General features: G+C 48.0%; 5 protein-coding genes across 6 annotated transcripts in view; 1 reads left to right on the top strand and 4 right to left on the bottom strand.

Annotated features, from left to right (window-relative positions):
- Positions 1-15,022: 15,022 nt before the first annotated feature.
- On the bottom strand, positions 15,023-21,679 carry nucb1 (nucleobindin 1). Its single transcript, XM_079746804.1, has 13 exons — positions 21,474-21,679; positions 21,072-21,204; positions 20,813-20,920; positions 20,490-20,622; positions 19,670-19,773; positions 19,096-19,281; positions 18,651-18,741; positions 17,760-17,818; positions 17,024-17,116; positions 16,802-16,891; positions 16,380-16,553; positions 15,623-15,746; positions 15,023-15,429 (listed from the first exon to the last, which is right to left on the bottom strand). Exons 2-13 carry the CDS (start codon positions 21,198-21,200, stop codon positions 15,344-15,346), a joined length of 1,377 nt encoding a protein of 458 aa, XP_079602930.1. The 5' UTR covers positions 21,201-21,204; positions 21,474-21,679; the 3' UTR covers positions 15,023-15,343.
- A 2,686-nt stretch (positions 21,680-24,365) lies between these two features.
- Positions 24,366-27,989, bottom strand: ccndx (cyclin Dx; the record flags this gene model as incomplete). The annotated part of the gene is made up of 4 exons (XM_079746731.1): positions 27,235-27,989; positions 26,416-26,631; positions 25,269-25,589; positions 24,366-24,539 (listed from the first exon to the last, which is right to left on the bottom strand). Exons 1-4 carry the CDS (start codon positions 27,517-27,519, stop codon positions 24,366-24,368), a joined length of 996 nt encoding a protein of 331 aa, XP_079602857.1. The 5' UTR covers positions 27,520-27,989.
- Positions 27,990-31,245: 3,256 nt separating this feature from the next.
- Positions 31,246-44,089, bottom strand: tbc1d17 (TBC1 domain family, member 17). Its single transcript, XM_079745976.1, has 17 exons — positions 44,059-44,089; positions 43,391-43,486; positions 42,957-43,034; positions 42,706-42,817; positions 41,783-41,966; positions 40,535-40,646; positions 38,003-38,164; positions 37,331-37,456; positions 37,142-37,245; positions 36,945-37,039; positions 36,642-36,758; positions 36,117-36,217; positions 35,651-35,750; positions 34,748-34,845; positions 34,313-34,429; positions 34,122-34,208; positions 31,246-32,719 (listed from the first exon to the last, which is right to left on the bottom strand). Exons 1-17 carry the CDS (start codon positions 44,068-44,070, stop codon positions 32,483-32,485), a joined length of 1,938 nt encoding a protein of 645 aa, XP_079602102.1. The 5' UTR covers positions 44,071-44,089; the 3' UTR covers positions 31,246-32,482.
- A 746-nt stretch (positions 44,090-44,835) lies between these two features.
- akt1s1 (AKT1 substrate 1 (proline-rich)) lies at positions 44,836-49,979 on the top strand. Its single transcript, XM_079747159.1, has 6 exons — positions 44,836-44,968; positions 45,404-46,169; positions 47,571-47,844; positions 48,782-48,865; positions 49,133-49,308; positions 49,789-49,979. Exons 2-6 carry the CDS (start codon positions 45,744-45,746, stop codon positions 49,924-49,926), a joined length of 1,098 nt encoding a protein of 365 aa, XP_079603285.1. The 5' UTR covers positions 44,836-44,968; positions 45,404-45,743; the 3' UTR covers positions 49,927-49,979.
- A 19,878-nt stretch (positions 49,980-69,857) lies between these two features.
- Positions 69,858-70,810, bottom strand: part of emc10 (ER membrane protein complex subunit 10) — a 6,160-nt gene continuing 5,207 nt past the window's right edge. For both annotated transcript variants that reach the window (XM_079747195.1, XM_079747194.1), the window contains one exon: positions 69,858-70,622. Coding sequence is in view for 1 of the 2 variants with exons in the window: in XM_079747194.1 (XP_079603320.1) it covers positions 70,518-70,622 (105 nt within the window). In the remaining variant the exon portion in view is untranslated. The remainder of the gene's footprint in view (positions 70,623-70,810) is intronic.

Here is a 70,810-nt window from a genome sequence, read left to right as displayed (position 1 = left end):
GGAGGAGGGGGAGAGAGAGGAGGAGGAGCAGGAGAGAGAGGAGGAGCAGGAGAGAGAGGAGGAGCAGGAGAGAGAGGAGGAGCAGGAGGAGGAGAGAGAGAGGAGGAGGAGCAGGAGAGAGAGGAGGAGAGAGTGGAGAGAGGAGGAGGAGCAGGAGGAGGAGAAGAGAGTGGAGAGAGGAGGAGGAGCAGGAGAGAGAGGAGGAGGAGGAGGAGGAGGAGGAGGAGGAGGAGAGAGAGGAGAGAGGAGGAGGAGCAGGAGAGAGAGGAGGAGGAGGGGGAAGAGGAGGAGGAGAGAAGAAGAACAAGAACAAGAAAAGAGGGAAAGAAAGAAAGAAAGAAAGAAAGAAAGAGGAGGAGGAGGAAGAGAAGGTGAGGAGACAACAAAACATTGATCCACAGCCCATAAAAGCCCAGTTCATGAACCTTGAGGGGAAGTAAACACGACCATGGGAATCTTTTTGGAAAACTATCTCTGTTGAAAAGCAGCCATCACCTGCGCTCCAAGGTGGTGATTCTCTCCTCCATGTCTTCTCGTTGGCACAGAGCCTGGGGGAATCACACAAACACACGGAGAACACACAACATTTCATCTGTGACCCAGAAGCCCACGCCAGGCAACAGTTGGGAGTGGTTGTTTGTGTACGTGCGTGTTTGTGCGCGCGTGTGTGTTGGGCCGGGGGGGGGGGGTTGACTGTCTGGTCGGGGATGTTCATAGCAGGTCGGTCTGCTTTTGTGCCGGAGAATGCTAATGGGTGGTTGAGTGAGGCCGGTCGCTGACTGCCGCCAGAAGGGGCCACTCACTCCATTATCACAGAAGAGGAGGAAGAGAGGGAGCGAAAACTCGAGTGAGAGGAGGAGGAGGAGGAGGAGGAGAAGAGAGAGAGAGAGAGAGAGAGAGAGAGAGAGAGAGAGCAGGAGGAGAAGGAGGTGATGGAGGAGGAGGAAGAGAGAGACAGAGAGAGAGAAGGAGGGAGAGAGAGAGAGAGAGAGAGAGAGAGAGAGAGAGAGAGAGCAGGAGGAGGAGGAGGTGGTGATGAAGGAGGAGGGAGAGAGGAGGAGAGAGAGAGAGAGAGAGAGAGAGAGAGAGAGAGAGAGAGAGAGAGAGAGAGAGAGAGAGAGAGAGAGAGAGAGAGAGAGAGAGCAGGAGGAGGAGGAGGAGGAAGAGAGAGGGGGGGGCAGAGCGCAGGGAGGGGTGCAGAGCCCGGACCGCACCGTCCCAGGTAACCGGTAACCTCCCGTTCTACCACACCCACCGCTTAGCGCCGGTCACCATGGCGACGGGCCAGCAGAGGCTCATGGGTAACGGTGACAGGCGTTCCCGTGCAGGGCGGACTAATGGCTGTGTGACCACTTCGTGAACCATGAGATATGTATTTCGGTGTGGGATAAAGATAGAGGTAAGCAAACTCATTGCACTGAATGTCTGTCGGGTTTCACTCAGCTTAACATTACGCTGTGATGTTATTAGAGGGGCAGAAGGTATGGTTTTATGGTCCCAGCTTAACATTACGTTGTGATGTTATTAGAGGGGCAGAAGGTATGGTTTTATGGTCTCAGTTTAACATTACGCTGTGATGTTATTAGAGGGGCAGAAGGTATGGTTTTATGGTCTCAGTTTAACATTACACTGTGATGTTATTAGAGGGGCAGAAGGTATGTTTTTATGGTCCCAGCTTAACATTACGTTGTAATGTTATTAAAGGTGCAGTAGGTATGGTTTTATTGTTATGTTATTAAAGGTGCAGTTAGTATAGTTTTATTGTTATGTTATTAAAGGTGCAGTAAGTATAGTTTTATTGTTATGTTATTAAAGGTGCAGTAGGTATGGTTTTATTGTTATGTTATTAAAGGTGCAGTAAGTATAGTTTTATTGTTATGTTATTAAAGGTGCAGTAGGTATGTGTTATTGGTGTGTTATTAAAGGTGCAGTAGGTATGTGTTATTGGTGTGTTATTAAAGGTGCAGTAGGTATGTGTTATTGGTGTGTTATTAAAGGTGCAGTAGGTATGGTGTTATTGGTGTGTTATTAAAGGTGCAGTAGGTATGTGTTATTGGTGTGTTATTAAAGGTGCAGTAGGTATGGTTTTATTACCTCTTTGACGTCTCTCTGTAGCTTTAGGTTGGCCTCCTCTGATCGGGTCAGCTCCCTCCTGGCCGAGGTCAGCTGCTCCTCGATCTCCCCCACCTGGTGGCACACACACGTACACGTATTATACACACACATGATGAACCCACACACACATACACACACGCACACAGTCACACACACACATTATAAACACACTCAATGATCCCACACACACACACACATTACGAACACACACACACACACACGTTATATACACACACACAGACATTATAAACAAACACAATGAACCCACACACACACACAAACACACACACACAATGAACACACACACACACACACACACATTATGCACCCACAATGAACCCCCACACACACACATTATAAACACACACACATTTTAAACAAACACACACATTATACAAATACACGATGAATGCACACACGTACACATTATAAATACACTCAATGAACACACACACATTATATACACACACAATAACCCCCCCCCCACACACACACACACACACATTATTTACACACAAAATGAACACACACAAACACACAGACATTATAAACACACACATGAACACACACACACATAAACATTATTAACACATAAATGAACACACACAACAACAAAAAAACGAAAGCGATACAGAAAAACAGGCCTCGGTGACATGGTATACACATAGATGCATCTTCCAAACGCAAGACGCAGCTCGAGTGTACACGGACGTCTGCCAGCCGGGTGACTCAGCGGCCGCATGTGAGACACGCAGATAAGAGCAAACACACCAAGAGGACATTTGGAAAAAATATTTCAGCACAGCTGAACTGGCAAATCAAAGGAAATTGAATAAATAACGGGAATGTACAAGCACGCAGCGTGCTGTAGTCGGCGGGCTCTCGCACGTTTGAGCCCTCGCACAGATGGGGGAACACGTAGCACGCACATGCCTCACACACAAAAACACAATGTTCACATGCATGAAAACACATAGCATGCATTACACACATAAAACACACACACACACACACATAACGACACACACACACACACATAAGGACACACACACACACAGACACACAGACAGACAGACACTCACACACACATAACAAACACACACACACACACATAACGACACACACACACACACACACACACACAGACAGACAGACAGACAGACACTCACACACACATAACAAACACACACAACGCTCACATGCATGAACACCCATACACTGAATGAAAAAAGGAAATGAAATTGAATGGTCGTACACTCGCTCACACACACACACACACACACACACACACACACACACACACACACACACACACACACACACACACACACACACACACACCTCCAGCAGAGCCCCAGTACCTGTCTGCACATGAGGGCCAGCCGCTCCTTCAGCTGGCCCAGCTCCGACCGCTGTCGCTCGAGCTCACTCTCCCTCTGCCGGTCCGCCTCGCCCTCGTCCAATAGGGAGGTCGGCCCGTTCGGGAGGCGCTGGGGGGACCACCAATCACAGTCCTCCGATTAGGCAACGGTGCTTTCGCTCGACATCCGCGTCACGCCACTGAGTGTCACGCCGTGATGACGTACGCACGTGCACGCACACACAGGCACACTCACAAGCACGCACACACACACACACGAACACACACAAACAAACATGCGCGCACAAACACGCAAACACACACACGCACACACACACACACACTCCCTTACCTCTTTGCCGTTTTCTATTCCGTGCGTTCGTCTTTTGATTTGGTCCCTTAAAGACAGCACCTGGGAGGCATGGAGGGGGGGCGGTGTAAGTCATTTGGGGTCGGGGGTCGTACTGTCGATGGACTGGGTTCATTATACTTCATGCCCCGTTTAGAGTCCCAACGGTCACTCAAGGGGCATTTGAGGCCTCGTATGTACTCACAACCATCAACCATCAAAAATCCCCATCCACCATCAACCATCAACCATCAACCATCCACCATTAATCATCCACCATCAACCATCAACCATCAACCATCAACCATCAGCCATCCACCATCAACCATCAGCCATCAACCATCCACCATCCACCATCAACCATCCACCATCCACCATCAACCATCAACCATCAACCATCAACCATCAACCATCAGCCATCAACCATCCACCATCCACCATCAACCATCCACCATCCACCATCAACCATCAACCATCCACCATCCACCATCCACCATCCACCATCAACCATCAACCATCCACCATCCACCATCAACCATCCACCATCCACCATCAACCATCAGCCATCAACCATCAACCCTCAACCATCAACCATCCACCATCCACCATCAACCATCCACCATCCACCATCCACCATCAACCATCAACCCTCAACCATCAACCATCCACCATTAATCATCCACCATCAACCATCCACCATCCACCATCCACCATCCACCATCCACCATTCACCATCAACCATCAACCATCCACCATCCACCATCCACCATCAACCATCCACCATCAACCATCCACTATCCACTCACAGAAGGGGGTTAGACGCCTGGCTCAAGATCAGTACTCACCTAGTACTCGGGTCTGCACCCCCTCCCTCTCTAATAACCCCTCCCCCCCCCTCCCCCAGGTACCCACCTCCTGCGAGGAGGTCTGCAGCTCCTCCTCCAGGCTGGAGACCCTCTCCAGGGCCACGCGCAGCCTCTCGCGGACCTTCTCGTCCAGGGCCTTGTGGTGCTCGAACAGGGACTTGAGGGCCTTGAGCACCTCCACCTCGCTGGAGACGCCCGCCGGCGACTGGGCCTGTCGCTTAACCACCGTCATGCGCAGGCTGCGCTCGTGACGCGACACCAGGCACTCCAGGTGCTCCAGCAGCAGCTGTTTTGGGGTTGGGGGGCAGGTGTGAGTGTTTTTGGGGAGCGTCTGGGCGCCAGTTCGGGTTCTGGTGTTCTAGGGTGCGAGCTAGTCTGCTCTCTCGGGCGTCGTCGCGAACCGGTGACCCGGTTGTTGTTGTTGTTGTTGTTGTTGTTGTTGTTGTTAGCGAAGCGCTAGTGGGAGATGGGATAGGGGTATCTCTTGTCTCCCGTCGCCATAGAGACGAAATTATATTCATTCAAAAGAAGAAAATGATACATCTAAATTAAATCTTAAAAAAAAGATTGCAAAGCGTTTCATATAATATTTCATGAGAATGTGTGAGAGTATGAGGCCATTACAGATGTATTTTATTTTGTATTTTTCTTTAACATGATTTGACAAAAAGGCACGTTGGTCATTCAGTGGGGGCCTGCCTGCTGCCTACTGTAAATCCCCTTTACTGTAATTAAACAGGAAAAGGTTATCCAGGATTCCTTCACATTTGTTAGTCAAACAAGAACAGAAAGAAACAGAACAGGAGAAACAGCTGATGTCGAAAGAAAATTATAGAGTTAAATAAAGAAATAGTACTGACTCGTGTGTTGTTCCTCTCAGCCTTCAGCTCGGAGATCTCCTCCTCTCTCTCCAACAGCTGCTCCCGGCACACGTTCAGCTCTTTGGTCAGCACCGCAAACTCCTGCCGCGGACACAAGGGGGCGCCATTGTTCACTTTCACATCGGGCCCGGGGTCTTTTACACAGACACACACTCTCACTGACCCTAGACAGAACCTTAAAGAGGAGTTGAGACAGACTCACAGATGCGTGTGTTACTATGAAGGCAACCTCTCACCCTCAAACTCACATATACACCAGAAACCCCTTTTTTGCTGCTTGTATGCTGATATGTGCGACTATCAGCTTCAGAGTACATGTGGACCCTCCTCATAGTTAATACCTATAGACCCCTGAATTCTTAGCTACTCAAAACTACACCCTTAGTCTGAGGATGTGGCCAGCCCAGGTTTATTGCTGGAGTTAGACCAGGAATCAGTGTAATTGTGTAATAACTAAGACAATACAATTATGGTGTTTGTATGTAAGCAGGCAAACGCCTAGAGGTTTATCAAGCATAATTAAGGAGGAACTGGGAGGCAACTCTTTGATTCCCTAAGTTGTGTGCCTCGTTATTTGAGTTTTATTTCTGCACAAATAGGTTTAATTAGCTGTGATTTCCGGGGTAAAACATTAAATGTGATGGTTGCCATTCAAAGCTGCTGTGCCCCTTGTGTGGCGGTTGTGTAGGCATGATGTATTTACCGACGCACACCACAGCAATATAAAGAGAGAGATTACCGACAGCATTATAAACCACAGGCCTCCTGTACTGGAGGACTATTTTACCGGTGTGGTTAGATGATGTTTTTCTTCTCCCTGCCAACAGTCATTAGTGTCTCCAATGGAGTCTCTGTTGTATACCGCTGGGCCAACATGTGTGATCACAGTAGGGGTCTTCTCTTGGGGGGGGGGGGCTCAGATAAATCACACATACTCCAAACATGTGACTGGCACAGGACGGGGTTTGCTGAAACACGTGTGAGTATCAGTAGCTTGGCTGCACGTCGATGAGTGAACTGATGTCAGTTACTGCCTCCTCTGTCTGTTAGCAGAGATTTTGTTCTATAAGGACCAACAAGGTAATACTTCAACTAATATCAACAACTGAATACACTGAACTCTTAATGCTTCAACTAATGCCAACACCTAAAGACACTGAAATCGTACTAAAAATATCTTATTCCACGGGTGATTTGCATGTTCCAAAGGTGTATGTGGGGCTCCTCAGATTTTAAGAAAAGGAAAAGACAGCTAGTCCAGACATTGAATGATTTGTGACTCTGAGATCGGCTGGTTTGGTCTAACGAGTCTCAAGCCACAAGCGTTGAGCCACACTAAGCATCTCTTACACCTTCTAGATTAGTGTCAGTTTCGTTGTGTCTTTCTCGCCCCCAACCCAACTTCTCTCTCTCTCTGACGTTTTTTTGTCCTTCTTTCTGTCGCTCTGCCTATGGTCAAAGAGAGCCAGGAGAAGAAGCTGTTACTGGGATGGCTGAGATGTTCTTCACCGTAGCACCGTGGACCTCTGGTCGTCGTGTTCTCCTCAGCTCATCAAGGCTCAGACATTTTGTTCAATTAGTCGTTGTGTGTTTAGTATCACAAGTTCTCCTCTCCTACCACACTGAGTCAGTGGACACCCCCTCCTCCCTCCCTCACGCTCACACACACACACACACACACACACACACACACACACACACACACACACACACAAAAGACACACCAGCATCCCCACTCGCTGTCAGCCTCTTCCCTCCACATTCTTGGCGGCGGTAGCGAATACACCAGACGCACCGAGTGAACTGCTTCTGTAGAATGTCTCACTCCCCTCCATGTGAACGTGTGGAAGTGTGAGAGAGTGAGCCAGCGAGCCAGTGAGTTAGCCAGAGAGAGATCGCCGTCCAGGGAGCCTGTGTGTGTGTTTCCTCAGATTTGTGTGCATATTGATCTGGCTGTCAGGGAGGGGATATGGGCGCTACATAGGGCCTGCTGGTCATTTTCCTAATGTGCAGTGCCACTGCAGCTATATATAAATACAAACATCCCTATGGAAGGGGAAGACAGATCCCAGCCACGGCGGAGGAGGCATCGTGATACAGCACTATACTGTATAGGCACCTGAGTGGAACTGCAGATAAATGGACGGCATTTATACCGCGCTGTTCTAACCAGTGACCACTCAAACCGCTTTACAATATCGCCCAACATTCACCCATTCATGCACACATTCACACACGCCATTCACACACACCATGCAAGGCGACAGCCAGCTTTCCGGGAGCCGTTAGGGTGAGGTTGTCTTGCTCAGGGACACCTCGACATTCGAACTAGCCACCTTCCGGTTACCAGCCAACCCTCTCTACCTCCTGAGCCACATTGCGCCCGGTCGATGAATCGGAGGAACGATCACATACTTGTTTACCTCGGTGGGATTGCGATGGCTGAAGACGGCGTTGGCGTGGATCGCGCTGTGGCGAGGCCTGTTCAAATGGATCTGTCAAACGCTCGTCTCAAACTCATTTCCTTGCTCAACATGCATGACAGGCCACTAATAGAAACCATGGAAACGGTGAGCCGTGAGCCAACCCCAGGCATCGGAACCACAGCTCCCCTCATCGGGTCTGGTCCTCTCTCTCTCTCTCTCTCTCTCTCTCTCTCTCTCTCTCTCTCTCTCTCTCTCTCTCTCTCTCTCTCTCTATTGGAGGAGTGAACCAGTGGTTCACTACTGCTGACTGCTGATTCCATCATGCACTTGAGATAACATCTCCTTCTGAATGTACATTCAAAAGCGTGTAGTCCATACGCTTGTTTGCGCGCACATACACGCAGAGACATACACGTACAGGTGCAAGCACACCAAAGCATAATGTACATATCTACGAGAAAAGGAATATGCATATCTGTGAATCCAGCTGTCATACTCTCGCCTACTCACATGCACACACACACTATATCCTTACTGTACTGACAGACATATATTGTTGTTTCTCTTTCTTCTGACAAATGTCCTTATTGTAAGTCGCTTTGGATAAAAGCTTCTGCTTAACGCCCTCAATGTAAATGTATTGTAAAGGTCCAGACTCAGAATATAGTGGCATTTGGAGGTGAGGTTGAGGATATATATAGATAATTATACTCTCAACAAACGTGTTGTCAACTAATTGGCTATTTGCATGATATTGCAATGATTCTACATATTGTGTGATATAATGTATGTCGTTGCATGTGTGCGAAAGGGGATCGTCATGGCGACGTCCCCTCACAACAACCGCCTCCATTTTGGAAGCAGTAGTAATTATATTAATTTATCTTACAATTATTCATCATTATGGAGAGGTGATTTTTTTTGTTTTAGACATTAGCCTGGGTTAAGGTATATTTACGTCAATCAAGGATTTTACAGAACTGCCAGCATGGTGTAGCATCTATCCTAGCTAGCCTTGTTCTTTACGGGGAATGGGTTAACCTAGTGATTGTTAGTGCTTGGTTCAATAAACATCCTCACTGTATCGACGGCGATATATTGCTGTTTCTCTTTCTTCTGACAAATGTCCTTATTGTAAGTCGCTTTGGATAAAAGCGTTTGCCTAACGCCCTGAATGTAAATATAAACTAAAACCCTAGAGCCCTCTCAAAATGGCGGAGTTTCGGCTATAAAACTCTCCCATGATGCATCCTGATGGAGAAGCCCGGTTACGGCCCGGTCCCATTGCAGTGGGGGGGCCAGACCCTACGACCCCCTGGAGTGGTGAGGTGGGTCCCAGTGGGGGGGGTAGACCTGTGTGTGTGTGTGTGTGTGTGTATTGTGTGTGTCTGTGTATCGTATGTATTATGTGTGTGTCTGTGTATCGTATGTATTGTGTGTGTGTGTGTGTGTGTCTGTGTATCGTATGTATTGTGTGTGTGTGTGTGTCTGTGTATCGTATGTATTGTGTGTGTGTGTGTCTGTGTATCGTATGTATTGTGTGTGTGTGTGTCTGTGTATCGTATGTATTGTGTGTGTGTGTGTATCGTATGTATTGTGTGTGTGTCTGTGTATCGTATGTATTGTGTGTGTGTGTGTCTGTGTATCGTATGTATTGTGTGTGTGTCTGTATATCGTATGTATTGTGTGTGTGTGTGTCTGTGTATCGTATGTATTGTGTGTGTGTGTGTCTGTGTATCGTATGCATTGTGTGTGTGTGTGTGTGTATCGTATGTATTGTGTGTGTGTGTGCGTGTCTGTGTATCGTATGTATTGTGTGTGTGTGTGTGTCTGTGTATCGTACGCATTGTGTGTGTGTGTGTGTCTGTGTATCTATGTATTGTCTGTCTGTCTGTGAGCGTGTGCACAGTTGCGCACAAGCACCAGTCCCTTGGGCCTATGTAAGGGGGGGTGTCCCAGACCCCACCCTCCCCGTGTGGCGGGGGGTGTGTCCCGGTGGGTGGGGTGGTCGTACCTGGGGCAGGGCGATGGACAGCTGCCTCTGCAGGGTCTCCTTCTCGTGGCCCAGCTCGCGGAGCCTCAGGTGGGCGTTGCCCAGGCAGTCCTGCGTCTCCCGGAGGCTCTCCAGGAGCCGCTCGCGCTCCGTCAGCATGTTCACCATCAGGGACTCCAGGTTGCCCGTGCTGCCGCCCTCGTCGCCGCCCCCCCGCGGCTCCCGGCCGCCGTAGCCCCCGGCCACGCCCCCGATCTGCCCGCCGGCGCCGCTGCCGCCGCTGCCCGCCGAGGACGGGGAACCGCCCCCGCCGCGCCCGTCCTCCGAGATGGTCGGCATCACCTCGCACATCATCTTGAGGCCGGAGGGGTGGGGGTGAAGGTGGTGGTGCTGGGTGTAGGGGTGGTGGTGGTGGTGGTGGTGGTGGTGGGTGTAGGGGTGGCGGTTGTGAAGGTTTGGGGGTGCGCTTGTTTGAGGCTTCGCTCCGTGTGCCGAATAAACACACTTCAGGTGTGTTTACTGCTGCCCCCGTGATTGGCTGCAGCTGCAGGTACCAGCTCGCACAGCTGCGAGCTGATTGGCCGCTGGACCCTCAAGCGGCACCGCAGGGACAGCACGAGGGGTGCGTTGGGTTCGTTCTCTAGCTCCTCCCCCTCAGAGAGACCGGAGTCTAGCAGACCGGTATCTCTAGGGACCCGAACACTGGCGCTGTAGGGTCAGGCTGATGTAGGCGGAGTTAGGGGTGGTGGGGGGAAGGAGGGGCCGTGTGGGGGGTCACTAGGTGTGAGGAGGTAATAGGGGGGGGGGGGGGGGGGGAGGGGCCTGGGTTCGCGGCCCCAGGGCTAGAGTTCACAGGGACGACGGATGCACCTGGAAGACAAGGAGAGACGGAGGTCAGGTTAGGCAAATGTTTAACGGTAGAACTACGTCCCCAGAGGTGGCGAAGTCCCAGGTGTGTGTGTGTGTGTGTGCTAGTGTGTGTGAGTGCGAGTGTGTGTGTGCGTGTCCGTATGTGTGTGTGTGTGTGTGTGTTTACGTTATGCTGGTGAGTGTGTGTATGTGGTAGTGTGTGTGTGTGTGTGTGTGTGTGTGTGTGTGTGTGTGTGCGTGCGTGCGTGTGTGTGTATGCGTGAGTAAATAAATAAGATGTAGACTAGGTTAAGCAGCAGTCTAGTGGGCATATGTGATGGCAAGTGCTTACGAAACAAGTGCTTACCAAATAGACACACAAACAATGCAATGGTGTTCCACCGCTCAGAACCCACCAATGGGCTCTTAAATATCCACACAATTTCGACCGACACCGGCCGAAAACATGAATATCCGATTCCAAAAAAAGATGACATTCGACACTAGAAAACAGCTGGTTCTGCTCAACTAGGTTGCATTCGTGCAGGGCGAGCGGAGCAGAGACACCGCTATGGCGCTCAGATGATCCGTGCAGGGAGGGAGGAGGTTCTCCCGAGGATCGGAGAACTCTGTTTACACCCGTACACCAGATCCACGGCCAGACGGCCTGTAGGGAGGGTTGCGGCGCCGTCTCGGGTGTTTCTGCACACATCCCCGGGAAAAAAGGGTGTCATCCACACACTGTGTTGATGGGTGCCGCGAGGAAATCGCTTCCCCTTTCTCCTCGTAACCCACTAACCCGGGTATGATCCGGGCAAGGGGCTTAGTATGCGAGCATCATATGTTCAACCGTGTGATGGCACTAGTAAATACACGGCTGTCATCAGGAAATGCACAGGCCCTAGCAGAGCACGGGCGAGCGTGTGTGTGTGTGTGTATGTGTGTGTATGTCTGTTTGGATGTAGGCTACAGGCACCGCTGTCACACCGCTATGGGATGAGGCGATCACCCATTACCGAGTCCGATCACCACCACCTACAACCGGACAACCCCGTTATCCGTCGGCGGACGAATCGTTGCTTTTATTCCACTGCAAGACGTGAGTTCCCACCATCCTCCTCCTCCTCCTCCTCATCATCATCAACACACCCCGCCGCCTCGCCCCCTCGGCTCGGCGCATCCCCACCAACAGCTGGACCACAGCCTGACACACGCCGCTGCATCCCGCAGCACCACACACCCAACATGTCGGCTCACACACGACGGGCACCTTACCCTGTCCATGGTCGAGGGATAAAGAAGAAGACGCTCTCTGCCTCCCCGCTGCTCCTCAGTGCACCTGGCCGCCGGAGCCTGCGAGCTGTCGCTGTTTCACAACCGGTTGCCAGCCTCCCTTCCTCCCCTCCCCCTCTCCCTCTCTACCTCTCTCTCTCCCTCTCGCTCTCCCTCGCTCTATCGCTCTCTCTCTCTCACACACACACACACACACACACACACACACAGTGTAGGAGACACGCAAACACCTCACCACCACAGGGAGAACCTCCGAGCCTTCCTCATCGCTCCTTCTTGGAGGAAGACGCTGGATCGGAGAGACATTGCCTGACAGTCACTTTAACTGCTTCATCTCGGAGGGAGGCTCATTGTGGTTCTCAGCAGGCTTGCCACTGGGATAACAAGCGAGCCAACGAAACAATGTGCGGTGATTGTTCTGGTGACAAGCGTTTTTGTAATAGGCTAAGAAGATAGAAGTCTTCGTGGTCATTGTAAAGTACATTTAAATCTAGATTTGGGTGAAACAGCGCCCTCTCGCGGTAGGTGAGAGAGAGGCTCTGCACGGTCGACTGCTGCCATCAAGGGGTACAAACTGAAGTAGTTTACCAAGATCTATTCTAAATAATTATATTCTAAATAATTTGGGATTATACTCGACGGATGCCAAACAGGATTCACACACCTACATTCAATCCGACCTAGTTACTGCCGACTTTCCAGTAACCAAATAAGCCAATCACCAGCCTCAGCTGCCAAAGTAATAGAGCACCTGACCAATCAATGCCCTGAGAATGCCGTTCTGCCCATGCGCGGCTCACAGATGTGCTTCTTCTTGGCGCTGGTATGGAGGATGACGTAATGCCAGTTTGAGGAGCGATACGGCCCATCACCCTACTGTTTTTTATACAGTGGATTGAAATTGGGTTAATAAAGTATTTCATAAGATCACAGAAAGGCAAGATGGAGGGGAAAATCTTTTCAGAGACTTGAGACTGTCCTGTGATTATCATACACATCAAAGTTATTATATATATACCTTATTATGTATGTGTATATATACATACATGCATACATGCAGGCATACATACATACATATATATAGTATATATACACATACATATATATATACAAACATATGTACACTATACAGTATATATACATACATGCATACATATACATAAATATATGAATATATGCGTGTGTGTGCAAATAAATCCATACATACATACATACATACATACATACATACATACATACATACATACATAATATGTGAATATATATATATGTAAGTAGGTCTCTGCCAGTCTCAAAGCCTTATGCTGTGATTTGGCAGAACTCCTCTCTCCTGAATAATGCTCATTACTGAAAGCTCAGCGTTTCTGCTACGAGGCTCCATTTGCAAAATGAAGCCTTTCCTGTTGGAGGGATGGAGAGATGCAGGGATGGCGGATGGAGGGGATGGCACAGACAGGAGCGTTGGACTAGTTTACCGCCATTACACTTCATTTGATGCCTTAACACAACAATACCTCGTATCAACCTCAATGATGGGTCAACATAACGACCGGCGATGACCTATTGAGATACCAGCAGAAAATGAGAATGCATACATACAATTCATACAGTGTTTATCGTCTTAGAATTTCCTGTCTGGTATTAATAAAGTATGTTTTATTAAGTTGTACAGAGGGTGGTTTTTTGGCGGGCTTTTTCAGCCCTCTGAAACTGATCTGTGATCGGTGGATTCTGTAAACCAGAACGTCCAGTTGGACTGATTCATCCAGACTAAAACTTCATGTTATAAGTGCTGCTTGGAGGCAGAGGCTCCATCAGAAGGCCACTCTGTTGGAGCTGATGGAGCCAAGGGTGGATGTCACTCAGAGAGCCTGCAGACAAATGTATTTGATAAGAACACTGTTTCTCCATCACCAATGTTGTATTTGGCCTTCATACCAAATACATGGAACCACTTATGTCAACCAGTTAATTATTTAACAAACCTAAAATACTTAAGTATTACTCTCGGTTTTGAAATATTATATTATCCTACATTTTTCCTCGGCTGTAAAGTGTGGTATAAAAAGTGAATAAATGTACTTTCTGCCACCGATACGGCGGAGACGTTTCAAGCGGTAGCAGAAGGCTGATTGACAGGTCGGAAGGCGAATGAGCACAAGGAGGGGCGGAGTTATGTGGGGTCATCAGAGGTCAACGGCTGGGTGGAATTCTGCTGTGGAATGGAATGCACTGTGCCTGGTATCCCCAGGGTGCCAGGGCACAGTGAAGACACAATACACACATAAACCACGCATGCACGTGTAGTGAAGACATATGGGCACACACACACACACATCCCGCTCACATTAACACACACACATTGCTAAATCACATTTCAGCATTTTGATGTTGTTGCACATGTGTTTCTTTTGGTTGTGTGTGTGTGTGTGCACACTCCAATAAACCAATCTCACCAAAGAAGACCAACCCAATGCTGATAGTGTTTGTTCCATGAACTCTAAGCCAGTGAATACGGTATCCATTAGTGACATGGAATGAATGAATGAATGATGCATGCTTCAAGGCATGAAGAACTCTGCTAGCATTCAGCTGAGCTGCACCTTCTCTGAATGTTCACTTGATTTAGTTTGGCCTTTAGAGCTTGTATTGGAGTCTCGAGTTTAGTCTTGACTTCATGACTAATGTCGCATCAATAATGATTCATTTTTTATTGTGGCCATTAACAGTATTAGTATTTCTTTATCTCCCTGGATTACAGTGTTTTTTTTATTTGAATAAGTAGATAGACTATGGATATATATTTATGGATCAGAAGTTTAAGTGACAGAAATCTTCAGGTTTGCCGACATCAAGAGACGCACACAGCAGGTTCATGCAAACCCAGAGATCCAGATAAATTGAATTCATCACTTTATTCAAACACATGACAAAAATTAACAAATATATATGAATATATCTTATGATTGACCGCTCATTCAACTGAAATCAATACTTTACGAAACAAAGCTATCTGATGATATGTATCACTTCAAACCAAAAAAACTGGGCACTTGTGTGTGCACTGTCGTGTGTATGTGTGTGTGTGTGTGTGTAGGCCTACAGCAGTGTCCAGGTGTGTGTCTGTTTATGTGTACAGCAGTGTTCACTTGTGTGTGTGTGTAGGCCTATAGAAGTGTTCAGGTGTGTGTGTGTGTGTGTGTGTCAGTATTCAGGTGTGTGTTGGCAGGTTCTGTGGCGGCTCGGCAGGTAGGTTGTTGGGAGTGTCAGCTTCCTGTTCGACTGGTGTTTTCACCTCTGAAAGGAGCGAGAACGGACGCATTAGTCACGCCCCCAAAGCCCACAGGCACCTCCCCACATAGGCAGAGTTTCCCGGCCGCTACGTCATCAAAGACCGCCCCCCCAACGTGAAGGATGCTTCGCACCGGGCCGAGAAACACATAATTTGCTCTGATCCACCTGAAACTACATTTCCCAGCATGCACTGTACCTTGATCCTCCAGCTTGTTGGTCTCCTGGTGGAACTGTAGTTCTCCGTGGGGGCCGGTAGGGGGCTGCTTGGGGTCCGCGGCAGCGGGCGGCTCATTCTGCCGCTGAGACATCTCCAGCACGGCCTGGAGGGGACGGGACAAGACACCGAGGGTGAGGGTTCGAGTCCCGTGTCTCTGATGAGCAAGCCGCAGCAGAAAGAGGCCGATGATGTCGGCTATGAGCTCACCTGGACCGGTCGCCAAAGAAATACAATGGGACCTGTATATTTTTTTTTTATATATATTTTTTACCTATTAGTCCATTATTTTCTAACCTCTAATCCAACATATGCAACACCCCAAAACCCCAGAAAGTGATTCCTCTCATCAGTTTACTTTAAGGGTCTGGATATTCTCCAGTTTCGTACGTGAACGCCATACAAGTGACGTTGTTACCATGCTGAACTGTGTACTTTATGTCCTCATGTATGATTTTAAAGCTGTGACCACTAGGAGGCTCCGAGACAAAACACCCGGCCTCTGGTCCATCTCGAATCGACCTCCAAATGTCTTTACATTCAATCTCGCTCAGGTTAGGAGGTTTTCTCCCCCGCCGGTGTCCCGTTTCCATCGCAAACAACGTCCGAGGATCTTCGATACTCCGCCCCCTGTCGGTGCTACACCCTGCGTGTGCGTGAGCAGGATGCACCCACCGGCCTTCACGAGTGCGCATACTAGGCGTGAAGTACATTGCAGCCTAAAGAAGGGCGTCCCCACCTGCTGGTACTCCTTCCTCTGGGCGTCCAGCGCCTTTCCCCTCTCGTGGAGCAGGTCCTGCTCCTGGCGCAGAGTCTCCGCCCTCCGCTTCAGCTCCTCCTCCTTGTCCTTAAGCTCCGCCTCAAAGCGCTGGAGCTCCGCCTCCGTGTATACGGGCTTGGTGTCGTCAAGGGTCTACAGGAGGGAGGGGGTTTGAACGCACCCGATCAGGTTTAATGAATAGGAGAAAGTGGAGCACATGGTTTTATTTCGGTATCCATTTGTTTTTTTATAGAATGGAATGGGAATGTTGTTTAGTAACAGCAGCTGCAGCCGAGTCACGGTTCAGCCGTAGATCTGCCAGTCTAACTGAGGGTGATATGAATGTACTGGGAGACGAAGGGAGCTTTTTGAATCTAGTGCGAGGTCAGGGTAGAGCTCACCTCCCACTCCCTGGGGTTGTTGAACTCCCTCTTCTGGGTGGACTTCAGGAACTCCTCCATCGTCACCAGGCGGTCCTTATTGGCGTCCACCTTCGAAAGAAAAGCGTCGAAAATTAAGAGATGAAGAAAATATAACGGATGAAACTGAATAAACAAAATATATGAAAAGCATGATTTTATTAAGATAACGATTGCTATATGAAGGCATGTTCTCTCCCTTACATTCTTCATGACATGCTCTCTCATCCGGAGCCTCTCCTCCCCCATCTCCATCATGTCGTCCTCCTCGTTCTTGGAGTTGTAGACCTTCTCCAGCTGAGGACAGAGGTGGGGAACACACAGAGCTCTGAGCCCGACTCCCCCCCAGCAGGCTGGGAGGCAAACGTAACGTCCACCGGGGGTCATAGGGACCGGCCGCAGAGGACTGAGGAGACAACGACGCCTCATCTTCAAAATGTCATTTGAAAAACATTTAAGTTGCACAAATTTGAGGCCACGTGTTAAAAACAAACAAAACGCGGATTGGCTGAGCAAAGGATTTCCGGTAGGAACACGGAACCTAAAACAAACAAAGGCATTCCTGCCAAAGCAAATAAATACACAATAAAAACAGATTAAAGAAAGACTTGTGTGCGTGTATATTAATATGAACCAACATTTATATTAATGTACCTCTTCCAAATACTTTAAAAATCAAATATCAAATATTAGTTGCAGCCAGTGCAAGTATAAAACCCCTTTCTGCATGTGCAAATAGTAGTCACTCAACCACACACATTGCAATGTTTATTCATTGACCCTGAAGCCTTCCCAGCACCACAGCCTCACAGATTAAACCTGTTCCATGATCACAACTGTGTATTGCATCGTAAATAATGAGGCCTTAAAAATCAGGGCTGACTGGATTTCCCCTGAGGAAACCAGATAGGAGTAAACAGCCACAGAGAGAGCTGCTCACCTCCTTAGTGAACAGAGCCTCCAGCTCCTGCTCATCCAGAAGCCCGTCTCCGTTTGTGTCTGAGAAGGGAACAGAATACAGGAAACAGGTTAGGACATGGGGTCGTAAGGAATATGACGAGGAGGCCGGCGCTAAGATATTACCAGCGTTTACATAGTACCAGCTGTAGAGGGCCAGTGGGTGTGGGGTTTCCACGCCACCAAGTTAAATAGATAAAAACGACACAACACAGAGAGCAGTTCCAATGCAGAATGGTTTATTTACCTAGTAAGCAAAACCACGGTGGGAAAAGGGTCATCCACCTGTTCTAGGATACAGTCCAATTCAGCCCAACACTTTTCCACCTGTCTCTTTCCCTTAGGCCGTTCCGTGCTTCCAGGCAATCACACAGATCCTGCCTGTCCTTTGCTAGCCCTAGCTTCCCTCCTACCATCCAATGTCTCTTTGCTCGCCCTCTTAAGCCCAAGCACCCCTGCTTAACGATCCCCAGGCCTGCCTCATTAAAGGGAGTTTAAGCATGTCAGGCTTTGGGGTGGAGCCAGCAGGTTGCCCAATGTCCCCCTTCAATCCTCACTCCCTTCACCCCTCCCTGGCGTCTGCCACACAGCGTTTGGACAGCACCAGCGTTTATACCGCACCGGTGTTTGGACCGTACAAGCGTACCTCCGTACCACTGGTACTCTCTCACCGTTGGTACTTTCTTACCACTACTAACGGTAAGATAGGACCCGTGGTGGGGCGATGCCAGCGGTAAGAATAGGGGTGGCTGGGGTTCTAAAGGGGGTGGGTCTAGACGGGCGGTTCTAAAGGGGGCGGGTCTAGACGGGCGGTTCTAAAGGGGGCGGGTCTAGACGGGCGGTTCTAAAGGGGGACGGGTCTAGGGTCTCTCACCGTGCAGTTTGAAGAAGGTCTTGGGGTTAAACTCGTGGGGGTCCAGCCCGTCTGTCTCCTGCCACACCTCCCGCAGCTGAGCTACACTGCCCTGAAGGGGGGGGGGGGGGGGGGAAAGAGATTGAATAAAGAGAGAGAGAATAAAACAAAAAGAGAGAACACAATGAAATTATAAAGAGAAAGAATGAAAAAAAGCAAAAAGATTATACAGAAAGAGACTGAGTGAGCGTTTTTCAGAGGGTCAATGGTACGATTGTTGTAAACAAAGAGAAATGTACAGGGTTTCTTATAACAACAACAGGAATATATCAGTTATAGGATGCGATTTGGTTGATAACATTATTGAAATCAGCATTGACTACAGAAAGGCCCGGATCACTTCGAGCTCGTCGGCATGCGACCCACCGGGTCTCAACCCTCACTACCGGGCGGCGGCGCGTCTCACCGGCACGTTGACCTTGGGGTGGTGGCGGTGTTTGTCCTTGAGCTCTTCCATCCTCTTCTCCTCCGCCTCCCTCTTCTCCTGGTCCAGCCCCCGGAGGTACTCCCGCCGCTCGTGCTCCTTCAGCATCTCGTAGCGCTTGAACTCCTCGTGGCGCTCCACGTCGTAGTTCTCCAGGTCCTTGGTGGCCTGGGGAACAGGGAGGGCACCGAGAACCGCTCAGAACCGAGTGGGATCGAAAAGAACAGGGACCCGAGGGGAACCGCTCAGAAGCGTTAGCGTGCTAACCACACCTAGCAGGTTAGCATTCCTTGTAGCGACCCGGGTTCAATTCCCCACCTGTGGTCCTACGATAACTGTCTCGGTCTATTCTTTGTCCATAGAGGCATAAAAACAGGTTCAAATATTATTATTTTTTATAAGGTGCTTTAGGTACAATTTAAGAGCTATTATTGGAGTTCAATAAGTTAGAAGTACCATGGCATCCATCAGCTATGACCGAGGGATATGCACCGTGAGGTTGGCTACATGGACAGAAGAGAAGAGAGCCGTACAGTGTGTAAGGGAGGGGCCGTACCGTGGAGATGAGCAGCTCCAGGTCTTTGGCCTCGAACGTGTTCTGGTTGTGGGGGTCCAGGTGCTCAAACTGCTTCAGCATGGAGGCGTGGTCGATCTGCAGGCCTGAGAGGCGATCACAGAGGGCCGAGAGGATGGAACACCATCAGACATTTACAAACGAAGCGTTCACAAATTAATTAAAAATATACATAAATATATGAACCTTTAAAAGCTCACTCTGGGTGTTGGTGCTTACTGGTCTCACTGGTTTCTGACCACTCACTCTGGGTGTAGGTGTCACTGGTTTCACTGGTTTCTGACCACTCACTCTGGACCTTTGTGTCACTGGTTTCACTGGTTTCTGACCACTCACTCTGGGTGTTTGTGTCACTGGTTTCAGACCACTCACTCTGGGTGTTGGTGCCCACTGGTTTCACTGGTTTCTGACCACTCACTCTGGTTGCTGGTGCACTGGTTTCTGACCACTCACTCTGGTTGCTGGTGCACTGGTTTCTGACCACTCACTCTGGGTGTTGGTGTCACTGGTTTCACTGGTTTCTGACCACTCACTCTGGGTGTTGGTGTCACTGGTTTCACTGGTTTCTGACCACACACTCTGGGTGTTAGTGCACTGGTTTCACTGGTTTCTGACCACTCACTCTGGGTGTTGGTGCTCACTGGTTTCACTGGTTTCTGACCACTCACTCTGGTTGCTGGTGCACTGGTTTCACTGGTTTCTGACCACTCACTCTGGTTGCTGGTGCACTGGTTTCACTGGTTTCTGACCACTCACTCTGGGTGTTGGTGCCCACTGGTTTCACTGGTTTCTGACCACTCACTCTGGGTGTTGGTGCTGTCCAGCTTGGCCTTGAGCAGCATCCGGAGACGGGACATCTCCTGCCTCTTCAGCTCGTCCAGTCGGGTCCTGACGTGGTGACCCACCAGGTCCAGCTCCTTACTCAGACGCCCGTTCTGACGGGGGAGGAGAGGAGGGGAGGGAGGGGTTAGGGAGAGAGGAGGGGAGGAGAAGGGAGAGGGGAAGGAGAGAGGAGAAAATGAAAAGAGGAAAGAAGACTCAACTAGGATAAGACCTATAGCTATAGAGCTTTACGAAGACAACCGTATGTAATCCATGAACAGACGGATAAGAGTCTTTTCTTACCTTGATGTCCTCTGTGTTGGCGGTCTGCAGCTTCTCCCTGAAGTGAGGATCCGTCTCCAAGACCTCGATCACCTCTCTAAGATAGCGGTCGTAGTACAGGCCCGTGTCCTGATGGTACAAACACATGGACCGTATCAGAATGACGGTAGAAGGAAGAAACACACACACACACACACACACAGACAGACACACACATAGACAGACAGACAGAGAGACAGACAGACACACAGACACTCGGGTAGCAGGTAAAGACCGTTACCACGTTCTCCTCCGGCTTCTCCTCCTCATGCGGCGCCTCGGTCGGGCTCGGGCTGCGGTCGATGGGCACCGCCCGTACCCCAGCGCACACCGACAGGAGCAGCAGCAGCGGGGCTGAATGGAGGATCATCCTCCTGGAATACGGAACAAGCGGACGACGCATGAATCACAGTATTATGACGAGGAAAACGGTTGGAATAAGAAGCGTGAAACCAATCTTGTCCCAGTGAGGTTTCCTACTGACCAGTCAGACGCACAGACACACATGTCCGATTAACCAACAGCGTTTATGACAGTTTCTACAACATGTAGCACATATATAGCGGTATATTTGATTTTGAGTTAGACTAAGCGCTGTCTATGAGCTTGTTAATACGTGCGTAACGCTGCGCATCACACAAACCTTTAATCCAGTCCTGAGACGTTACGCAGATACTCCTGAAACCTAAAACCGACGCTTCTCGGTGGATTATTTATATACAATAGGCTTAAAAATCCGGTTTTCGTTGTAGAGACGACACTGGTTAAACCACAGCGATTCGTTAACCATTTCCTACTGCTGGTAATCCTCCGATGGGTGTCTGTTAGTATTTGCGTTCTCTGGAGCGCTTCGCGTCATGAGGTTTGCGTCGGCGAAAAGTGCGTCATCTCCATGAGACGGTGACACGGTCCAAGACAGCGAGACAGATGGCTCTATTTATAACGATCTGGGATAGGTCAACCCGGAGTCCAACTCGGGATGTCTTACTGAACTTGAACTTCGTCTAATGTTACGAGTAAAAGTCTTAGTCATTATAGAGTTTATTTTCTAGAGCACAACAACAACATGCATCTGGCGACGTTAGATGACGTCATTGCAATGATTTTTCTTTAACCGCGTGTGTGTGCGTGTGCGTGCGTGTGTGCGTGTGAGTGTGTGTGCGTGTGTTACTTGTTCCAGGTTCTCAAATTCCATGATTGAATCAATGTTTTTTTTTAATCAATTTTATGACAAATGTTGCTACAGTTTACACTCTACTTGATATTTTTTAGGCTCTTGTTGAGACAAAAAAAAAAAATAATCACAATATGAAAACATGTTTACAATTATATCAATAAATAATAAATACAATTAAAATAGTCAATCCTTTCATTTTTTCAACAAACACAAATATAAGAATGGGTTGAATATTTTTCTCATACGAGTGGAATTAGAACTCGTATGGTCAGCATCTGACCACAGCATCTGCGGAGCAGCGCCCCCCACAGGCAGCCATGGGTTCCGTCAGGAGGGACGCGGTGGTTGATGAGCTGCTGGGTCTGACCGGGGCTTCAGACCGCTGGTCAGCCCAAGCTACCTTCACCCTCCGGGTAGGTCCTCCTCTGCAACAATGCACCTTCACCTATGACTGCTGCTGTTTTACGCGCACTGGTACACACATAATGAGCAATACTCTTTCTACACATTTACTTTTACACTCAAATCCTCATATAACGACGTCAATATATTTATATTTATTCATATTTATTGTTTTGTATTCATCTAATTTATCCTTATTTTATCCTTATATAACAAGTGTTGTTATTGTGACTAATGCTCTTATGGTGGAGATGACCTGTTTTCCTCCTACAACACTGTGGGAGTGTGTGTGTGTGTGTGTGTGTGTGTGTGTGTGTGTGTGTGTGTGTGTGTGTGTGTGTGTGGGTGTGTGTGTGTGTGTGTGTGTGTGTGTATGATGGGGAGAGAGAGAGAGAGAGAGAGAGAGAGAGAGAGAGAGAGAGAGATAGAGAGAGAGAGAGAGAGAGAGAGAGAGAGAGAGAGAGAGAGCAAGAATGAGAGGGAGAGAGCAAGAGAGAGAGAGAGAGAGCCATAGAGAGAGAATGAGAGAGAGAGAGAGAGAGAGAGAGAGAGAGATGGCTTAAGGCAACAATAATGCTCTTCACAGGCGGAGTGGAGGACTCTAAACAGTGGCCTCTCTCCTGCTAGCCTCCGTCTCGCTCACACACTCACACACTCCCCCCGTCAGGTCTCCCATGAGAGCAGGCCGGTGCAATTCCGCAGATGGATTACCTGGAAGGAGAGAGAAAGGGTCTGGTAATGAGGTATTGATGGGGAGCCACTAAACAGAACGCATTACAAGAAGCCTATGGATCACGCCCCATGTTTAGTGGACGACCTGGCATCAGTCAGAACCAACAAGACCAGCAGTGTCATGATTTTTAAGTGTGTGTTTGTTAATTGTGTGCCTGTGTGTGTGTGTGTGACGGGTGTGTGTTTATGTGTGTGTGTGTGTGTCTATGTGTGTGTGTGTGTGTGTCTCCCACAGGTCCACATAAATGCTGCAGTTTTGAATTGTTTCATTTTCTGATCAAATACTAATAAAATGTTAAGTGAAATGGGCAGAGGTTTGTGTGTGTGTGTGTGTGTGTGTGTGTGTGTGTGTGTGTGTGTGTGTGTGTGTGTGTGTGTGCGCGTGATTTTGCCTTGATTGCATCCAAAACCAGACAATATGAGTCATGATGTTTATCTAACACATGTTTTTTTGGAACGTACCGTTGCTAGTTTGGATGAATCCACCTGAGGGAAATCAATCCTAAACTAGGCTGCCTTTTCATTCGTTATTAAGCCAACAGAACATTTTGTATGTATAGGTAGATGGGCCTACAGACAGAATTTGTAAATTGTAAATTGTTGACTGGAAATTGGTTGCCCTTTTGGTTTGACCCATCTTTGCTGTGAAGGGGTGAGTGTGAAGTCTCAGCCAGCATGCAAAGGCTCAACCATGCTGGCATTGACTTGTGTAGCTCGAGTAGATGACTTTGGATAGCACAGAAAAAAGGACACTATTGTCAATAACAAATGTATAAAAGTTTCTTTAATTCATTTTAAAAATAGAGGTGTTGTATATTTTATCCAGTACATCGTAGCATCACGTTAAAGTTAATCATAATAAATAAATCATAAAACAACACACGATAAATAAATAGTAAATAAATATTAAACAGCAACTAGAATAAAATAACAATTGAGGATAACAAAATACATAATAATAATTATAATAACAGTAATAATAATAATAATAATAATAATAATAATAATAATAATAATAATATGGCAGACAACAAGTTATCGTAAAACGTTAACAAACAAACAAATAAATTAGAAATAAATTAAGAATAGATCAATAAAATAATTTCAGAGTATCAAAAAAAAGTGTGGCACATTTTCACAATCACAATCTCTCACGTCAGTTTCACTGATCACCAATACGACTGTTTCCTTTAGATTGATCACACTTGGTATGGCTCAAGTCGTTCAGAAGTCGACGTCCCTCATGTCGGTGGGGGTTCCGGCCCTCTGGTCCTCCTCCTCCTCCTCCTCCTCCTCCTCCACCTCCTCCTCCTTCCCCATCGGCGCCTCCTGCAGTCCGGCTCTCAGCCTCTGCCTCAGGGCGAACTCCACCATCTCGCTGTAGCACTGGAGCACCGTCTGAGGGCGAGAGGGAGACACTGGATGAGGCGATGTGTCTCAGCTGGTAACACATCTCTTTGAGGTGTGCTCATTTTGTCTTTTGCCATCTTGAAGGCGGCTTACACCATCAGAGGTGAAGCGAGATACTTTATAGCCTAGAAATGCGTTCATTTGATTTGCTCTAAATACTCAAACTACTTATATTTGACGTTTTCTGTCACAAAAGTGATCCTTTAATGCAGCATTGCAGCTCCGATGTGTGTATATTGTTATCATTTTCAGACCATTGGCACTCAGTCTCTTTAAAGCAGTCAGACCTGATAGCCTTATCGATACCTGTTCAATGCCCTGAATGGAAACATAAAGGTCCTCTCATTCTGTATCAAGACAAACCCTCCCACCGGTGTGTCCTGAGACCTGAGGCCACCCTGGGGCGTCTGTGAGTGCCACCCTGGGGTGTCCCTGAGTCCCACCCTGGGGTGTCTTTGAGTGCCACCCTGGGGTGTCTTTGAGTGCCACCCTGGGGTGTCTTTGAGTCCCACCCTGGGGCGTCTGTGAGGCCACCCTGGGGTGTCTATGAGGCCACCCAGGGGCGTCTGTGAGTGCCACCCTGGGGTGTCCCTGAGTCCCACCCTGGGGTGTCCCTGAGTCCCACCCTGGGGTGTCTTTGAGTGCCACCCTGGGGTGTCCCTGAGTCCCACCCTGGGGTGTCTGTGAGGCCCAGAGCACCCAGACCCCCCTGCTCACCGTGTCCGTCTGGCAGAGCGCGGCCAGCAGCTCCCCGAGGGCGGCCAGCTGGGCGGGGCCCCGGCCGCTGAGGCCCCTGAGGGCCGAGTTCAGCGCCGCCGCCGCCACCAGGGAGGGGGGCGCGCCCAGGAAGCGGGAGTCGCACACGCACATGGCCACCAGCGTGTCGCCGTGGCGACGCATGGTGGTCAGCAGCTCCGCCCGGTCGGGGGCCCCCTCCATCCGGGAGCCCACGGGGGCCAGGAGGAGGGGCAGGAAGTCCTGGGGGGTGACGGAGGCCGTGTCCCAGCGCAGGGTGCCCAGCACCACCCGCTCCATCTCCTGAGGGGGGGGGGGGGGAGAGAGAGAGAGAGAGAGAGAGAGAGAGAGAGAGAGAGAGAGGGAGAGGGAGAGGGAGAGAGAGAGAGAGAGAGAGGGAGAGAGGGAGAGAGGGAGAGAGAGAGAGAGAGAGAGAGAGAGGGAGAGAGGGAGAGAGAGAGAGAGAGAGAGAGAGAGAGAGAGAGAGGAGAGGGAGAGAGAGAGAGAGGGAGAGAGAGAGAGAGAGAGAGGGAGAGAGGGAGAGAGAGAGAGGGAGAGAGAGAGAGGGAGAGAGGGAGAGAGAGAGACAGAGAGACAGAGAGAGAGAGAGAGAGAGAGGGAGAAAGAGAGAGAGACAGAGAGGGAGAGACAGAGAGAGAGAGAGAGAGAGAGGGAGAGAGAGAGAGAGAGGCTATTAGCAGGCATACACATACACACACATACGCACACGCGCGCTCACGCACACACACACACACACGTATGTGTGTGTTTAGAGGAAATTCATGTAGGGTTCAATCTTGATAATTGAACATCAACATTTCGGAAATGCAGAAATGAAGTGTGAACCATATTGATACATAACACGATAGAATGAATACAATATTTGTTTCTTCTTTGGTTATAAACGGAAATTACGAATGGATTAATATAATAGTGTACAATAGAGTTAGGGGACCTTATCTCCGCACACATACGACTCTTAATAGACTCGTAATAAAATGTAAGGTTTGAGACTGTAACCGTGATTAAGGGGTTAAGATTGGCTTGACTTGGCTGACGTGAAATCCCAAAAGTGGATTCTCCTTATACGTCAACTTTCCCTCGTGTATTTCCTTCCTTCCATCCTCACCCTCAGATTGGACGCCTGAAAGCTGTACTCTGCCGCGGCGCACAGCGTGTCGGCGGACACGTTGTCGACCTCGCTGAGCTTGGAGGCGATGAGGACGCAGGCGGCAGCCAGGCAGTACGGCGAGACGGGCAGCGACAGCGAGGAGGACAGGAACCGGTCCATCAGGGAGACGGCGAGGGGGAACACTCCCTCGTCACAGCCACACTCACAGCACACCTGGAGGGAGGAGGAGGGGGGGAGAGGAGGGGAGGAGAGGAGGGGAGGAGGAGAGAGGAAGGGAGAGAGGGGATAAGGTGAAGGAGAGGGGGGCGAGGAGGGGGAGAGGAGAGGAGAGAGGAGAGGTAGGGAGAGAGGAGAGGAGAGTGGGGAGAGACAGGAGGGGAGAGGTGAGAGAGGGGAGAGGAGAGAGAGGTAGGGAGAGAGGAGAGGAGAGTGGGGAGAGACAGGAGGGGAGAGGTGAGAGAGGAGAGAGAGGTAGGGAGAGAGGAGAGGAGAGTGGGGAGAGACAGGAGGGGAGAGGTGAGAGAGGAGAGAGCGGTAGGGAGAGAGGAGAGGAGAGTGGGGAGAGACAGGAGGGGAGAGGTGAGAGAGGGGAGAGGAGAGAGGAGATAGGGGAGAGGAGAGAGAGGAGAGAGAGATAGGGAGAGAGGAGAGGAGAGTGGGGAGAGACAGGAGGGGAGAGGTGAGAGAGGAGAGAGAGGAGAGAGAAATCAGTGTTGTTCTAACTGATGATACACCTGCTCCACTAGTTAATTATTGATCACCGGCGGACCAGAGGTAGAATCAGTGTGCGGGCGGCGGACAGGTGCGTGGTCGTACCTCCAGGGCCCACTTGGCGAGCTCCTCCCGTCGCTGCGGGTCCCGCTGGGCCAGGGCGATGTAGAGGGCGGAGGGGGTGTAGCGCTCCTCCACCTGCAGCAGTCTCTGGATCACACGCTGCCCTGCCACCGCCGGGTCCCAGGCGGCCCGCACCTGCGACGGCCCCGGGGTCTGGCCCTGGAACCTCTCCTCCGTCGCCTCCGTCACCTCCGTCTGCTCCTCCTCCCGCTGGTCCTCCTCCTCCACCTTCTCCACCTCCTCGCACCACAGAGACAGGTCAGACATGGTGCCTCCGCGCCTCAAATCCCCCCCCGAGGCTCTCGGTCTATCTTCGCTGACGGCTGGACCAGAGGTTGAACGCAGTCCGGTGATTCAGGGCAGGGCGGTGGTATCGGCCCGGGAGAGGGTACGGGGGGAGAGAGAGCGAGGCGGTCTACGGAGTCCGGTGGGTCAGGGAGGTGGTGTCAGTCCGGCTGGGGGTACTCTGTATCACGGACGGCCGGAGATCCAAGCCTGACCAGCGATAGGGGCCTCTTAAAGTCTCTGTTCCTGGGTTTGGTTCCTTGTCCTGGGAGCTCTCCTCTTCCTTGCCTCACTCCCCGTGATGTTCCTTGTTGCGTGTGAATCTAGCGGCTCAACTTTCCCTGGGCGGTCTTTTATACCCAGAGTGGGGAGAGAGCGAGAGACAGACAGACAGACAGACAGACAGAGAGAGGGGGCGTGGCTGGACCGTGAAGGGGGCGGCGACGGAGAGTGAGTGACATAGAATAGTGGGAGCAACAATGCGGCCCCCGTGCAACAATTGCGTCAACAGGTGGGGAGAAGGGGGGGAAAGAAGAGCGATGGGAGAGAGGGGAGGGGTGGGAGAGAGGGGGAGACAAGAGAGGGCGTGGCCCGGGGGGACCAGGGAACAGCTTGGGTTCGACAGTGAAAAGGAGACGGGGGGGAGAGGCCCAAGACATGAGAGGAGGAGAGGTCACCACCACACTGTGACAATGGGCATGGATGACAAAGGGAGGGGTTTGTTTACATTACTGAGTAAAAAGATAAGCTAAGAAGTTGAGGAACATGACTCACATATGGAGCTTTAGTCTGCCCTGTTGGCTCCGTGATGGTTTCATTATTTTACCTGAAGACTGAAAATAAAAGGAGATGTTTCAAATCGTGAGTGATTTGAAGGAATAGCCAAAGATTGTGTATACAGGTATTGAAATATTGTTTTATAATATATTTGTAAAGTGGTTCAAAAGTAAATCCACATTTGGAAAACGTTTATATTTTATAATTTGATTGTTTTTATTGTATTAGCTGTGTGGTTTGTAGTCGTGAGTGTAATGCAGGTTATCGTGATATTTCAAAACGTTCTAAAAATAATTTAACTCATCAATTCATCTCGTGTTGCGTGTTGGTAAGAAAAGAAAGCAACAAAAGCTGGTTAAGAGTTCAGCATAAATAATGTATGCCCTGAAAGGCCATATATCAAAGTTCTGGCACCCAGCTTTCTCCCGCCCTCTGTCTCTCACGTGCCTCTCTCCATCTCTCCCTTGTGTTCTCTGAAGAATCTCATTGTCAAAGCAACCTGTGTCCCCCCCCGCCCCGCGGCCCCTCCCTCCCTACGGTGGCCTGCCTGAGGCAATCTGGTGCTGCTGGTCTGGGGAGGGTTGGGCCGGGGGAGGACGGCCGACAGACAGTGGAGCCCGGAGGTCAATGAGCCGTATTGTCTCCCCATACAAATCAGTGTCAGACACCAGTGGCTGGCCTTCTGCCTGCTGTCTTCAGCTGACACACACATGCAGGCACACACAAACTCACACACACACACACACACACATACACACATGCAGGCCAGTTCAAACACACACACACTCAGGCACACATACACACGCAGGCACGCACACACACACAAACTCACACACACACACACACACACACACACACACACACACACACAGGCCAGTTCAAACACACACACACACTCAGGCACACATACACACGCAGGCACACACACACGCAGGCAGACAAACACGGGTACACACACACACACACGCACACACTCAGGCCCACACACACGCACATTCAGGCCGGTTCACACACCCACACCCACACACACACACAAGCACACGCACACACAAACTCTGATCAGTTCACACACCCACACACACACACAAGCACACGCACACACAAACTCAGATCAGTTCACACGCCCGCACACACACGCACAGCCCCACGCCATTCATCAGCCGGGACACACTTTTGGCCGGCCCTCCGGGACCCCGAGCCTGCTCACAATGGGGTCACACTTACCAGTCGAGGGTACAGATTGTGTGACGGTCGTTACAGGTGGCGCGGCCACATTAGCTTTCATGGCCTGCGCTCGTATTGTGCGCGACCACAACACAAACTGATGGAGGAGGCGTCAGGCGTCGACACTGATAGTCATGAATTCATCAGATAGAATCTAATCCTGATATAATTAGAGCGATTTAGCCCCGGATAACACACGGCCACGTGTCCCTTAGTGTGTAATGGGCATTTTCCACAGATAACAATTACATGGTGAAGATAACGTTTTATTGTTTGTTTATTAACTTAATTTGCCCCCGTTTAATGAATTAGTTAGATGTTTTTATATAATCATTATGTATTTTTTATACATAATCCCCACAGGTATTCTTGGAATAAATTTGTCTGAAGGAAATGGCTTATTTATTGTTGTTATTAGTTGATTTTCAGGTTAACCTAACCCTAAACCATGGACAGGCATCTGCATTTATTAATTGAGCAAGAACCTGTTTTATTAATTGATCAATATTAAATTGTATGATTTTGTACGAATTGAATAAATTGGACGAATCTATAGTATGTATGTTAAGCATGAATTATATTTGTAATTGTAGCCACAATTATCTATCACATCCCACAAAGTTTCCCGGGATTCCTAGTCTTTCCTCGAGGGACACCAGGTTGGTAGTGAACCACCAATTTTGACAAATTTCGAAATGTCTAACAAATGAAACCCACCCACACACATCTCAATCAACACAAGGAGAAACATTAAGCTCCGAGCCCAAGGGACGCGGCGCTGCTTTAAGGCTCAACAGTGCAGAGGAGACACGGAGAAGGTTCGCCTGGTGGGACAGGATCACACACTCATGAAGTTGTCCATCGACCAACAAGCTTGAACAGGAGTTCACGGGCAGTCTCGCCGACCTCACCGGCTAATCCTCCTCGAACCTTCAAGGAGACTAAAGTGGAGAGTGAATTAAAGCCAAGTGTGGCTGTAAGCTCTGAAGGACGTCTCACAACGACGGCCAAGAGAGAGACCCTCCGAGGGTCGACCGTACCGGGGGGGGGGGGGGGGGCGATTAGCGAGAGAAGATAGAGTCAACACCCTGCCCGCCGTCGGGGGGCTCTCACCCAGAACAGGGGGCTGAGCAGCAGAGTGGCTTTAAATGGGGGACTAAGTGATTCCCCTCTCACTAGGGGTCAGGTCACCATGAAATGAGCAGCAGCCTGTTTAAGGCCCGCGCTATAGTCATGGGGGGCAGCTGTATTCAAACAGCCTGGACGGAGCGAGGCGTTGGGGGGGGGGGCACGGACCAGCCCCACGCTAGGAGACCTGATGCGGGCCCCGTGGATATAAAAGGGGGCGTGGCCACCCCCGCCCACTATTTTCCAGCTCACTGCACGGGACAGTGAGGGGAGGGGTGGACGGGGGCGCAGTGGGTCTCTCTGTCCTTTTCACCCCTCAGACACCTGCTGTCCAGGGGGTGGGGGGCTCGAGGGGGGTCAAAGTTGAACTGGTTCACAAGACAACAAGTCGCACTTCGTTAAGGGGACAAACATGTTGCGCCTCATTACTGCTTCTCATTGGTTTAACAAATTGAGTAATCCCGCCCCTCAACATGAATGGTGTCTTTGGGAACGTTTATCTCGCAAAGTTCAAACTCTTTTATCTGTTGTTTTACCGGTGATCCATTTGTTTACCGTAGTGTTCCGATTGTCGGTGTGTTTGCCTCTGTGTTTGTGTGCGGGCGTGGAGGTCTGCCAGTCGGTGTGTTTGTGAGGACAGACCACAGAATCTTAGATTAGACCAGGGGTGGGAGAGTTCACAGCAGAAGAGAGAGGGAGAGAGTGAGGAGTTCACAGAAGAGAGAGGGAGAGAGTGAGGAGTTCACAGAAGAGAGAGGGAGAGAGACTGAGGAGTTCACAGCAGAACCAGAGAGAGGAAGAGAGAGTAAGGAGTTCACAGAAGAGAGAGAGGAGTTCACAGAAGAGAGAGTGAGAGAGAGGAGTTCACAGCAGAAGAGAGTGAGAGAGAGTGAGGAGTTCACAGCAGAACCAGAGAGAGTAGAAATGAGACGCGTTACAATCAGCGAGTCCCTTTTGATTTTGCCACTCATGTCAGGGTGCGGCCGTTTATTTTGTTCGTCAACTTTGCGATCGTAGTGAAAACATGGCATATCAATGATTAGAGGCCTAAAAACATTCACACGTGGCGTTTAAAATGTAGAAAGCATGCAAAAGTTGCATAGGGGCTGAAATGGCCTTTTACAGTCCTAGCCGACGACCAGGTAATCCTTCATCTTCACCTTGAGGGGCGAGCATCACAGGGAGGGGGGGGGGGAAGAGAGAGAGAGAGAGAGAGAGAGACACAGACAGACAGACAGACAGACAGACAGACAGACAGACAGACAGACAGACAGACAGACAGACAGACAGACAGACAGACAGACAGACGGACAGACAGAGAGAGGAAACACTAAACCAGGGTTTCACACGAGGACGGACCACGAAGGGGGAGAAGGTTGTATTTACAAGAGCGGCTCACATGAATTAAAACGAGAGAGAGATTTGACCAAACGTCCCGGCCGAGCGAGAGGGAGAGAAGCCTAAACACGGTTACAGGTCAGAGTCACAGACAGCGGATGCGGAAAAAAACAGAAACGACACACGAGATAAACAGACAAACCAACAAAACGAACCGCAAAGAAATCCCGCGGCTGACACAGGTGTGAGGTGTGCAACGTGTCACTTCCTGGACGCTCTGACACGCCAATCCCGCGCCAACGCTACCGCCACCGGCCGGCGGTCCTCAACACACGCCAACGCTCACACACCACTGCGCCCGGCTCGGTGGGATCAGTCTCCGTCGACGTTCTTCATATCTGTTCTCATATATCTATTTATAGATCAGTACCAATATATATATCTCTGGCCCACACGGTGACGCGACAGGGCTTGGTGTTTAGGGGTAGGTGGGCTCAGGCCGGGCGGGGGCGGGCCGTGGGGGGGCAGGGCGAGGGGGGGCGCTGGACCGGGGCTGGGGGGTCGGGGGTCCGGGCGGAGGCTGCTGCTGGGGCTGGGAGGACAGGGACTGGGTCTGGCGGGGCTGGACCTCGTGGGTCTCCGCCTCTGGGCTCTCCTCCTCGGAGCTGGAGGCGGCGTAGAGACCCATCACCTCCTTCACCTTCAGGGGCAGCTCCTGTGGAGGGGGGGGGGGGGGGGGGGGGGGGGGGGGGAGAGAGAGAGGTTAAAAGAGAGGCAGAGAGAGAGAGACACAGAGACATAGAGGGAGACACAGAGACATAGAGAGAGAGTGGGGGAGAGAGAGGGTGAGAGAGAGAGGGGGGGAGAGGGGGGAGGGGAGAGAGAGAGGGGGAGGGAGAGAGGGGGGGAGAGAGAGAGGGAGAGAGAGAGAGAGGGAGAGAGAGGTTAAAAGAGAGGCAGAGAGAGAGACACAGAGACATAGAGGGAGACACAGAGACATAGAGAAAGAGGGGGGGAGAGAGAGAGGGGGGAGAGAGAGGGTGAGAGAGAGAGGGGGGAGAGGGGGGAGGGGAGAGAGAGAGGGGGAGGGAGAGAGGGGGGAGAGAGAGAGAGGGAGAGAGAGAGAGAGAGGGAGAGAGAGGGAGGGAGAGAGAGGGGGAGAGGCCAAGACACAGAGAGACAAGAGAGAGAGAGTGGGGGTGGGAGAGAACAAGGTAGAGAACGAGAGATGAGCAAACGAGAGAAAGAAAAAAAGCGAACGAGAGATTTAGAGGGAGAGAGGTAATGAGGGGGAGGGGGAGAGGTAGAGAGAGAGAGGGGGAGGGAGAGAAATCGAATAAAGAGTAAGAGACAATAAAACAAAATAATTAAGAGAAAGAGAAAAAAAGAATAGCGATAGAGGGAAGGAAAGACCGAGACAGAGCAGGGAGAGGGAGTGGGATAACGAGGCGAAGGTGAGACTCCACGGGCGGCGGTGACCCAGATCAGTCAGCAGCAGCCTCGCCGCCGCCGTGCATCACTCAGCAGTCGCTGATCCGCCTGCTTATCACGTTGATAGCTGCTTATTAAAAAGACGCCGGGTCCTCCGATTCACAGAATAGAAACACGCGCAGGCGGAGGCTACACAGGCCCCAACGAGGAGCTGGCCCACATAGCTGAGGAGGTCATATAAACCGGGGCGTGAGAAAGCGTTCCATTGTAGATGAGGAAGTCGGCTCTGGAACCGTTTGTCCGTTTGTCATCAAGCCTCTTTTGAAAAGAGGCGCTCAGGCTGGACGAGAAGAGCGTGAATGAATGAAGGTTGAATAACCAGAAGCAGAGGGCTTAGGAGGTAGAGCGGGTTGGCTGGTCCCCGGAAGGTTGCTAGTGCGATCCCCGGCTCCTCCTACCCGAGTGTCGAGGTGTCCCTGAGCGAGACGCCTCACCCTGACTGCTCCTGACCAGCTGGCTGTCGCCCTGCGTGGCTGACTCCGCCGTCAGTGGGTGAATGTGTGCATGAATGGGTGAATGTTGGGCAATGTTGTAAAGCGCTTTGAGTGGCCACTGGTTAGAAAAGCGCTGTTTAAATGCAGTCCGTTTAGCAGGTAGAGGAGTGTTTCCCTAGCGCCGCCACCCACCTTGCACATTGCCAGCTGGAGATAGATGGCCTCAGCTCCACAGATCACCGTGTTAAGGTCCAGCTTCATCGTCAGCTCATTGATGTGCTGGGGGAGCAGATACAAAATGGATGCCGTGAGATTGGCGTTCAGGAGAGGGAACCACAGAGCAGCTGACAGACAGACAGACAGACAGACAGACAGACAGACACCTTGAGAATGGTATTGAAATCGTGCTGTGAGCCAATCAGCTCTCCTCTCTGGGACTCCAGGATGGAACAGGCCAATAGGAGGTGGAAGTTGTCACAGGGGAGGCGGGTCCACATAACCTGCCGATAGAGGACATTGCATCAGGAGGATATTAGGCTTAATAAAAAGCCAATAAAAAGCCATTTGTATGATTCAGCGAAGACACATTTTATAATGTCAGTTTCCATGTTGCCATGAGCCGCTACGCTCTCTGCTGCCACAGGGGGGAAGCAATCGTCTGCATATCACCTTTTTACTTTTCATGTCTGATGCATAATAATTTCATGCGTGTGTGCTAGCGTGCGTGTGCGTGTGTGTGCATGTAATTGTTCATGCATGTATGTGTGTGTGTTAGCCGTCCGTGTGCGTGTGTACGCGTGTGGCCTCAGCGGCCTTACCTCCCAGAGGTGAAGGATGTCCTCGAAGGAGAACTCCCTCTTGAACCAGATGAGAAGCCATCGGAAACAGAAGCACAGGGAGCCGCTGTCCTGGGAGTCTGGAGGAGAGGAGACACAACGACACAGCAGCACGCTGTCAGAGGTCTGCTGAGAGACAGCAGGGCTCTGCATCGCTGTAGGGGAGAGGCTGAGAGCTAGACCGTATGGAGAGAGGCTGAGAGCTAGACCGTATGGAGGACAGAGGCTGAGAGCTAGACCGTATGGAGGAGAGAGGCTGAGAGCTAGACCGTATGGAGAGAGAGGCTGAGAGCTAGACCGTATGGAGAGAGGCTGAGAGCTAGACCGTATGGAGAGAGGCTGAGAGCTAGACCGTATGGAGAGAGAGGCTGAGAGCTAGACCGTATGGAGAGAGGCTGAGAGCTAGACCGTATGGAGAGAGGCTGAGAGCTAGACCGTATGGAGGAGAGAGGCTGAGAGCTAGACCATTCAGCCTTTAGCCAGAGCAGCCTTTCTTATTTAAGCCTTATTATTACTTACTTTATTTATTTTTTATTAGGAACCAGAGGCTCCATCTATAGACCATACTTATTTATTTCAGTAATTGCATATGTCTGACTAACAAGACTGAAAATAGATTACCAAAATGATATGAAGGAAAAATTAAATTGATATTATTTAAATAAACGTTGAACCACAAATGCATAAATGTATTTCTGGGATAACACGACGATCTACAATTTCAAGCAATTTCATTTTTTCAAGTCCTACACTGGAAATGTTCCCGACCCCAGCCCTGACCGCCATTTTGGTTCTAAGCCCTACGGTACAACCGAGGCGGGGCCAGGGTGTCCGCCAGCTGCATGCGGCCTCCAGCAGGTGTTATGGGTGCAGGTGGGCCCTCACCCAGGTAGTCACACAGCTCGGGGTCCAGGGCCTTCAGCAGCAGGCTGAGCTGCAGCAGCTGCTGCTTCATGGCCTCCTGCGACTCCTCAAAGTTGTGGTGCTGTGGACGGAGGGGAAGGTGACTTCTTGCTTTGATACCATGTGGATACTCTCTTAGATACATGTCGTGAATGAGACAGAGAGGTACGCTTAAAGTTATTCTATTCCCCAGTAGGAGACCGGCTAAGGGTTTGTGACTCATGCTAATGTACTAATGTACGCACTTAATGTATGTTTATGTCCTGGCACTTAATGTACGCACTTATTGTATGTTGTACGTCCTCTGACTTAAAATTAGTGCCAAGCGTTGGGTAGCGTCCTATCCTAGCTATCTCTGTTGTGTACGGGGAATGGGTTTACTGTGGGTTGACTAAATTCCCTGAATGTAAATGTGAATGTAAAGGATGTACTCGTAAGCCCCACTCACCACGAGCTCCATGAAGCCGGTCAGACACCAGAAGGACTCCACCTCGTTCTGGGTGACGAACAGCAGGGGGGCCAGCAAGTCACTCATCCCCTGGACGTAGCCTGGGAGGGAACCATGGAGCGAAGGTAAAGGAACAGAGACGGCCTGCGTGGTTTGGGGTTCTCTGCTTGGTTTGAGTGTACGGAAGAATGTTAATTGTACAAGGGGACATAGTCTGTGTTCGTCCAGAGGTGGCGCGGCTGTCTCTGATGCTTTGGTTTGTTCCTCTTTGCAATGCTACTCTTTAAAGAGGAACCATTGAGATCGTTGGACTGGGATTTTGCGTTCTCCATGGTTCCGATTTGAAAAAGATTACGCAAATAGTCTAAATATTCTGGCTGAAACAGACTTGACGCTGCAGACTGCGATGTGTACACTGCTTAACACATGTGTGGGGCAGCACTACCCAAGCGAGAGGGCTCATTCCCAACAGCCAGACCCGAGGCTGGTTGGCGTTGAGGTGGTGGAACGGCGTGGCGTACGCACCCAGGTCAAAGTTGTACATGCAGTAGGTCATCAGCACGTCGTGGAGAAGAGTGAGACCGGGGTTGTCGTTCCCGGAGAAGAAGGTGTTGTGTCTGTCAGTTCTGTTTACGTCCCGCTCTGTGGGAACACAAAAGAAACACAGCTAAAGAACAGAGTTCTGCTCACATCCAAAATAGAGACATCTAAACACTAGGGCTCTGAACGCATCCCGAATACACAGTTAAACACTACGGTTCACATTTCTTCTTAAGGTCTGTCTCTCTCACTCTCTAAAGAAAGAGTTTGACGGACAGCCCGGCTTACCAATCAGGTTTCTGTATCCTTTGAGGAGGGAGTTCCTCATCTCCTGCCCTTCACTGACAGACTTCCACTGAACCTTCATCCTGAAGTACTCATCCCTGAGAAAGAACAAATCACACAGGTTAGTTAAAGAGGCGTCCATCTTGAGTTAACTAAAGTCACTCGACGAATCACGTGAGCCGGGAGGAGGTGTCACTGACGTCTTGGTCCTGAGGATGTCTTCCCGCTCCTTGGTGGTGCTGTTCCAAGGGTAGAAGCCCAGCAGGAACTTCCAGGCCTCTTTCCTGAGCGATGGAATGATCCCCTGCAGGAGCAACGAAACGTCGTTAGAGAACCGAACCGAGAGGAGGGACGTTCCCATGACGACGCGACGGAGACGGGAGACTTACCCCTCGGAACACAATCTCTTTGATCTTCTCCGGGTTCTGGACACGCCCCTCCGGATCCAGAAACTCATCCCACTTGTCCAGCGGGTTTCCTCGGAGTACTTCTGGCCTTGGCCCAAGCTCCGCCCCCTAATTATACAGACAGACAAACACATGAATCATCCATAAGCATCTTAATATACAGACAGACACACGAATCATCCATGAGCATCTTAATATAGAGAAGGACACACGATTCATCCATAAACATCTAAATATACAGACAGACAAACAGTCACACGATTTATGCATAACGTCTTAATATACAGACAGATAGACACAGGAATCATCCATAAACATCTAAACATACAGACAGACCAACATACACACAAATCACCCATAAACATCTTAACATACAGACAGACAGACAGACCAATCATTCATGAACATCTTAATATACAGACAGCCACACAAATCCATACACATCTTCATATAGAGACAGACACACAAACCCATAAACATTTTAATATAGAGACAGACAAACAATAATCAATAAACATCTTTATATACAGACAGACACAGGAATCATCCATATACATCTTGACAGACAGACAGACAGACAGACATATCATCCATAAACATCTGAAGTCCTCCCAAACAGCCCCTCCAACCCAGAACCGGTCCGGGTTCACTCACACAGGTGATGAGTTCGAATCCCGGCTCCTCCTCCATCGACGTGTGCCCGTTGGCCCCCGCGGTGTGAAGGGGGGAGTCCGGCGGACGGAGGGCCCCCCGGAAGAAGTTGGTGACCTTGGAGAAGCCCCCGAAGGTCGTGGCGTACGGGTCCTGCATGAATCTCTGTCAACACACACAAAAGAAGGAAGTTACACAACAACCAGCTGACCTGTGACTCCTTTCAGCTGGCCCTCAGGGAGGGGCTATAGGTCCCTGTCCACCATTCATAGAGAGGCTATAGGTCCCTGTCCACCAATCATAGAGAGGCTATAGGTCCCTGTCCACCAATCATAGAGAGGCTATATGTCCCTGTCCACCAATCATAGAGGGGCTATAACTCCCTGTCCTCCAATCATCACGTCTGGCCAACTGTCCCCTCCCCTACTGCAACCCTGACTCTGGACTCCTCCCACCACAGCCACCCTGACTCCTCCCACCACTGCCACCCTGACTCTGGGCTCCTCCCACCACTGCCACCCTGACTCTGGACTCCTCCCACCGCTGCCACCCTGACTCTGGACTCCTCCCACAAATGCAAAAGCCAGTGTTGTGCCTGAACGCGTTCATTGAACAATAGTTCATGAACTCGTTCATATTTTGGGCGAACGTGAACTGAACGTATTGTATTACTGCCTGATGAACGTTACTGTGAACTCGTTCATTCTGGTGTCTGTGAACGGCACCCTCACTTGGTTTAACTTCATTCAATATGGGGGTTATTTGTTTATCAACACGGCGGATGCGCGCGCAGATCGCCGTGTTGTTTGACCGGTTGCCATGGTAATCTGTGTGGTTAATTTGCAGTTGCGGTGTTGCCAGCTTACTGTTACATTAAACTGTAATCAGAAAAGGCGGTTATATGCAATAGACCCTATAGTATCTGTCCTATAAAGGCTGGGACGAATTTCAAATCATAAATATGTATTTATAATTTTATTATTTTGAAAGTATAGATCGGCGCGATTCCCATTGAAACGAATGGCGCGGTGATTATTCTTCAAAACGAGAGCTGTTAAATTGTGGAAAATGAATTAAACTGTAATCAGACAACGCGGTTATATGCTTTATACCCTAGAGCAGAGGTCCCAAATACGTAGATTGCGATCGACCGGTCGATCGCAAAGGTAGGGTGGGTAGATCGCGTGACGTAAAAAAAAAGAAGGAAAATACGTATAACGTTTAAACAAAAAAGAATTGCATCCCTATGGCATTTACCACTGGATTGATGAAAATTGTCTGTTTGACTTTGACAAACTTTTCCAAGACTCTCAAGACTGCTATCCATTTAGGTAAGATGTTGAGGTTGATTTACTCAATCACAAAAAATTGCAGCACTGTTTCACCTAAACACGTCTGCAGTGGAGGAAGAGATTTTGATAGTACAAACTGATATTGAGCTTAAATCCAGGGCTCATGGACAATTTTGGAACTTACTCACAAAGGAAAGTATCCAAACATGAGGAAATGTGCAACCTCCTTGACTGCATTATTTGGCTCTACTCTATTAAGTGCAAATACCATTCCACCATGACTGATTGTCATTTGGAAGCCTGCTTGAAACTAACTACCAGCAGCCACCGTGTTGGCGTTTTGCCATGTACAGTAGGTAGATCATTTTGACCTGCTCATTTTTAAAGTAGCTTGCACGCCAAAAAAGTGTGGGCCCCCCTGCCATACGAATTACGAATTATAAATATGTACTATCCATAACGTTAGCTCTCTGGCTCATAGTTCAGCGGACTAGAATACCTCATAGAATCATTGCTTGTTGGCCGGAAACGGAAAGGGGGGCTGTTCACGTTTGGTTGTAGTCTTTTCGCTCGGTTCTCCATCTCATCAGTAGGGCTAGAACCGAGCGAAAAGACTACAACCAAACGTGAACACCCCCCTTTTCCGTTTCCGGCCAACGAGCAATGAGTCTTCCAAAATAAATCAATGGGATTTACGAAATGCGCTAAATGTGCAATAAAACACGATATAAACTGTATTTCGCTACGATACTTGATTCAACCACTCTATTTCATCCTAGACAAACCACAAAGGGGGCTCAATGTTCAAAATACCGGAAAAAACAAATAGCTCACAGCAACATATTGAAAAAAAGAACTATGAACTACATCGTTTTTTGGAACTGTGAACTTCGTTCAAAATTTTGAATTATGAACGTTTAACTGAACTAGTTCATTTTAAAATTTGTGAACTGAACTTTGAACTAGTTCATGTAGAAAGTGAACTTTCCCAACACTGGCAAAAGCTTTCTGTCAGTCCTGCCCATACCGTCTCTGTTACTGTATTTAATGTAAGGTCCTGGATGTCAGTCCCGTGCCCCTGACGTTAAACCCCACTGAACCTGCTCTCCTCGTCATGCGGTCGTTACAGTAACGTTCACTGGAGCCAAACACAGCATGCCACAACATCAACACGTGCAGCACGTCCCTGTCCGACCTGCGTTCCCCTTAAACTGGCCTCAAACGGACGGAGGAGCAGCTGTACCGAGACGAGGTCCGAGCTGCCGTCGTCCATCAGGTTCAGCTCATCGAAGGACTGGGACAGCGCCCCCGAGTCGTGGGGGTAGGCCAGGAAGAGCCGCCCGTCCAGGGGGGATCTGGACGGAGGGACACAGAGAGAGGCCGCGGGGCTCAGCAGAGGTTCATAGTGAGCGAGAGGGGAGTAAAGCCCACAGAATCGGTGCGGTCAATGGCGACATCTAATGGACATATGTGGTACTGACAGACAACGTATTCATTGCATACGTATGGTTACCTTTATTTACCTTGTGTGAATTGTTTTGTTGGAAATAGAGGGAAAATTTTTGCACAAGCTTTAATTTTGGTAGTATACCGAATGCTACATTAAAACAAAACTTGAATGTTGACCTTGTGTAATGAAAATCGGCCTATCTTTGTTTATTCTGCACATGATGGGCGATGCTATGGTGATTGGTTGGATATACTGTATAATATCCTTATTTTATCCTTATTTACTTATTAGAATGAAACATTAGTTTTATTCATTTATTTGTAAAAAAACGAACAACGGATAACAACAACGGATAAACGACTCTAGACGCTAAAATGCTACACAATATGGATCAATTAACAATCAATCGCCATAAAGCTACTAAGCTATGATCTATAGTTCTACATATTCAATAACTAAATACAATTGATAACTCTACCAAGGAACCTCATCTATTTATACATGCCTACTCGTGTAGTACTGGCCAGTACAGGCCACCGTAGCTTCTCCTTAGTCATGGGAAAGGTAAGGGAAAGGTGTAAAAGCTTAGCACTTGGTTCTATTAACATCCTTACTGTACCGACAGTGATATATTGTTGTTTCTCTCTCTTCTTAAAAATGTACTTATTGTAAGTCGCTTCGAATAAAAGGGTCTACTAAATGCCCTCAATGTAAATGTTAAAGAAAGGGGAAGGGTTGTTTACTCAGTTTTCATTGCAGTAACACAACCTGGCCACTAGATGCCACTAAATCCCACACACTGCACCTTTAAGATCCCCAGACAGAAAACATGACTGATGATGATTCTATCCAATCCAATCCACTTTTTTTTAGGTTCCCAAAGTGCTGTACAACAAGATAAGAAATATATAAAGATAATAAAAATACACTGCCCACATAACACATCTACATAACATCAACATGGTACCTGGAGTTAAAAGCCTGGGAAAAGAGGTGAGTTTTAAGATGGGACTTAAAAAGAGACTTAAAAATTCTACTCACGGGGCCAAAACGATGTAGCGCTGCAGGGCCCGCAGCAGGCCCCGGGTCCCTCCTCTGTGGAAGTGAAGCGGCGGCAGTGGGTGGCCCCCTCGGCTTGTCAGCACCAGGAAGTTGCGTCCCAGGGAGAAACGGGCCCTCCTCAGGGAGTAGAGCTCGGACAGCGGCAGGGAGAACGACCACTCGCCTGGCCAGAGCAAAAAGGTGTCAACACAATCAAAGCCCCAATTTTATTACATTTATCGTTTGCATTTAGCAGTGTTTCTATCCAAAGCGACAATACATAATAAAAGCTCCCTGAAATCAACAATTGAGGTATTTGCGATCATATGATCCACACTGTTTCCAAGTGATGTGTAATCAAAATCAATATGATGTAATATCGTCAAAAGTTACAACATTTTGTCCCAACACTTACACAAATACAACATGAATTGAAGGTTTCTACCAATACTGCTAAACTACAAGGCTCAGACTAATCAATGGGCCTCTTGAGTTAATCACAAACCTATCAGATAAGGCTTCAGGGGTCAAGTAGGGTCACATGCAGTCGTGGTGACAATAGCTTGGGTCAAACTAAACTGCAGTGTAAAAAAGTGATGATGACTTTACTTAATAGAATCACAATTAAGATCCCTGCTTGTTGTGTGATTAATAATAATCACTCAATTCAAAAGAGAATACATACAGACACTAGGGCTGAACCATAATAATAATGAATTTAATCTTCTATATTTTTTAACATTGTATAATAATTAGGGTGTTATCTAGCGGTATACAGTCGTTATACAGAGCCTTATATGGGCAAATTAAATGGGAAAATAAATAAGCCACGTTGCCTTTTGTTGTGGCAACACGATAGATCGTGCTGCCCTAACAGAGAAAAACTGTTGTTTCCGAGAGACCGCCCCCCACAAAGCCCTTACCCGTGTTCCTGACCGGGACCGACTCCCTGGCCCTCTTCACGGTGCTGATCACGGCCCAGTCCGGCTCGTAGCCCGGGTCGAAGTTGGTGTCCTCCTCCCCTCCCTCTCCGTCCTGACGGGCGGAGCTTGGTTAGTGGACGGGGGCAGAGGGAGGCACACACTTGGGAGAGTATTTTCGACTGTTAGGCCATCTATCAAACACAGGTACTTCTGTGCATCTGCCTGGCTACCGAGCACAGGTACACACTGACCTTCTTGGTGTAGAACACCGCCGGTGTGCTTCGACCCGCATCCTCAAGCGGGCTCCACTCCAGCGAGGGCTCGCCCCCCTGAAAACAAAAACATCCTTTGAAAACTGATCCTCTTGGTCGGTAGTCACCACAGAAGGCCTTTGGTGTTCCTCGAATCTGACGCATAGATATTTATTGGTGGCGTTGTTCCGATACCAATACCAGTATCGGAAATTCCTCCGATACTGCCTAAAATGCAGGACAGTAAGTGAACCAACTTTACATTACTGTCATCGTAAGAGAACCCTTTAATAAGAACAAGTGCTATTAGTAGTTACAATGCTAGATGCTGCATCGGTATATACTCGTATCGGCCTATACTCAAGCTCAGGAATCGGAATCGGAATCGGAAAGTAAAATTGGTATCGAAACATCTCTGTATATTTGTCTCTTACCCGCTCAACAATACGGATGAAACCAGGTAGGGAGGTGTCCTGATTGTTTTTCTTGACGTTGGTGTGGAGGTAAACACCTTCCTTCTCAAATATCAGCTGTGGGGGGGGGGGGGGGGAAAGAAACCACCCATCAGTACAAAGGTAACAGTATCATGCAACAGTATCAGTAGGACCAGCGGGTTCCTGTTGGTCAGCATTCCAGCGGCAGGGAGGTACATTGGGGCTCCTAAAAAAAAGTGATTAGTGACTAATGTGCCACTACTGTAAATGGGTCAGTGACGTCACGGCGATCACATGTCAGACACTGGGAAAAAAACCATTGTGTCAGGCGATTAAAATAATTTATAAATTAATGTCATCCACTACGCTTTTAGACCAAGAAGAGAATACACGATGAACAAATGTTATTTCCTAACAGTCGGTAGCTTCGTGTCTTGGTTTGTCTGGTTTAGAAGGGAAGACGACGCAGCATTGCGCTGTCAATACGCAGTCCCCTGGTCAACTTGGTTAGCATTCGTCTAGTTCTGTCCGCCTAGTTTCCTATCACCACGTTAAATGGTGATGGAAAAATAGAACATGACCAGCAGGAACCATTACTTTGTCGGGAGATGGGTCCATGTGTAGCAATGGACACTATTCAGACCTATTTCAGCCGTATTGTGCCTTACCTTAGGCTCCATTCCTGAAGCTCCGCTCCTCCGCTCCACAACACAATGACGTCATGGCCCTCCCCCCGGATGGAGCCCCGCCCCCTGGTGGAGCCCCTCCCCCTGGTGAAGCCCCGCCCACCGACCAACCGGAAAAAACACACACGTTACATAATATTTATGATCAAGTATGAAGTTTATTACTAATAAGTATTGAACTCCTAAATATTTGGCGAGCTGTTTCAAACGGATTAAAACTAATCAATTTCTTCTTAATTAAATTCTCGGTAGTTCGGAAGTGTGGTTCACTGCTTATGTTTTTTTATTTGTTTTTAACTATTATGAAGCTCTGCCGCCAAATCGCACACGTTGAAGAGTACATTCAACGAAAATACGATAAAACATAATTTATGCGATACATAATTATAGCGTTGGCCTTGGAACAAATCGCATCTCGGAGCTCATGTTTTATACGCTCTTTCATATTAATGTGCCAAATTTGTCTGGCAAGATAAGGCTAGTATAACGTAATAATACATATATTTTTAAAAGGTAGTGTTTTATTTTGAAATGCAGTTAAATAATACTTCAATAATAAATGTTGTTGTGAGATTGTACAGTTATTGCAGAAGACAGTGAGCCGATCACGTGGCCTCCGTGCGTCCGTGCGCAGCGTTGCCAGATTGGGCAAGATCTCCCGCCCAATCTGGCAACAGTAGCCGTAGCGCGCTGAAGCCAGTGTTGCCAGATTGGGAGGGAAATCTGGCGCAATCTGGCACCTCTTCCCGTGCGTCCGACCTGCGCGTCTGTAAACAGCCGACTCCGGGGGAGAGAAATCAGGAGACAACACCACACAGACAAAGAAGCTCGAAAACAAGCCGAGTTTATGAATGATACACATCTGAATTCACGCAGGGACGACACTGAATGCGTAAGTTGACGTCTCCCCGTGCGAATTAGATTCATATTTTAGTTTTGGAGGCTTTGTCAAAGCGTAAAAATGGAGGTGGAGAAGTGTGGTCATGAGGAGGGTGCAGGACGCTGCTGAGGCGACCCTGCCTGCAACGTTGAGCAAACAAGAATAACAACGTCGTTTTGGAGCATGTCAAGAAATAACCATAGCGTGCATTCAAAATGCAGGTTCTTTCCGCACTTTAACCTGCAAGGATTGCATTGAAAACAAAGCGTATTAGGGATACCACATAGCATACATGGTATCTGAACCACCCATTTGCTAGGGACGGCGAGAATAACAGGGTTGACAGGGGGAGGACTTGAGTTTTGATAGCTATAGATCTCCATTTAGATTGAATGCTAATTCAATTGTCTTTCTGCTTCAATGATTTACGCTTGTCATTATCTACAGGTATTACCAAGTCACCAGCAAGGACCATCTCTCCCCGACCCTGCAGTCAGACACAGCCTATACACACCACGTCCGACAGAATTTCAGTGCCTCTCTAACAACTTTTCCAGCGCAAAATAGGCCGCAAAAAACAGCACTTTTTCCATTGCCACACAGGTGTATTGACGTCATCCAGAAGGCAGGGCGAAGTCATATCATACTCAGGATTATTCCATATCAACACTTAAACCTAACCTCCACCCAGACTTCAAAAAGGCCTTCCCTGTCCTCCGGCACGCTCGAGTCTAACCAAAGTTAACAAAAACGCTGCATTCCCCCACCGCTGTCGCCCCTCACCACCATGGCGTCCATCACCCAGTCCTCTGACATCGACATCCCCGACAACCACAAGGAGAGCTGGCAGGCCCTGCTCTCCGCCGCCGAGGCCTACTGCCAGAAGACCGGCTGCGACCTGTCCATCCTGACGGCCTGCAAGCGGTTCCTCCCGTCGGCGGCGGTGGAGGCGGACCGGACCCGGAGCAGCGGCGGCGCCGGAACCCTCTCCAGGAAGTGCGACTTCTCCTACAACGTGTGGGGCCAGGGGGCGCTGGCCGTGGCGGCGCGGCGCTACATGGAGGACATCGCCGTGCTGCACTCCACCACCATGCTGACGGCCCAGCGCCACACGCGCCCGTCCGGCCTCGGTGGGGTGGGGGGAGCCCCCCCGAGGCCCGGGGCCGGGCCGGTGCTCTCCGCAGAGAGGATCCCGGATGCCGGGTCCAGGGGGGTGAGTGACAGGCGGGAAACCCGGGATGTGGGTTTGGTTCCCGTCCAGGAAGAGCCGAAGCGTTTTGGGTTGTTGTTTTTTGCGACGACGTAACCTTTACATTCAGGTCGTTTGGCGTTAGACGCTTTTGCCCGAAGCAACTTACAATAAGTAACTTCTGTCAGAAGAAAGAGAAACAACAATATACTGCTGTCGGTTAGGGCTGTCCCCTGAAAGTCGATGATTCGAAGCAACAATCGGGAAACCCCGCAGTCGACTCAGATTCTCTGAGTCAACTGCGGGGTTTTCCGATTGATGATGGCTTCCCGCCGTCTTCCTTCCTTCCTTTTATTTATTTATTTATTTATTTATTTATTTAAAAGACCCAACCTATAGTGTAGACGTGTCAGACCATATGCATGAATCGACACATTTATTGTGACTTTTTATTATTCTTCTGCAGCTGCAGCTGGTGCTAAAAATAAATCGCAAACTGCACGTACAGATGCCACCGCAGGCTTAATATTCACCATTTGCATAATAGCTCTAATGATAATAATAAAGAGAAGCTTTATTTAGACACTGTCCATGTCACTGTGGTGATTGATTCATTGTAACTTTGTTTGCTATACAGAATCTCACAGAGGGAAGCGGCTGTCTCCCCGTACATTATTGCTACATTATTTCTCTAGGAGCGCAGTCAGTGTGGCGACACAGCGCTGTGTATTCTTTTGGGCTCAATAAATGCAATCAGATCGTGAACACGGGGCTCATATAGTGGATTATCCACTAGCCTATACATGAGCCCCGTGTTCATCATCGGACCGCATTATGGGCAGGAGCCTAATTAAAACCTGACAGGAATAAGTTGGCTACAATTCCGACGAGTTTGAATGACAGAAAACTATTCAGGTGAGAACGTAATGAGCGCAAGGCGCAAGCATATATAAAAGGCCTATAGCCTACCAAAACAGAGTGTTAATAGAAAGAAACCTCCAAAAGGCCGGCCGTGCACGGCCGCCGAATAGTCGAATCTCTGGACTGAAAAGGCAGATCTGATTCGACTCAGAAAATTCCGAGTCAGGGACAGCCCTACTGTTGGTACAGTAAGGATGTTCATAGAACCAAGTGCCAAACGATAACAACCACTAGGTTAACCCATTCCCCGTATACAACAGAGATAGCTAGGATAAGATGCTACCCAATGCTGCGTACAAATTTTAAGGTCAAGGACGTACAAGATACAATAAGTGTGTATGTTAAGTGCCAGGACGTACAACATACAATAAGTGAATACGTTAAGTACCAGGACATACAGTAGGTGCGTAAGAAGGGCGGGCGGTGGCTATGCAGAGTCTAGGTGCATTCTGGTCAGGTGAGTAACACACGGTTTGTTTTGTTTGTGTCTCTTGTTAACTCCAGATCCTGACGGGCGACAGTGGGACGGGCGCGGTGAGCCCCAGCACCAAGCTGTACTCCCAGAGCTACCCCTCCATCTACAGCTCGGGGCTGGCCGGGGCCGCGGGCCCCGCCGCCGGGCTCAACGCCAACGGCGAGCTGGAGAGGAGCACGCTGGAGGAGGTGGAGCGGGCCCGACTGGGCTCGGGGATCGGGGACTTGGAGGAGTGCGAGGAGGAGGAGGAGGAAGACGAGGAGGACCTGGAGGAGAGGAGGCGCAATCTGAACGAGAGTGCCGGTGAGGGGCCTTTACTGACGTGCCTCAGTGTTACATGTTGTTCTCTACGTGGCAGGACACACAGGAACCAGGGATAGTGGTTGAACCGGACATCTAACATCGGAGGAAACCAGTTTGCATGACAAGGCTAGTCGATGAACAAATATCGTCTGGCGGGGATGAGGAGCCAGAAAAGAATGTTTTTAGTAATACAAATAACTAATGCGAAGGGTTTGATGCAGCCTGTAGTGTAGTGTGTAGATTCAGGGATAACTAATGCATGAATGTAATGGTTGACTTCGGCTTCGGTAAATAAAAAACGTATCCATGATCTGTTAATGTATAAGTGATGTTAAATACATGTATAAATAAGGGGCAGTTAATGTATGAGTGTTGTTGCTGGACCAGTTTAATGTTAATAATGGGAAATTGACCCCAAGATATTGTAGGACAATATTGCTATTGTAAGGTCTTGGTATTCAAGCTAGCGTAGGCAAACTTAGGTAAACTTAGATTAGTAGCATTTCTTGACATATCTGTCAAGAAATCGCTGGCCTGTAATAAGCCTGTCCAATCATGTCAGATCATGGATGGGATACCTGTCTGACTGCCTACCTAGCCGGCGAGCTGTGGGACTCTACTGTGCTCATGGCACATGACCGGCGTCTTCCACAAGGCTTGGCAGACCTACCGCTAAAGCTAGCGAGCTAGTCATGTGTTTTTTGGAAGTAGCTTTGGAGTGAGGTCTGAGGGGAGGCGTGGGAATGTGTTGGTTGGAGACTTTCAAAATCTAGTTTATCTTCGCTGGTTTCTCCAAATTGTCTATTTGATACAAGCTGAGTAATGACTACTAGCCTTCTGCCTTATATGAGGCTCTCTTATTTTTTTAAGCACTATCACTATAACGTGTCGTGTCATTGGCTGGCACTAAAAGGCTGTGATCCCTTTTGTGTTCCAGGAGTGTTCTCTATGGACGAGGACTCGCTGTCCCGCGACTGCGAGCCGTTCTTTGAGTCCGACGGCGAGGAAGAGAGCACCGACGGTATGGGAGCACTATCTCGGTCGATAGATATTCAACATCTATTCAAGCACCCCCCCCCCCCCCCCCCCCTCCCCCTCCCACATAGACTAACATTACCGCTCACGTAGCATGGAAGCTAATCAGGGATGGCTCATGCTGTTAAATAAAGCCATGATGTTATTCACGTGTGTTTGTCCAGTCATTTCATGACATGGCACCTGGGTTCACCGGGGTCAGTCGAGGAGGAGGAATGTGCTTAATCTGCTGGTTTGTCCGCCGTTTGCCCAGGGTCCATGAGCGAGGAGGCCCCGCCCCCACCGCGCGGCATGGCGATGGGCCAGGCGTCGTACCCGTCGCGCCAGGCTAACGCCCTGGCCATGGCGCGCTCCCTGCCCGTGTCGGTGCCCGTCTGGGGTTACCGTGGCAACAGGGGCGCTCAAGGAGACGGCAACAGCGGAGAGCGGGTACGTGGGTGTGTGTGGGTGTGTGTGGGGGTGGGGGTTTGTGTGCGTTCTCCAAAGGATCAAGACTTATACAGTCTGATCTGGTATGCTGATGTGCAGTGTTGATCGCACACCTTCTGGTTCTCCTGCTGATCTTTATTGGCATGTTCCATACTCTCCCTGTTTTCCTCGTCAATTTCATTAACTCTCTCTCTGTCTCTGTCTGTCTGACTGTCTCTCTGTCTCTGTCTCTCTCTCTGTCTCGCTGTCTCTCTGTCTCTGTCTCTGTCTCACTGTCTCTCCCTCCTCCTCCACTTCTGCCTGAATCTCTTGGTCTGTCTCTGTCTCTTTCTCTCTCTCTCCCTTTGCCTCTCTCGGTCTCTCTCTGTCTCTGTATCTCTCTCTCTCTTTGCCTCTCTCTCGCCCTCTCTCTCCTGCCCTCTCTCTGTGTCTCTCTCTGTCCCTCGCTCTCCCCTTCTGTGGGTGTCTCTCGTCCGCCAGGCGGGCTGTCCTGACCTGGAGCACATCGCCGCCAGTATGAAGGCTCTGCTGGCCCCGGGTGCCAATGACGGGACGGAGATGTTCGGAGCGCTGCCTCGACCACGCCTCAACACGGGAGACTTCTCCCTGAAACACTGATCGGGAGGGGGAGGAGAGAGAGCATGGCTGAGAGGAAGGGGAAGAGAGGAGAGTGGGAGGGTGAACGAGGCTGAAAAAAGACGGGGTTGCAGGTGGTGTTTGTGGGGGGAGGGAGGGAGGGAGGGGTGAGGGAGGGGAGACGTGGTCATCATTAACCAGCAGACCTGAAGTATATGACTTTTCCAAGTACCTCTGTTTATTTTTTCACTAACTAAAAAAAAGAGAGAAAAAAAAACTGCTATACGGAACGACTAACTACAGCCAAAGCTGTCCCAAACACTAACATCATCGTCCCACACCTTCGTCGTCACTACCTTGCCACCAAATACACGACACTACTGGCATCAGTCCTCGACCTACCTGATCCTAGATCACTTTTATATGATGTGGTAGCTTCGGCTGACGGCGGCCATTTTGGTCCCCACCACGGTAGGGTGATGAGGTTGGGGTTGCAGATCACTACGAGTGGTGTGGGGTGAAGCTTGTGACCTTCAAATCATGTGAGCACCGCGGAGGACTTCTGGGCCTCGGAAACCTGACGATTACTTTGTGAATTTCTTGAATGACTGACTGATGGAATGATTGTATATGAGCATGAGACAATGTATTACAGGACTTGGTTGTTCAGAATATATTGCTGGGAGAGAGAGAGCGAGAGAGAGAAAGGGGTTGCTTGTAACAGGAATGTGTCTGTGATGTCTCAAATAAAGATTACATGTCCGGTTATGTTTTATGTTTTAAATAAAGGAGAAAAAAAAGTTTTTTCATGTTGTCGTGTATGTTTTTTTTTACCTTGACACTAAAGCCTCAATGACTATCTGTGTCCAATATAAATAAATTGTACATTCTAACTAACATTATGCCTAAATTCTGCAACATGGAACATAGCCGTGAAAACTTTTAAATGGGAATCAAACTAATACGGGGTTGATTAAATTACGAAAATTTATGGAATACATGGCTATGTATACATGGTTTAATTCTACTTGGGATTGAAGTGATTGTCTACCTATATTGCTTACTCTTTTCCCATCAAACGGTGGGGGTCTTCACTAGATAAAAACCCCTTCAGACTGCAGCATAATAATAATAATAATAATAATATTTACGGTGCTATATTACCATCCTACTGCAGGTGGCGCCAACGTATTCTCGAATTACGACTCAAACAATTAATATATGTCCAATTCACAACTACCAGTTGGATTACTTATAATGGATTGTAACATTTATCTAAAAGAATAAATAAAAGTAAAGCGAAATTATTTTGTCTATGATGATTCTCATCAAAAATAACTTATTTCAGCGGGCAAAAACATTTTATACTGGCCCTCATATTTGTAATTTTTAGCAAAAGCACGCTAATTTTCCCGCGATCACCTCGTTGCTACGCAACGCAACGATGGCGGGGGAGTTGGAGGGGAATTATCAGAACAGAAGTTAACGGTAGGAAGATTAAAAGGCCATGCTTAAAGAGAATGAATCGGTGCACCAAACAACCAAAGAGTGGGGTTAACCGTTAGGGTTAGGGTTAGCTGGCTGAGGTTGGAAAATGTACGAAAATTATTTTTATTTTGGTAAAAGCCCGTCGGGCACGGCAGGTGTTGCTAGCAGTAGTACTGACAGTGCTGCTTCAGCTAGCAGCACCAGCGACCCCATGCTCACTCGGCATTTCTAGATCCTCTTCATTTTCCCACGAACGAAAATCAAATGGACTTCCCCCAAATGCACTCAGGACATAGGTAGGTCTAAGTTTTAAAACCGCACTCTCCACTGAATGGATACACAATTAGACACACAATAAGACGTCAGAGTCTGTTACCTCCGAGGACGTCAGATCTGCCTTTTCAGTCAAATGGATCAAGATGATGAAATTGATCTGGTTAGCAAAGGACACACAACCTATAAGAACTTTGCATTGTACTGCTGTTTCCTCCTGTGCGTTTTTACTTGTTCACTCATGTACACATGTTTATACCACACAATACGGTTTGCCTACACATCTTTGTTGACCCTTCTGCACACAAGTGGAATGTGATTAGTCTCCACGTTGAAGTTCATCCAGCATCTCTTAGGAGCAGACATTTGGAGGCCTTCATGCTGATGGCGGGTGAAGAAGGGATACTAATGAAGCTGGACTCCGACCATGTGGTTGACAGTTTTGCAGAGAAAAGTATAAGGTAACTACATGAAGGTAAGGCATGTATTATTCTGTACTGTGGCTGGAAGTGCATTTTTCTAGTTTGGTGGAGCTATTGTGTTGTTATTATTTGCTGAGGCTTAATAAGTCTGGCCTATGTCTTTGTGCCGAATGTGCTTTAATGTACTTGTTGCACGTATCAAGTCAACTGTGCGGCTATTAAATTGTGCGCATTTGTTATGTATTACTTCATAATTATAACGTAATAAGGATGTCTAGACCAGGAGTTGTAGTCAACATAGTTTTTTACTGGATCTACATAACTGGGAACATTAATCAATGCGCACACATAGAACAGGCAACGCACACAACAAAAAGTAGTTCCTTCATTATGTGGGTATACCACATACATAACAATTCCTCCCTTCCAGCTTTGACCTAACCTGTAAACATCAGAAGGTAAGTACTGTGTTAGATAACTATAACTATAACAGAAATAAGACACTTAATCAATCTTCAAACAAACATCACTTGATTACAACAACAACAAAGGGGTGGTAGTCAGTCATGACTACAAATCAAGTCTCTGAGGTGCTCTGCGATTTCTCTCAGGGTAACGCCTGGGTGGAGAACCAGTGGAACTTGGTTGGCGTTCAGCAGCCCCTGTGGATTCAATGTCATCATCAAAGTCCTCTGGTGCTGTTGAAGCAACCTCCTCCGAGTCTTCACGTGTTATTGAATCCTTAGCCATGGTACTGCAAGCCGTTGCCTCCAGTAGCTTGTCAACATGCCTGTGCCAGACCATGTCAGGCCCTACACGCACGGTGTACGTCAGTGGTCCGGTCTGTGACAGAATCTTCCCCAGCTGCCATTTCTGTTTTTTACCTCTATAGTCTCTGGCAAGCACTTGGTGTCCCACACTGAAGGTTCTCAGTTGTTTTCGTGTTTGTCCACTTGTACACTGTTTTTCCAGTACATTTTTGCGAATGTCTGGCTTTAGCAAATCCAAACGCGATCTCAGGTTCCTGCCCATGAACAGCATCGCTGGTGTCTGTCCCGTTGTAGCGTGTGCTGTGTTTCGATAAGCTAGCAGGAAGTTTGCCACTTTTTGTGGTAACAACGTTCCCTCCTTCCCACTTGCTTTCATCGACTGTTTGAAAGACTGTACAAAACGCTCCGCTAATCCATTTGTTGCAGGATGGTGAGGAGCTGAGGTAATGTGCTTGACACCATTCTTCCTGATGAACTTCTGGAACTCCTCCCCAGTGAATACGCTTGCATTGTCACTCACCAGTTGTTGAGGCAAACCCGTGCGTGAGAAGAGTGTTCGCAGCATGTCCACAGTTTGAGCAGATGTGGCCTGTTTCACTGGGAATACTTCGGGCCACTTTGAGTGGGCATCCACCACAATGAGGAACATCCGATCCATAAAGGGTCCTGCATAGTCAATGTGAATACGTTGCCATGGAGTAGTGGGCCACTCCCATGAGTGGAGGGGTGCTGTCTGGGGCTGGCGCTGTATCTGCTGGCACCCACTGCAGGTCTTAGCGAGGTTTTCAATTTGGCTGTCTATGCCAGGCCACCAGACGTAGCTTCTAGCAAGGCTTTTCATCTTTACTACACCGAGATTCCCTTCGTGCAGCTTGGGTGGCACAATGACACGTGAGCCCCACATGACACAGCCTTGACACACTGATAGCTGGTCACGACGGGTGGAGTACTCAGGTAGCAGGGGGTAGCCATGAGTTGGCCATCCATTCAACGTCAACTCATATACCTTGGATACTGAGGGATCTCTGTTGGTTTCCTTTTGTATCTGAGCTCTTGTGACCGGAAGTGATTCCAGTTGGGTCAAGTGGAACGCGTCAGCTGGATCAGTCATGTTCCCCACCGGGTGTGGCTCGTGTGGGAGGCGTGAGAGTCCGTCCGCGTTTCCGTGCTCTTTTGTTCCTTTAAATTCAATGGTGTAGGTGTGAGCACCTAGAAGGTGTGAGCACCCCCCATACTAAACTCAAGCTTTCTCTGTCAATTTGGGAATAGTTGCATTCTGCAGCGTTTAGAGATCTTGACGCAAAAGCGATGGGCCGCTCCGTCCCATCAGGCATTCTGTGTGAGAGCACAGCGCCGATACCATACGGGGAAGCATCGCAGGCAAGGCGCAGAGGGAGACTGGGGTCAAAGTGTGTCAAGACCTCCTCCGATGTGATGAGCTGTTTAGCAGTCTTAAACGCTCGTTCACAGTCTTTGGACCACTTCCATTTCTTGCCCAATTGTAGCAAACCGTGTAGAGGGTGCAACACAGTGGAGAGGTTTGGCAGAAATTTGTGGTAGTAATTGATGAGGCCCAAGAATGAGCGCATCTGGCTCACATTCTCCGGCTTTGGTGCTCTCAGAACAGCATCGATTTTGTCCTGAGATTTGTGGAGTCCATGTCTGTCAATGATGTGACCACAATACTCAATTGAGTCTTTGAAGAACTCACATTTGTCCTTGTTGGCCCTCAATCCATACTCCTCCAATCTCAACAGAACTCTTTGTAGGTTTGTCAAGTGTGTCTCATCATCAACTCCCGTGACAATGATGTCATCCAGATAGCATTGGGTTCCCGATATCCCTTGGAGTACTTGGTCCATGGCGCGTTGCCATATCGCTGGGGCACTAGATATACCAAAGACCAATCTGTTGTATTGGTAAAGGCCTTTTGTGGTATTTATCGTCAGATACTTTCGTGAAGACTCCTCCATTTCCATCTGTAAGTATGCCTGAGCAAGGTCTATCTTTGAGAAACGCTCTCCACCTGCCAGGGACGCAAATATATCATCAATGCGTGGGAGGGGATACTGGTCTGCATGCAGGACAGGATTCACTGTGACCTTGAAGTCACCGCAGATTCGTACAGCACCAGTCTTCTTGACCACGGGCACAATTGGTGTTGCCCATTCACACCAGTCGACTTTGGAAAGAATACCTTGATCCTCTAAGTGCTGTAGTTCCGCCTCCACCTTTGGGCGAATGGCGTAGGGCACAGGACGAGCCTTGTGGAATTTTGGTGTTGCCATTTCTTCGAGAACAACCTGTGCTTTCAGGTGCTTCAGGGTGCCTATTCCATCTTGGAAAACCTGTGCAGACTGTGTCAGTATCCGTTTTAGTCTTTCATCTGTAGTGCTTCTGTTTTCCTTTGAGGTGATCTGTATTGCCTTTATTGACTGCCAGTTGAGATGAATGCTTCTCATCCATTCACGTCCAAATAAAGGGACACCCTCACTCTGCAGCACATACAACTCGAACTTTTGCTTGTCCTTCCCATGTTTCACTTTAACTTTCAATTTTCCCATAGGAGAGATTTTCTCCCCTGTGTATGTTTTCAGCATTACTGAGGTTGGTTTCAGTTTCACCTTTGGAAATGTACTCACATAATCTTTGTGGGAGATGATTGAGAGGGCAGATCCTGTATCCAACTCCATCTTTAATTTCACTCCCTCTACCTCAGGTGTCACCCATATGATGTTACGATCTGTCTCTTTAAGAGAATGAATTTTCAGACATGACAAATCTGCATTTGAATCGCTTGAATCAGTTTCACTGACCTGATGTACATTTCTGTCCCTCTTTCCTATTTTCCTTTGGTATGATTTGTTATATCTTTGCTTCGACCTGCACATTTTCTGTATGTGTCCAGGTTTGTTGCACTGTCTACAGTCTTTATCTTTGAACCAGCACTCAGTTGGGTCATGTGAATTTTTCCCACACCGAAAACATGACTGTGTTCTGTCCTTTGGTTTAGTGTGAAATTTATTCACAGAGCATTCTCCCATATTTTTCGTTTGCAATTGAATTGCGTCTTTTGCAACAGTTTTCATTGAGCCTGTCTCTGAGTGCATCCAAAAGTCCCGCCCCGAAGTCACAATGTTCAGCCAATCTCCGCAGCTCCGCCATATATTCAGCTATAGACTCCATCTTTAACTGATCTCTCTTATGGAATCGGAAACGTTCGGCTATGACTAGTGGCTTCGGATTCAAGTGGCATTGTAGCAAATCCACATTCTGTTGGAATGTTTTCTCAGACGGCTTATCCGGTATTGTGAGGTTACGTAGCAAATTGTATGTCTTAGCTCCCATCAGACTCAAAAGCACCGCAACCTTCTTCTCCTCCTCCACGTCATTTGCCACACAGTATTGTTCAAGTCTTTCCACATAAGCCGACCAATCTTCTACAGTACTGTCAAAACAATCCATCCGTCCAATATTCATTTTCACTTGTTTCGGTGCTCTTCACTCACTGTGAAACTTTTATCCGGTCACTTCTTCCGTAGGATACTCCGTAGCGTTTCCATTAACGCAGCCGCCATGCGGGTGGGTAAACAACGTGATCCTGACGGCCATCAAAGACACATTCAACCTGTCTTATGGAGCATTGCACCGCGGGGATACAACACGATTCACGTCGCCAATTGTTATGTATTACTTCATAATTATAACGTAATAAGGATGTCTAGACCAGGAGTTGTAGTCAACCTAGTTTTTTACTGGATCTACATAACTGGGAACATTAATCAATGTGCACACATAGAACAGGCAACGCATACAACAAAAAGTAGTTCCTTCATTATGTGGGTATACCACATACATAACAGCATTGTTGTCAGCATTCATCAGCGATTGTAGTGTGTGTCGGTTACGTGTGTGTTCTGTGTCCCGAAGTTTTGCATTTTAGTCATTCCATGGTTTTATCTCAAGCATTTCATGTTAACAATTGGGGTTGGTGTTGAGTTTGGAAATAGAGCTTTTGTGTCGCAAATGCCAGGGCCATTTTATTTATCCCAGTCCAATTGACTGTCAGACAGCTTATCGAGTTTCGAATGATTTTTCTTTCCTAACGATTCGTAGTTTAAAGGGGTGATATTATGCCACCAGGTGAGTGTGATTGTCACTTAAACACAGCTTGTAATGGCTAATCACACTCACACCTGGTGGCATAATATCGCCCCTTTGAAATCACTAGTCAGTAACAGTTGTGCAACAATTAGACATTGTTATATTTATTGACCACAACCAATCAACAAATGAACAGAAATATAAAATAGATCTAAGTCAAACGTGCAAGATTTACAGAAGGCTTACATTTAACAAAAACAGCTAGCTTGCCCATAATGTCTACGATTATTACAATGCACCGTTAAGTACACAGTAGCAATTATTTGTTCAGGCATCCTTATGGACATACAGAATAAGCTTTCTTCATGCATGAGAGAACCTAAAACAAGAATCTAACCCGGTACTATGCACAGATCTTGCGTAAGTGCGTAACTTGTTACCAGGACACGAGATACCTTCTTCTTCTATGCTATCTCAATTTACAATCCTCGCTCTCTTCGTCCTTTCGCCGAGCTACTGGTCGCTTTTCCGGAGGATGCAATGGGACTTGGTACCGATCCAGAGCCCGGGAAACACCTTCTCCGTGAGGCTGGCTTTGTACTTGTGGAGCAGCCTCACCTCCCTCTCGCCTTCTCCTTCCACGATGAAGAACTTGATGATGCCGGCCGGCTGGTCAACGTAGATGCCGATGGTGGAGACGAGAGGCAGCTGCACGTCCACGTTCTCCCCGTTGTGCCAGATGTTGTAGGAGGACCCGGCCCAGCCGGCCCCCCAGGAACCGGTGTTCTCGCCAAGACCACAGCTGCCCTCTGAGGCCTTGCGGCTGGCAGACTCCAAGACTACGCCGATCACCACCCAGCCTTCGTAGTCCACTTCCCAGTATCCGCGGTAGCCCAGGATCCCCTCCTTGCAGAGCACCTTCACACAGGAAAGAGGAGAGAACATCAGGGATCTCATTCATGTTTCATTGAGGTTATAATACACCTCCGCTCTCAAACCCTGTCAAAATTCATTCATTCACCTGACACCCAATAATAGATTTGGTCATTCGAGTCATTCAACAAGTCTGACTATTGAAGAACTGAGAGAATGGTGGTCATGTAGAGAACTGTGGTCTGAGGGAACCACAGCCAGATCTCAACGGATAGCCCCACCTGTGGGGAGCTGTCATATCTGTCTGGTCTGTTGGGGTACGGGCACACGGCGTCCGTTGTGCGGGCCACCTTGGTCCCGTTCTCAGAGATCCACAGAAGCTTCATGGCGGTCTTGTCATCCAAGGTGAGGGGCAGCCAGTCTGAGGGAGTATAGTGGAGGCACAACCGAGAGGGAAAGAGAAATAGGATTACTGAATAAAGATAGTTGATTCAGTAATTGTACAAAAGGGGAGAAAAATGTGAAGCACCATCAGGAAACTTTCAGGATGTCTAAGTGTAAAAATAACATCTGGCGTATAATTGAGGTGCTTTGATGAAGTCTTGCATGTTTAGTTGTCAGAGATGATGTGTTATCCTTACGTTTCAACAGGTCGGCCCTGTTGGTGGGCTCTGGGAGATTCGGGTCATAAGGAGGGGTCTTAACTGAGGGAGAGAATGAAAGAAATATATATCAGAGGAATATTTATGATGTACTCCATTCAGGCTGACAATTTAAATGGACCACCTGTGTTTGATAATTGACTTCCCCAAAGCCAATGCAATGCATTGACTTCCCCAAAGCAACACGTTAATGTTGCTTTGAGGAGGTTTTACCTTCATTGCTGCCTTTCTTTCCTAGAGGAAAAACAAGATGAAAATAATTGTTCGGGGGTTATGTTATTTGCATCTGTAGCAGCGCTCGTGTGCCACTTAGACAACAGTGAGAGAGCCAATGGCTGTCATGTTGGTATGGCGTGCCTTTATTAAGCCATATGCCATGAGCCATTATCATGCAAGCAATGGTTGGATCAAATCTCCAACAGCCTCTCCATTCTTATTCCAGTCTCCATTCTTTTTCCGGAGCAGTCCCGATGACGCGTGCCTCCTCTATTGCTATTAAAACAAGGATGGCATGGACATGGACACCTGACACACACTCTCCTAACACTGATGCATACAGTTTACCCAGGACTGCCGAGCTTTAGGTTACAGGACCTGGAATGCCAAGTAGGCGAGCTTCCACCATGGTGGGGTCTGAGGGTCTAAATATACACAGTTCATCTGGTGCCCAAGTTACTAATGCATGTTTACAAAATTGCAAACATGCACAGTTTGCACAAGGTAGCCCAACCCCCAGACCACGCAATCTGATGAAATTAAGTGGTCATCGGTATTCAAAAGGAAGACGTAACATTTTAATTTAGGCCTAGATTAAGCACCCTACCCGATTCAATTCTGTAACGTCATTAGTCAGACCTGCGTCGTGTAGGGTATGGTTTTGGTCAATAAAGGTAAAATCAGGTGTCGTCTCTGTGGGCAAGGGCCCCTATGATCTAGATGGATGCATTTGCAACGCAAACTACCAACAGTTCTATCAGACCTAGATCGATGCCCTCTATCAATGCAGCAGGTGCCCCTCAAGGGAAAGCAGTTAGGCCTCTCGGGACAGCACCATAGGGGACAAACTGTATGGAGCCAGTATCCTGCCATAATTCAAACCTGAAAAAAAAAGTTTCAAAGGCTTGTAAGTCTGGGTTTGAAAACTCAACACCTTGTAAAAAAGGTTTTGCAACACTGAAAAAAGAGATTATAGCCTGAAAAAAAAAATAAAACATCTGCAAACATGATTTTGTGTTCTATTTTATCTTCTTCATAATTTTCACCAACACATTTTCAAAGTTTCAAAAATGTCACCAGCGCATTTGCAGAGTTTCAAATTTGGCACTGTTCTAACAGTGTATTTCATTGTTTCCCGGTTTTGAAGCCTTGTAAATGGGATTCTGCAAACAGGTGTTCATACATTGAGAAATAAGTTTTGAAAGGTTGAATATTTATTTTTAAAAACTTGTAAAGGTGTAAATTTACACCTTTGCAATGTATATTTTCAGAACTGACTTTTCAGCACTGACTTTTCAGAGATTTCTTCAAAGAAAATTAAAAAAAAGAAAAGCGGGGGAAAATGACGGGGGGCGGGGCCTTCTTAGCTGGTGTCCATCCGGGCGTTGTAGGCGTCTAACTGGGCGTCCAACTCCTCCGCAGAGAGCTGCTGTTTTGACCACACAGGCGCAAGCTTTGAGTCACATGATTATTGGCAGTGTTCTGTCGCGCATTCGTTTTGAAACTCCCTGACAGTCAAAGGTCTGGACCATTTGGCTCTAAATTAACTTTTCTTTTTTTTTGGCTCTAAATTAACGTTTCTTGTGAGCACGAGAAAGTATCTCATGAGCACGGGGAACTATCGTGCGCATATCACTGGCAGTGTGCGTGTGTGTGTGTGTGTGGGGTGGACGAGCGAGCGATAGCGTGCGTGTCAGTTTAGTGAAGTAATGAACGAGTCCGGTTGTGTGTAAGAATCAAGTACCCAGCCTGCCAAGAATCGGTGGCCGCTTCATTCCAACCATATTCCGACCTATAAGCAGACCCACTTTCTCGTGCTCACCAGTTACTTTCTCGTGCTCACAAGAAACGTTATTTTTTAATTTATTTTCCCCGGTGTCCCTTTATGGTTTCCGTACCCAGCCATGGTTCCAGAAAATGGAAAACAAAATCAACCGCGCAGGTCGCTTGTTATTCTTGTCATAATAACAAGCGACATAATAACAAGAGCACTGTCAATCACGCACAGCCCGGTCAACGGCACACGTGATTGGAATGTACGTCAGTAGAGAGCAACCAATAGGTTTAGGGCCAAATGGTCCCGCCCCCAGGAACGTTTTTTTTTTCCTTTTTGCAGATCAACGATTTCAGACCTTTGACTGTCAGGGAGTTTCAAAACGAATGCGCGACAGAACACTGCCAATAATCACGTGACTCAAAGCTTGCGCCTGTGTGGTCAAATCTCTGAAAAGTCAGTGCTGAAAAGTCAGTTCTGAAAAAATACATTGCAATGGTGTAAATTTACACCTTTACAAGTTTTTAAAAATAAATATTCAACCTTTCAAAACTTATTTCTCAATGTATGAACACCTGTTTGCAGAATCCCATTTACAAGGTTTCAAAACCGGGAAACAATGAAATACACTGTTAGAACAGTGCCAGATTTGAAACTCTGCAAATGCGCTGGTGACATTTTTGAAACTTTGAAAATGTGTTGGTGAAAATTATGAAGAAGAAAAAAAAAATAGAACACAAAATCACGTTTGCAGATGTTTTAATTTTTTTTTCAGGCTATAATCTCTTTTTTCAGTGTTGCAAAACCTTTTTTACAAGGTGTTGAGTTTTCAAACCAAGACTTACAAGCCTTTGAAACCTTTTTTTTCAGGTTTGAATTATGGCAGGATACTGGCTCCATAAAACTGCAGCCAGACACATGGTCCAGTAAAACACGGCCGTAATGTGTGGCACTAGAAGCTCTGTTGTTGTAAAAGGACAGTGACCTCATCTAAGCTGGGCAAGCAGTTATATTATAAAGCAAGTTCTATCATATCCACTTCATCTAAGGCGTTCTGTTTGTCTTTTGGCATCCTGAGAAATCCCACATCCATCCCCGGTTCCCATGGGGTCCGAGCTGTCATCAGGGTGCTCGGTGGCAGGTCTCGAGTTACCGTTTCATCTTCTCCATATCCTTCTCCGTCTTATCCCTGGTGCTCACCTATCAAAGTGTTATGGTTTTCCGCTAGGCTAGACCCATTACCACGGTTGGGTGACATTTCCATATGAGGTCATCGTTAATCGTGAATTTATTCCGGGGATGTTGAGATATTATCTCAGTCTGCGTGGGGTTTTATCAGAATAAATGTCACTGTTCTTTAAGCTGCTTCCATATGTTATCTGTTTAATCTTTATGTGCTTACGACGAACAGATGTTCTGCTTGAAGGCGCACAATATACAGGCTTTAGCTCCAACTGTTTGTTATCGTAATTGGCCTTCGAAGGATTAAAAAAATGGTGTAAGCATGACACCTGACCACTGGGAGATTGATAAGAGGCTGTGAAGGATCAACCAGATGCTTGTTTGACAAACTCGCCACCACAGAGTTCTGCGACAACCGTTGACACATATCAATGGAGCTGTTGCAGCCGAGAAAGTGAGCTGGCCATTGATCATGATCTAGCTAAGCAACCGTGGAGAAGTAGAGAGAATGTGAGATAGAGCAAGAGGCACACAGAAACATAGGGAGAGAGAGTGAGAGAGAGTGGGGGGGAGAGAGAGGGAGAGACACCCACAGAGACACACAGTGAGAGAGGGAGAGAGAGAGGTGTTGGCGCCTAAATGCTTTGTCTCGGTTCCAGAGGATTGCCTACCCCTGGAATCTTGCCTAAGCAAAGTGGAAATCTGACCACTAGCGTTCGTTCCCAGCGATTTGGAGCAAGTATAGCAAGATGACTTGAGGACAGAACAAGGCTTGACTTGTGAAGACTGTAAAACACTGGACCTGACATTGGGCGCAAGAAAAGCAAAGCATTGCAAAATCTGGCCAATCGTCAACGTTTGTGACTTCATGATAGCCAATTGAGTAATGTAACAAATTGTCGTTAAGGGTTCTGGACGTGTTAACTACATTCACTGCTGATACGACTTTAGACAAATCCGGGGAGTTGGCATTATTAATGGCATGCGCCATTAATAATGAAACTGGACCTTGGCTAAGATCAATGCTATTACAGCCCTGTTATGAGAGTGGCCAAATCAATCAGCCAACAAGTCACCAGCAGACCTCGGCCTCAGCAGCAGATGTGTTCTGTAAAGCTAGAAGAAGCATGGAAGAAGATCGGAAAAAAACAGGAAAGAGAAGAAGGCGGCCCATATAGTATTCCCTGGAATTGGTGAGAGCAGCTCTCTTTCTCCCAGCATGGGCTCCCTGAAAAGAGGATTCCACGGAAGAATCAGATAGGGGGTCAGAATGTGAGGACCAGATCCGGGGGAAGAGGTTGGCAGCGGAGTTGCATTGGAAGGGGCATTAAAAAGGAATCAAAGAGGGTGCTATATGAGGCCGCAAGGTCTGTCTGACAGACCGATGAGTGATGAGGTGGACATCTCAAGTCACCCCCCAGTGATGGATCGTGCTGACTGGGGCAAGGCTGTGGAGAGGGATGGGGCATATGGGGGAGGGGGGGGGGGAGATGGCGGTGTTTGGGTAAAGGTCAGAGTGGATTTACCACATTGTGGAGCCTATGCAGAATATAAGCACTGGCAGGAGAGCCACTAGTTTGACCCTGATCCACAGCGCAAGGCCACAGAGATCAGACAGGGATAAACAGATACTTAAACATGATGGATGGCTTGGACACCAATAGAGACATGGAAAGGCAGGTCCGGGGGGCTTTGTGGGGGTGTGTTGGCAGATTGGTGGAACATTTAACCACAGGCGACGATGACAAAACCGTAAACATGTCACAAATCACCATCTCCAAATCAAAATCCTGCTTAGGACCTCTGCGCTTTTCAGAGTTTCAGCAGATGGCTGTCATGTATCCTTTCGTGTATTACTGGGTGCAATTATGCTACCGGTCAGCACTGGTCCTGTTCCATATGTATCCCGCCGCCACCGTCGCCTCCTGATCTACCCTTCTAATCCCCCCCCCACACACACACTGCCATCTGCGACTGAATGACAGCGGACCTGTCAGTGATGATTCCCATCTCAAAAAGGAGAGTGATCTGTACGTATCGGATCGCCGTGTCCCGCTGCGCTGGTGGGATCAGTGAGACGAGGACAAGTAGGGGAAGTGAAAGGAGATTGAGGATGCCTCAGTGACCCTAATGGCTCCTACGCAGCCCCAGGGGGCTCTCAACCCCTGGCCAGGAGCCCTGCTGGTGCTGAGAGGTCGCCATGAAGGGCTAGGAAATTAATCGCGGCAGATAGCATGGAGAGGGAATTGGTCACACGTTGTCACCCTAAACATTCCTTGACATAATCATTTGGTACTCTTGGAACGTCCGGAAGTGTTGATGATGTAGCAGTAGGGCATAAAAGCGGAATTCCTGCAGTTAATGCTTCCACTTGTCTTCTTACTTATTGCGGTTCAATGGAGACAAAATGAATTAAATTAATTTCAGAAAATAATTGGACTTGCCAGCCAAATAGAGTGTGGTAAATTAATCCGATGCTACATGGTGAATTAATAAACTATTAACAGTTTTCTCACAATATGCTGCTCGATGAGTCCCACAGGGAGAAGCCTTGCGGGCCGTCTGCAACGGCACGTTAAAACAGCGCAGGAAGAACAACACAGCTGTAAATAACAGCGAAACGCTTATGCATTCTGGGAGTTCAATTATGATTGAGCATTTCACAGCTCATTACTGTGTGCCAGCGGAGGTTATTAGTGGCGATGTGGAGGGTCCTTGGGAGGTACAACTAAAGTACCTAGAGTTCCTCCTTCCCCCGGGGAAACTCGGGGAGATTTGAGGTCGGTCTCTATTTGTGAGGGGAAGGGGATTTGTTGACTGGGTGTATTGAGAAAAAAATATTTTTCTTGGTTATGATCCAGGGAGTCACATAGGATTGACATGAGACAGTGCCGAGGATGAGGGGAGATACTTTTCACAATAGATTGAGGAAAGTATGGGATACCCGCCGTCTGAGAACACATGTACGAACTTAGTAACGTAGATCATTGAAGCTTGTTTTGATTGCGGACGCATTGCCAATTGGTGACATGAGAGATGGACTTGGCAACGGAAAGTCGTTTGGTGCCATAGAACCGAAAAATGATCAGTGGCAAACACTTCATAAATATGAAATCAGACCTAGTGATTGGCAAACGATGACAAATAGATCCAAAACATGAGCAGAGCACATTTACTTTATCCATATTTCTTCTACTGTTGAGCAAGAACGATTATTAAGATAGGATGACACCTTATTCATACTATGAGGGTAATTTCGTTGTACAGCTACAAACATAATAGCTATTTATCTCCAGTTGCATTTCAATATCATCCCATATTTAGATTTGCAGATATTAGAGCTCTGTGTTCATTTATTTCAATTCACACAGTAAAACGCACATTAAGATCAATACCTTCTAACGAATCAAATTAAAAACATCCATATAATGACATAATATGGCTTTAACTGAAAACTGTAGATAATAAATAAAATCTGCATCTAAGTAAGACATTTTTTCCTTTTAATGACTTCAGACAGGAATCTACTAATGAATTGATGTATATTTGCCTTGCTCAGGGTTTCTTACCTCCTTTCTTTGGTGCAGGCATGGCTCCGTTGGTGCTTTTTTTTTTACTTCTAACGCTACGGTTTTGGTGGCGAATTGTAGCGGCGTACCTCCGAAAGAACACTTATATTCCCTCTGGAAAAGGGTGGGGAGGAGGGGAGGAGGGGGAAGGCCTCGGGCGGGGCTTGGGGGAGGGGGGGGGGGGGGGGGGGGGAAGCAGGGGGGAGGGGTCGACGCCCCCGGGCCGTTGATGGGGAACATCGCGGTTGGATGCGATGATAGCGGCGAGGCTAGATGGCTTTGACATGTGAAACTCCTGCGACCTCAGGGATAGTTTCCAAGGATGTGACTGATGGAGACAAGAAAAAACGCTGGATATCTGAGGCATGCAAACTCCTTCACACACAAACAAGGCCGGTACAAGTGTGCACCACACACACACACACACACACACACACACACACACACACACACACACACACACACACACACACACACATGTAGATGGACAGACATACACATGTTGCACACATGCAATGACATGCACAAAATCGTATAAGGGAATCCAAATCCAAAGTGTTAACCTGCTGTTCGAAAGTGAGAAGATCGACCACCCAGCACTGAGTTAGGGGTGAGAGGTGAAGACCACACACACGTCTCACACGCAAACACACTCCTGGCGCTATTGTTGGGATCTGTGGGTGTGTAAACAGCATGTTGTTATGTCCTGTTTGAAATACAGCCTCTTCTACCTCCCCATTGCCTCGCATTCGGAGCACCAGAAGAGTGTAGATCCATTGAATTCTCATTCCCTGTATTTCTTTCCTACGGGATGCTTTCTTTGCTAAAACAACCAAATGACAGAATGTCGATGTCAACAATAAAACTTCTTTAAAACTGTTCCATTCAAGCAGATTATCATACAGTGTTATAACACACGGGTTTTTCTTTGGAAGTAACAGCCAACCCGTCATTAGTGAGTGAAATGATCTGTAAGAAGATCTGCTATGCTTCTCAGTTACTTACTTACGTTCAGTGTCTTCTTCCCAAGAAATGAATCACAAAAAGACTATACTGAAGATGGTGAACTCTACCCCCAAAGCGTCTAATTGCGGAAGACATATTTGTACGCAACATCTAGAGTTCTAGTTTGACTAATCTCTCCTCATAAGGAACGGGACATGCCTCTGTGGAACGCCTTGGGTTAAAAATAAAAATACGTTACATAATGCAGAGATTGAGTGGCTTTCCTCCCTCTATATCCCCCTACGCCTCCCTTATAAGCACTTACTACTAATTCAACCTCTTCTGCAACAGAGGATGTTCTCGTTCATCAGTGCATGTCTTAATTAAAAAGCACTCAAAGGAAGGAACTTCCTGTTGGACTGGTGCCTCTACGTTCGGGGACACAAGCTATTACAAGAGGAATCTTAATTGAGTGTAACAGCCCGATTTACCCTGGAATCTATTAGACACGCGCACACATACACGCACACATCATGTAGAGTTTGGTGTGTCTAAAAGATAATTGTCATCACCACCGAGCAGGCGAACACCGTCAACAGAAAGGCTTAGAGTATTGTAGCACCACCTTTTGGGAGGGGGGGCATCCCCGAACACACAGCAAGTGTTCTGGTGCCAACAACTGGCCCACTCATTTAATAGCCAATTATAAAAGTTCATTACATGCTTGCTTAGCATCGCTGGGGTGAAATGTATGATTAGACGGGGGATAAACTAAGTGTGAGAAGCCTAATCCTTGAAGGACGGATATGGCACTAGGTGCTGGGCAGATAGCTTAGCGTTCCTTCGTATGGTTGAGTCGTTCTTTGGCGTTCTAGCACCCCGCTGTTGACAGGTGAGCGCCCCTTCCCCATCATCTCCAATCAGTTTTATCATCTCAATATGGTTAGGGGAGTAGGTCTGTCCTTAGATTTTTCCGACAACAGCTCACCCGACTCGACTTCCCTCTTGGCCGGGGGGGCGCAGAGGACCTAAGAAGCTGCCGTGTAGAGTGTGACGTTTCTTGGATGAGCCGCGCCCTCCAGAAAGCTGCAAGCAGCGATATCGGAGGCAGGCAACAAGCCCATTTTGAACAGAAACGTCTGGGACGTGCACTGCACCAGGTGTGATTAAGGTAGCTCTTCTTCCTTCTGACCGACGTCCTGCCAGGCATTCTCCCACCCTCAGCCTCCCTAACAATTCTACTATGGGAGTTCGGTAGCTGCTGTCCATTCTTTATACCCACGTGAGATGAAGCCATCGTGGAACAGGGCAAAAAGCTTTAGTGTGTGTTGACGTTTAGGATGTCCGAGGAGGGAGGCACAGAGGTTTTGACTAGTTATAGCTCATGATTAACTACCCCTCCCAAAGCTAAGATCGTTAGACTTTTACCGTGCCAAAATCAACAGTCGCTACAAGTTTAGTGCAACATAAACCCCTGCCACCGCTCCTAAATCAGCCCCTCTTCCCAGTCGGCGGTCCCCCTCCGGTATCATGGTGACGTCCGTGGTATCCAAGACTGAAAGCAAAGAGGTTTATGAGCAGCCGGGGCATGCGGGCGGTGGTTTGTTTCATATGTATAGTAATAAGTGCTGCTGACTTCTTCGCTCACCCCTCTTTTATTCGGGTCCATCATGGCAGCACGCTGCTGCAATAGCTATCTGTTGTTGACGCCAGGAATCCATAAGTGTGGCAATAATAATACCAGCCCATCATTTGATGATGAGCACATCATCAAATGCGAAAATCATCTGGCGGTGATCAGTGAAATAAGTTAGAACTGGTGAAATATTTAACCTTCTGCCCCATGGCACTCGGATTATCTTGGCTTATCGCTGCCATTCAGGGCCCGCTGGGCCCATTTTGCGCTGTGCCCCTCATCAGTTGGTCGGTTCTAATGGTTCCCCCAGTTGCTGTTGCTGCAAACGCATAGAATTCCATTCCAGTAATTGACCTGTCGCTAAGTCACGCCCCCCATCGTTACCATTAAGAACTCAGAAAAACAAACCAGACTAGATAACTAAAACATGGAGAAATGTCAGCTGACAGTATATCAAAGCAGGTTTTGGGCGGAAAAATGATTAAATTTCTTCCAGAAGCTATTGAAAGGGACTACATTATGCTATAGAGGAGTGTATATTCAAAACTTAAAAAATACATACAGAAGGTGACAAGCTTAAATTCTGTTGGTTTTCTGGCCTGATCAACATTACACACCTTTTCTTGTCCCGTTGGGGCTTGGGAAAAGGGATGAAATATACTCCATTACGCAGCCTCTCAGGATACCGACTGTCCGTGTTACATGATCCCCAAGCACATAATTTGACAATGTATTTTTTTTTTTTCACACAAACAATAGTAGTAGTATAGTTAAGGCTGGAATGCCATTGGCTCATCTGCGTTCTAAGGGCGGAGCTTAGCGACAGGTCAATTGCGCTTTCGCTCGAGGACGGAACAGGATCATCACCTGTTTCGTGGTAGTTCAACACTCATCGTTTGTGACGCACGCAAATCGCCGCCTTCGTTTACCCCAAGGTAAAGAAAGGCAGCTGTTTGCTGTTCGAATGGTAACGTAGAAGACAAAATCATGTCGGGTCACGCGGTGCCATGACAACACGAAAGCCAAACACACCGCGGTTCTCAGTACCCCGCATGACAGTGTACCGGATCTCCTTACAAACAGATGACCCCCGCCCTCTCTCCTGCAACCGTTACCTCAGCTGTCCTTCCTGTCCCTATGTTAACGCCAGCGGGGTCCGAGCGGAGGGAGAGATGGGCCGAAGTTACAGGGCAACGTTGTGTTCGTGTCCCCGGGGGGCGATTCCGAGAAGCGGGGAGCTGTTGACATGGAGGGCCATAGTGCACATACGTGTTGAAGCCCCCCGCTGAGCCTCCAGAAAGGGGAAGGCGATCGGAACGTAGGGACTAAATACAGGCCCACGGGCACGCGGACTTCAGAACGGTTTACAAATTGTCAACACAGGGATTTATAATGTGTACTTTTTAGAGCCTGCACAGCTACATATCTTTGATGTCCGGTCGTGGACTATACATAGTGGTGTATTCCTGATGCTCTTCTTAATAGACAGAAAGGTAGGCAGGTGGAGGCTAGCACCGAGAGAGATGTTCGCACGCCAACACTGGAAAGGGATGAAGTTACAAAGTGGTTGTATTTGAAGCGCTACATGTGAAGGATGGACAATAATGATCGCTTTCATTCGGTATCATCACTTCAACACAGGATTTATCTATAGGATGGTTATGGATCTATCAGAATAGTTTATTCACTTCGTTATAATGAACTCTGCATGTTACCACGTTAATCGATGTCAGTCAGTGTAGAAGTTACTAAATTAGGAAATGATTATCCAGTTATTGTAAATATAAAGGAGTATAATATTATATTAGTTAATGGGGTCAACTAAAAGTTGACCCCATCCTTTTGCTTTCCTTTTTGTTTATTTGACATGTGGACAACAATTTTTAGAGCCTTGCTCCAAACTGGACTATTACTGTTATTTATTAAGGATTATGGGAATATAGGGTAATTTTAATATATTTCGAGTTTAAAACTTGACATAACAATGACACTATATAGGCCTCTATAGTGGAGCATAACATTTCTTGGGTTATTTTCAAACACGACACATTTGTTAAATTAAATGTTTTAATCACGGAAGCATTTGCAGACAAAACAGAATCAAACAAAAAATAAAAAAAGCTTTAAATTAATCTGAACACAGGAAAAACATGCATTCTTTTCTTAAATTAGACCGCATTTCATGTTGATCCGGATGTGGTCCATATCACTAGGCTGAACAATAACTACAATTAGCCGCCATAACAGATGGATGTTTTCTCTTTACCAGGACCATTCGAGTCAATCCTGGCGAGAACATTAAATAGCGAGCCTGTAATTACTTGATCTGCTGCCTGGAGCCGTGGGGGAGCCTCAAACACACACACACACACACACACACACACACAACGCTAACTTGGGACATTTATTGCAATTTAAATTTCATTTACACAAAAACACTTGTTAGGATCAGTTGATAATGCTAAACGGCGCCGTGTTAAAAGACTAAATGGGGGCAGTCAGTCGTAAACGTATCTACTGGGAATTAATAAATACTTTTTACTTATTAGAATAAAAACGTCAGCACACGACAACAGTTTAAGCGGACAGTCTGTTCGGACATTACAGTGTGTTGTAATTGCACGAGAAATGTTTAAATAGCGTTATATATAGCAGTTAGAAACTTCTCCATTAAAACTCGTCCTGAAACACTATCGTCAACTAAAAAGAAAAAGAAAAATCATCGACCACCCCCATTGGCTGCGCCACCACTGGCTCCTCCCCCAGACTGATCTTGGGCGCCCGACATCATTAGGAAGAGAACGAGAGGCACTATGTACATCCACTGGAGAAAGAAAGAAAGAAGCAAAGAAAAATATAAAAATCTCAGGTGGTTTGTTTCACACATTTATCATTTGCTGGAATCAATGTTGAGCCAATTAACTGCCGTCACTGAACCCTAGTCTCAAACTACTTCAGATTCCACGTTTCAACAATTGACTCCCTTATCCCGGATTATGTCCTAGCCATTTA

This window comes from Pollachius pollachius (genome assembly GCF_949987615.1).
Source record: "Pollachius pollachius genome assembly, chromosome: 11".
NCBI lineage: Eukaryota > Metazoa > Chordata > Actinopteri > Gadiformes > Gadidae > Pollachius > Pollachius pollachius.
Note: the sequence above shows the minus strand (reverse complement) of the source record. Positions and strands in the feature narration are given on the sequence as shown.

Coding starts and splice junctions, on each gene's coding strand:
- tbc1d17 (XM_079745976.1), bottom strand. Junction 36,759..36,944: donor AGGATACAGAAACCTGATTG/GTAAGCCGGGCT, acceptor GTGTTCCCACAG/AGCGGGACGTAAACAGAACT. Junction 34,846..35,650: donor CGAGCTGTGTGACTACCTGG/GTGAGGGCCCAC, acceptor CCTCTCCTCCAG/ACTCCCAGGACAGCGGCTCC.
- nucb1 (XM_079746804.1), bottom strand. CDS start 21,200: ATGATCCTCCATTCAGCCCCGCTGCTGCTGCTCCTGTCGGTGTGCGCT. Junction 18,742..19,095: donor ACCCCAAGGTCAACGTGCCG/GTGAGACGCGCC, acceptor CCCCCCCTTCAG/GGCAGTGTAGCTCAGCTGCG. Junction 15,430..15,622: donor CAACAAGCTGGAGGATCAAG/GTACAGTGCATG, acceptor CGCTCCTTTCAG/AGGTGAAAACACCAGTCGAA.
- akt1s1 (XM_079747159.1), top strand. CDS start 45,744: ATGGCGTCCATCACCCAGTCCTCTGACATCGACATCCCCGACAACCAC. Junction 47,845..48,781: donor CAATCTGAACGAGAGTGCCG/GTGAGGGGCCTT, acceptor TTTGTGTTCCAG/GAGTGTTCTCTATGGACGAG. Junction 48,866..49,132: donor CGAGGAAGAGAGCACCGACG/GTATGGGAGCAC, acceptor CCGTTTGCCCAG/GGTCCATGAGCGAGGAGGCC.